We start from the raw sequence: 72,089 nt of genomic DNA on the forward strand, positions 1-72,089 counted from the left end.
TTTTCAAAAAAATATCATTTTCATAAAGTTGACCCCTGAAACCCAAAATCATAATTTTTCAAACCAAGGATCGAAATGAGATTTAAAAGTCGTAAAATCATACAAAATATGCTAACACCCTAAATTCGATATTTCGGATATTCTGGCAAAGTCAAATTTTTTATCTAAGATTATTTTGATCAAATGTGAGTTCCACACCCATATTTTCAATTTTTTCAACTTTTCGATCAATAGGTTGAAATGTGCTCGGGTGCATCGGGACCCAAACCAAAGGTCTACATATCCTAAAATCTATATTACAGAGCTTCTGGAGCAGTCCGTTTGGACATCCTTTGTACGGATCTAAATATATCCCCATAAGTCTAAAATAAGGCTCTCGAATTCGTCAAAAATCACAATATCGCATAAATGATACCAAAATGCATTGGAAATCATGTCAATCACTCCCACACCCCAAAAATACCATAATGTAACTATGGGGAGTGGTAAAACATTCAAATCACATAAAATCACAAATTTCACATATTTCATCAAATTTTTTAGGTCGTTACAAATAACACCAACTATTGATCCCTTTTCAAAACTTGACAAGCATAAACATAAGACACAACCGTCATTAATTCGTAATAGGGTATCGAAACCATCTTGGGACCCTCGGCCTTATCAATTTAAACCTATCAAACTTAACTATACAATGCAGGATCTTGTTTGAATGATCAATGCCTAATCGGTTACAAACTATATTCACAAAATTATTGTACTTTATGTGTGTTGTCCCGATGACCTTATCAGTAATACATAACTCCCACACATTAAAGTAGATCCATCCATCTACACGCATCTTATGCTTCCTAGCCCATCTATGGCTTAATTTGAATAAACAGATGACTAACCTGTTGCAACAGATGATACATCTGTTAAAATTATCAAACAATTATAGATATCTATTATAATAGATGATCAATCTATTGCAACATATGACTTATCTGTTGGAAATAATCAGACGGATATATCCATCTGTTGCAACAGATTGTCAATATGTTGTGAATTATCAAACAGGTAGAATATATTTTGCAGCAGATTATCCATCTGTTAGATTTATTTTAAAGCAATTTTTTTCTTTTTGAAATACAATAAAGATAAAAATTTGTATTTAGATTTTTTTTTTAATTTACATATTTGAAAAGTCACCAGTTTTATTTAATTAAGTGATGTAATTATTAAAAAAGAGGTGAACAGTCGTGGCTTTTTGACTAACCCATTCGAATTCAATCCTTTATAAATGGGTCCCTACTTACTCGTTCATTCTACTACACTTCTAGATATGACTGATCCAGATTTGTAAAAGGTGATTCATCTCGAGTCCTTGTGGGGACTTAAAAGGCAAATTCATGAACTCCGGAGGGAGTTAGGTGACTTCAGAGCTAGGATGAGGAGGGCATTGTTGTTGTCGGATGGCGATTGGCTAGTTGACAATAATAATAATAGTAATAATAATAATAATAGTAGTAATAATTAGGTTGTGTTTTCTCTTTTAGCGTATGTATTTTCTTTTTTTTTCTATCGGATCTACCTAAGGGTATGTTTTTTGTTATTGTATATATTTGCTTATAATGGATTCAAAAATCTATGTTTGGTCGACTTTGAATTTTTAATTCTTATTTAATATTTAATTTTCATTCTGTTTATTTCTTACTCTCAATATGTTGACACTTGAAGGTAAGGATTGAGCGTTTGTGGCAACGGATGAACCATATATTGCAACAGATAGTTAATCTGTTGTGACAGATCGATTATATATTACAACAGGCGGTAATTAATAAAAAAGGGGGTTATTGTTATTGAGAGGGTGAAAAGTCATGACTTTTCGATTACATAATATGAAAAATGGTTCGTAAATAAATAATAAAAAAATAAATTATAAACACAATTTATAACTATAAAAGAGTGGTTATTTAATTTAAATAACTGATCGTGACTTTTCACCATTTTTGTTTTAAATCTGTTTTTTAATTCTTTATTTAATTTATAATAAAAAGGTTACAACATTGGATTAATTAAGGTATATGATAATTGTTAAAAAAAAAAGGTGAACACCCATGACTTTTTGTCTAATATATTCAAAACAGCCGATGCATCAAATTTCCCATTTATTGCTACTGATAAATCAGTTGTTAGAAGATATCAAAAAAGCTCCTAAAATAGATGGTCGATTTGTTGCAATAGATGGGTTATCTGATGCAACAAATATACAATCTGTTGTCACAACTCAATAAAAATGGTTATTATTTTATTAAAGAAATGGTTATTGAAAAGGTGAGAAGTCTTCGATTTTTTAATTGAGAAAAAGGCTATTTAAATTTAAGAACTAATTAATAATAATAAGCTGAAAAGTCATGGCTTGTCACAATAATAAAAAACTCACCAGCTTAATTTAATTAAGTCATTTATTTTCACAGAAAATAATAAGGAAATAAATGATAAACACAATTTATAATTGTAAAAAAATAGTTATTTAATTTAAATAATTGATGTTAATATTAAATAGGCGACAAGTAGTGACTTTTCACCATTTTTATTTTTAAATCTATTTTTTAATTTATATAATAAAAAAGTCACTAAATTTGGATTAATGATATGATGATTATTAAAAAAGATAGATTATATGTTGCAACGGATAGATTATCTGATGCAATAGGTTATCGATTTGTTGCAATAGATGATATATCTATTATCAATTATCTAATGCAACAGATATAGAATTTGTTGTCACAGCTCAATAAAAACGGTTATTGAAAAGAACTAATTAATAATAATAAGCTAAAAAGTCATGAATTATCACAATAATCAAAAAGTCATAACTTTTTGCAGTAATAAAAAAATCACTAGTTTGTATGTAATTAATAATGGAGGTGAACAGCCACTCCTTTTTGGCAAACTCATTCAAATTCAATTATTTATAAATAGGTCATACCTTACCCGCTCATTCTGCTACACTATATTTATTTCTTGCATCTTATCTTTCATATTACACCTTCAACCACTTTCTCTTTCCTGACTCAGGTAAGTTTTTTTCTTACTTTTTGTGTAAATATACCTAATTGATAGTATAAGTTGTATTACATTTGAATTCTTTTCTTTACTTTTACTTTTACGTTTTTTGTCAATTCATGTGTGTTCTAGATATGGCTGATCCAGTGTGGGACATTGCTTTTCTGCAAGACGTCGTGCGGGAACTTCGGGGGAAAGTTCATGACCTGTAGTGGGAGTTGGGAGCCGTGAGAGCAAGGATGCTTCGGGAGATCCGCAAGCTGAGGAGAGTCCTGCTGCTGTCGGTTGAAGATTGGTTGGCTGGCAATAATAATAATAATAATAATAATAATAATAATAATAATAATAATAATAATAGTAATAATAATAATAATAATAATAATAATAATTAGATTTTTTTTCTTTTAGCCTATGTATTTTTATTTATTTTTGTTTAATAAAAAAATTTATGTTCGATCGACTTTGATAGTTTAATTCTTATTTAATTTTCATTATGTTTTTCTTCTTTTCAACAAACATGTTAACGATTAAGGAATAATTAGTAGCAGTAGCAAGAGTTGAAATATATTAGTTATCTGTTGAATTTGTGGCAGGAGTTGTATTGTGTTGTTCCAAACAGATTAATTACTCGTCTATTGCAATAGATAAATAGTCTGTTGCAACAGATTACTCGTATGTTGCAATAGATGAGTAATATATTACAACAGATAACTAGTTTGTTGCAATAGATAACTCGTCTGTTGCAACAGATTACACATCTGTTCGATTCATGTTACGGTCACTATAGGACTATAAACATGAATTCAATATATAAGTCTTTTGATCCAACGAAATATTTATCTGTTGTAACAAACTGAGTAATCTCTTTAAATTGTGGACTTTTATGTTGTATTCTTGAACGGGTTCTATTCATTGTTGAAAAAACTGCAGCAGCAGTGTACCCAGATGACAAATTCAACTAAAAATCATAATTTTACTTCCCAAAGTCACCTATTAAGTAATGACAGAGTGGAAAGTGATGTACGAAATAAAATTTCACCTAAAAAATTGGTCAAGTAGCAACAGTAGGTGTAAAAACAACAACAATGGTCGATAAGAAGAAGATAAAGATCATAATGAAGTAGAAGATGATGATAATGAAGCAGAAAATGATGAATAAAGCTGCAGCAACAATGAACAACAAAAATCGCGAAGAGAGAGAGAAAACTACAACAAATGGGAAGAGAGAGAAACACATCTTTTTCTCTTCCGTTTCCCGTTATATTAACTAACATTTGGATCAAAGTACAAATTTAAATACTTGTGGGTTATTGTCAAATTTCTCAACTTTATTAATCCATAATAAAGTAATTGTCAACTCCACTCAATTATTAAGACTTGAGTCGCCTACACCTCATTTTCAAATTTTTTTGTCACTTTTAGCTTCTTATGATTTTGGTAGATAATCATAATTATTTATGTTACATACGGTTACAGATATTATAGCAGAGGTAATCAAAACCTGAATTTCTTGTGTTTTTTATTTAGTTTCTTTTAGAATATTCATTCCAAATTCTATCATTCAAATTTCTCACATTAGAAATACATTGTGTAATTCTATTTTTTTTGGCTTCTTAATAGATGTATTTCGATATCCGCATTGAACCTCGATTGAATCCAAATTCGAAAGTCCCGTATTAGGGGGTAACTACTCTCTAACAAAAGAGACTCGAAACCAATTTTGCAAAACTAAAGTTGTCAAGGTGTAGAAATTGATGACCAATGTAAAAACATGATAGCAATTTATATTATAATCAAGAATTAGGTCTTTTTGGGGTGAACCTAAATTGTAATTGTGAAGTCAATTATTATTGTATCTTAATTTGAGGTTGTTACTTATACTTAGAAGCACCGACATCTTATTTAAGATGCCACAGATTTTAGCTATGGAAATTAATGGCACAAAGTATAAATTTGGTGTCATAGTGATCTTCAGCCATCAAATTGGAAGAAGCTACATGGGTTACTCATTTTTTTCGGGCCAGTGTTTCTCCATAAGAGTACAACAATGAGAAAAGGCAAAGTATAATAGTTAGTGTTGTTGCTTCAGTTGATTATGCGGCAGAATCCAAATACTTGCTGAAAGAGATGTCTAAGAAGAATATTTCTATGTTATGAGGCTGGCCAAGTTGAGAACGTTAGATTACTTTTGTTATAGTTAAAGGCCGGCGATCACTCACTAGGATATATTTTATCTTTGTTGCTTGATGGTAATTCAATACTTTGAACCTAGATGTACGCACCTTTGGCAGTTCTGCGTCTTATTAAAAAAAAAACTCATTAAATTGACAAAATTATTTTTTACTATTTTCTCAATATCTAAGTGTTAAAAATTAATTAAATATATTTATGGTACAATCATTCCTTATCGCATCAGAATTCATGACAACTAAATACTTTTTTTCATTAGTTTAATAATTCTAAATCTGCTATAAATGTATTTACATTATAGTGAATGTCTATCAAGATCTATCAAGATATACTTTAATATCTATTAGGATTTGAAGCATCCGTCTTTTACTCAGACTAGGAGTAAATTTTCTCTATAAATAGAGGGGTTTTGTTCATTGTATTTACAATCTTATGATCTCTCATCCCTCAAGAAGTAATAATAATTACTCTCTCTTCTCTCTCTCTACTCTTCTTCTTTGTTCTTTCTTATTTTATAACACGTTATCAGCATGAGACTCTGCCAAACAAGGTGGGATTATAAATCTGAAGGATTTCAAGGTTAGTAATTCTTTATATTATCTTTCTTTTGCTACTACTAATATAATTATTATTGGATTTGAGAAAAAATAATTGGTTTGGAACCATTTGTATTTTAGATTTATTCCTCAAGAACAATATTATCAAAAGGGATGATAATATGTTGGGTTCAAGTCCCATCAATTTATGCCTAAGACGCCATAATACATTGAGATTGGATCAAAATGCATGTATTGATGATATTGTGATGGATAAGGCAAAATAATGGGTGTTTGATGAAAAGTTATGAAATTCGACCCATTGAATATGCTCCATTCCATGAAGCGAATGTGGCAGCAATATATTATAAGTCTGAAATATGACAACCTACTTCATTCTTGAGGTGTATGTGGTAGCAGTGCATAATACGTCTGAAAGAAGACAAGTGATTGAATGCACCAATATACGCGTGGACGGAAAATATGATAATGATTATAAAAAATGATGATATTTTGCACATGTATTATGATCATAAGATATGTTAGAGAAAAATTCTCTAGATCATATGTATGCCTCGAGTTGCTCCTGAAGTAGAAATATTTTGAAAGAGATTCTAAGCTATCATAATTTGATACGCTTAAGGCATGATTATATTTCATTCCTGGGGAATGAGAAGTTTATTAATGCTAACGTGCACTTGATTGTGATGGTATCACAACTCACCTCCGAAAGAGGTTGAATAATTGAGAAAAGTTATTTTGAAATCTACTTCTGAAGTAGTAAACCTGAAATTTATTCCTATAATAGTAAATCTGAAATTTACTAAAGCAAAAACACATATCATGGTAAACTTGGAGTTTACTAGAATAAAATTTCATAAATTGATATGAACGATTGTGACATCTCAAAGATGTGCATGTATTGAAGAACTAGAAGAATCTTCTCATGATAAGCTGGTTGGACCAACTAATATTGGGATTGGATCCCTTCAAATCTGAAAATTATAAAAGGTGAATAAGGGCCCGTTCACCTATCATGTGATATGTTGAAAAGATGCATCAATAAGATAATCACGTGTACATTTATTGTCAACCTGCAGTTTGACATTCATAAAGTTGCTTGCTCAACAAAATTGAGTTAAGAACATAATTTTCAGATTATGCAATCAATCAAGTTATCTTTATGATGATGGTTTGGCATTGAATGCCTTCGATAAATAGCTAAAACATCGCTAATGAGAACAAAGCTTCATGTGTTGATCTGAAATATGATATGTTGCATACAATAACACTTACATGCATTAGACCAATAAATTATGATTATTTCTTCCCCTCAATTGGTTCAAGGTCATGAACCTACTATTCCATCTAATAGTTTTGATGTGCGGTATACGATTAATAAATATACCATGATGCACAAAGATGGATCCATCAAAGAAGATGGAGGATGTATGTTAGTTTTCCTAACATACGGGGGAGATTATAAGCAGCTATGAAGTATGTTCGAAATTATCATCAGATCCTCATTCAAAATATAATTCAAGTCAAATGCCGAACGCATCTCATATTTAAGCTACAAGTGCTCCTATTTTATATCTCTAAAGGACAAAGTCTATGCATGCGTGAAGCGTGATAGATCAATCGGTTTCAAATGAAATAGTACTTGTATAGAATAAGGAGAAAATAATCATAATAAGAAAGAAATATGCGCTTGAAGAGCCTATGACATAACACTTCATGAAATCTTATGAGAGGTTTATGTACCTGAAAATAATGAAGTGATGAGATCTCAAAATGTTATGTCGCATTGTGAACCGATACGAAATGATATATCATTAATATCTTTGACACAATATTGGCGAAATATTGTGAAAGATTACGAGGATCTGAATTCTACGTTTATTTAAGCATGCTGACGTAGAAACATTTATCAAGTGATATGAAAGGGTGCATCTTGGTAAGTGAAAATTTATTTGATTTGCAGTCCAGACACTTGAAGATGTCACACATAAAATGTTGAATATTTTCACTTGACAAAATTTGTATGAAAACTTCTTTAAGGATTCAAAATATAAAAGTTTCTAGGAAACTTATTGATAATGCTAATATTGTATAAGCTTATAGCTTGAAAATTATTGAAACTCTTGAAGAGTTTTCAAAAGCAATAAGATTATTTGCTGAAATGAGAAATATATCAATTTGAATTGGTTGTGAAGTACCATATCTTAGTACAATTGGTGCACTCATGTATTTTGTAAAAATCTACAAGACCCAATATAGCCTTTCGTTCAATTTGTTAGCAAGGTATATTTCTACTTCTACTATGAGACATCACAATGGGATAAGATATATGAGTTTATTTTATTCTAAAGATTGCAGTCCTAATCTTACTGGTCATTCTGATGTTGGGTACTCATCAAATCCGCATAAATCTCGGTCTCAAACATACAATATGTTCACATGTGGGGATACTGTCATATCTTGGAGATATATAAAGCAGTCTATCATAGACACTTTATCAAATCATGCTGAGATAATAGCTATTCATGAAGCAAGCCGAGAATGTGTATGATTGAGGTTCATGATACATCTCATTTGAGAATAATGTGGTGTGAAATATAACAATCTACCCAAAATTTTATACAGAGATAATTCAGCATACATAGCACATCTTAAGGGAGGATTCATAAATGGAGATAGAACGAAGCACATTTTGCCAAAGCTTTTCTACATACATGAGCTACAAAAGAATGATGATATTAACGTGCAACGGATTCGTTCAACTGACAATGTGACGGATTTATTCATCAAGTCTTCTCCAATTACAACTTTTAAGAAGATGGTGCAAAAGATCGGGATACAAATGTTCAAGGATGTTCTCATTAGGGGGAGTTAATAAGCGTCGTACTCTTTTTCCCTTACGAGGTTTTGTCCCACTGCGATTTCCTTGTAAGGTTTTTAATAAGGCAGCCAAAATGCGTATTATTAGAGATGTGTACTCTTTTTCCTTCACTAGATTTTTTTCCTACTGGATTTTTTTCTAGTAAGATTTTAACGAGGCACATTATCTACCAATTAGACATTCAAGGGGGAGTGTTATAAATGTATTTACATTATAGTGAATGTCTATCAAGATCTACTTTGATATCTATTAGGATTTGTCGCATCTGTCTTTTACTCAGACTAGGAGTAAATTTTCCCTATAAATAGATGAATTTTGTTCATTATATTTACAATCTTATTATCTCTCATCCCTCAAGAAGTAACAAGAATTACTCTCTCTTTTCTCTCTACTTTTCTTCTTTGTTCTTTCTTATTTTATAACAAAATCAACAAAAATATCTAAAACATCTAGAATAAATATAAAAACGTTAATAAGAAAAATTTAAGAAGTATCAAAATTTTATAAGTTTTAAGTACGTAAGAAGTATGTAATTAATTAAAAGTAATTACACGTGCGATTAAACTAGTATGTCAAATAACTGGAAGTAGTATATTTAATCTTCGTTGCGTTTCTTTCATTTCCGAAATTTAAGTAGAATTGAAAAACATTTCCAAAAGATAATTAGAATGTAGAAAGGAAATAATTAGTTTGTTTATTGGTTCTTGTGTAACAGTACCTTCATAATTTAATTAAATTCATTATTTTTTTTTTTGATTCTTTTGACTTTTTTTCTAAGTTTAAAAGACATGTAATATATATATAATAATAAAGAAAATATAGGTAAGGTGATGTGGTACCTTTCTATGGCCAAAAAATTTATTTATATTTTTTTTCTCATATTTTTGATAATTTTTCCTATAATTCTTTACTTAATATTATGTAAGAATATATGTCAATTACTACTCCTTTATTTTTTTCTTATTTTTTAATGTATTTTATTAATTAATACTCCACCCAGATTTTCATTCAAAAGTCTTTAAACACAATTTAATGATAGTTTTTCTAGCCAAATAACATTTTAAATTTAATTGTGTATTGGTTCAAACCTTTAGAAACGTAAATTTTAGTGCAATTGATTATTTATGTTTAACTGTAAATTTTATAACATAAATACAGATTGATAATTTCACTATCAAGAATAATATTATATTAGGTTGATCCTTAATTAACAAATAGATTAGCTTTATTTTATTTTTTTCTCCTTTATTTGTTTTCCTATTTCACCTCCATAACTCATACCAAATAAACTTCTACTCTCAATAACACCTCTATAACTCATACCTAATAAACTTCTACTCTCAATAACATCATTAACTCCATGATTTTTAGTTTTCATATTCATAACCTCCATCTATTTAATAATAAAATTTAAGATATTTTTTTATATTCCTTAATTTTCATCTATATAAATTCATAACTTGTGGTTCATGAAATCCCCACTCAAGACTATTCTTTTTTATTTCATGCTGCCCCCAACTCAAGGTTATCCTTTTTATTCTATTTTTGAATTAGTGTTTTTCTTATATTACTGTTGTAGTATCAAATTCATGCTTTAATTTAACTCGATGAAAAAGACTCTTGAATGTTGATCGATTTATCGACGTATTAGACAAGATTCCAACAATTATGCTATTTCGTTTTTCATCTATTTTCGTTATTCATTTTTACTTTAGAAGAAAAAAAATCAAATGAATTGAATAATATGTATATCTTGTGCACTTATTTTGTATTTCTTTTCTCATTTATTTTTTTATAATAAGAATGTTAAAAAAGATGTGTGTATTGTGTGTTTTCTTTATGTAATTTATTTAGTTTGAATTTTTATTATAACAAGTTTGTATTTTTGTTTAGATGCAAATTAGTTATTATAATTTTATTTATAACTCATGTTTATAAATCTGATTCAGTCAAAATAGGAGAATTCCATGAAATCTAAAGTAAATGAAAGAAAAGAATCAATAATTTGCTTTTTTTTTTACAATGTATTTAATAATCAAAATTATTTATATTTTATTTACTATATTTAACATTATATCTATCTACTTATATATAGTAATATTAGGCATTAAGTAGGTGATGTATCACTCTTTTGTTGGACGTTGCACAATTGTGAAAAGTATTAGTAAATTTTTACTATAAATTTAATCGAGTTAGAAAAATAGAAAAATCAATTATAAGACCAAGAAATGATAAAATCACAATATAGGTATTTTAGTAGAATCAAATGTATAGAAAATTATTAAAAACTTTTATATAGTATCACAAGCTAATACAAAATTTTTCTCCTTACGTTATATCTAAAATAGGTTTAAATATTAATACTCTACATTAAATTACATAACACAATTAGATATCTAAACAAAATCATATATATATAAATATATATATATATATATATATATATTTATATCTAAAATAGGTTTAAATATTAATACTCTACATTAAATTACATAACACAATTAGATATCTAAACAAAATCATATATATATATATATATATATATATATATATATATATTAAAACCAAACTTTACATTCTTGTTTCTGTGATGGCCCAAGAACATGCTCATTCTTCAACCGTAGAGAGACTTTTGAATTGTGAGGTACCACGAACTTCTTATTGGGGCAGTACTATAATAAGCATTTGCGAGTGTTTGGATGCACGTGTTTTGTTCATATTCCTGCGCAGTTAAATGAAGACAATAGTTTCACCGATGTAAAAAACATCATAAAAAGATTGAATTTATGGTCACGCAAAGCGTGATCGAGTTCATAGATTGAATTTATGATCACGTAATGCATGATCGAGTTCACTAGTTATATAAGTGAACACATAGCCGAATAATTGATCTATTTAATATATTCTTTATTAAAATTAAATAACTAATTGTTTTATATTCTCTCCGTTTAAAAAAGAATGACCTATTTTCTTTTTTAGTTTGTTTAAAAAAGAATGTCTTCTTTCTCTTTTTGTCAATATTTTAATTTCAATTTTCCAGATGACATGTTTAACACCACAAGATTAAAGAACATTTTAGTACATCTAACACAATTTTAATTTAAGGCACAAAATTGAAAAATGTTCTTTATTTTGTTAAATTTTGTGTAAGTCAAAATAGATTATTTTTTTTTTAAATGAAGTAGTAATAAATTAGTGTTCATCCAATAGACGAACATATGGACGTTATTCGATCGCCTCTTTGTGAAGAAATGTTTAACGAAAGCGCTAACGATACGAAGAACATGGTTGACTGGTCAAGAATCAATAAATATCTGAGCTCGAATGAGTACGTGTTCGATTGCTAATGAGTCGCATTCTGTTCTTGATGGATTATTCATGATTCTGCTAATTTGAGTTCTGTAACAATCTTTGCTCCTCCGAGTTTGCGATTTTTATTGTCTCCTTCACCATTGCTTGAAAGAATTGTAAGGCTTCATACAATGCCGAAGAGGTATACTTTTATGGAATTGGCTTTCTTGCCTATTGTATCATCACTCAAGACACTGGCTCCTGGTTTGAATGTTACTATTTCTAAGAGTAATTTTTCGCCGATTTTGGTCTCTGATGTCGTGGAGGTGACAGCACCTGATATTTTCGTGTCCAAGACATTCGACATTCATGGAATGTCTCGAACTTTTAAGTTGGAAGATAATAAGCTTTCTTAGTTTTTGCCAGTAAAGCATTAGCATTTTTGTTAGATGTATGTTGAAAGAGTGCTTCTTATAGCTCCAAAATTGTTGCTGGATGCAAATATGCAAGCAGAATAGCGAAACACTATGTTACACATTTCTAATTTCTAACATACTCTATCAATGTCCATATTGATTTTTCCTCTTAAGGAACTTCAAATAGATATTAAGGCCACAATACTTTCTGCAACAAAATCCGAAGCCACAATCATATAAATCAGCAAACTATACAGAATAACTGTCCATTACATAAAAACTATATTCGAATAAAGCCTCGACAAACATGTGACTGATATTTTGTAAAACAAGCATACAAACTAGCAAATAAGTCTCCACTGTGCCAACACATAATATCATACCAGTTTCCCAAACCAAAAAAAAAAAAAAAGAAATGCACAAATGTGTACTGAAACTGAAGATTGGAAATCCTATAATTTCAGTGTACTTCCTCGACTTCACCTTCATTGCCTCCGTGACATGAAATCACGTCTTGTTCTTCCTTGTTTTCCACTTCTTCCTCTGGCTTTGTCCAATATCCTAAACCCTCAACGTTACATGGGAAGTTTTCCAGGGAGTTGCAGTGGCTGATTTCTAAGTATTTGAGGGCAGGCATTGCACTTTGGAATGTTTCCCATGTTTCCTTCAGCCTTGGCAGGAATTTCAAGCACAGTCCTTCGACGTTCCAGCTACCCTTATTATCTCCCCAGAAATTTTCAGTCATGTGACTAATCACTCTTGAATCTTCGATGCAAAGGTACTGCAGTTGGGGAAGTGAAATGGGGTTGAGCCATGCTGGTGTGGTTTCTCCAAGGAAGTGCCTTAGATATAATTCTTCAACATGCGTTGGTGGTGATAGGTTATCCAGTTTCCTTATGATGTCCTTGTTTTCACAGTCGCCTGCATTGATTGATAACACCCTTAGTAGTTGAAGTTGTTTCAGTGCAGCCAATTCCTTCTCCTCTATCGTGCTTTCCTCCGTTATGTCTAATTGCAGTACTCGAAGTTGAGTCAGTGTCACGACCTCACTAAGGCGACAGGCTTCTGTTGTTGCTAGACTCGGTATCTTGAATCCATACAGCTCTTCAAGATTTGAAAGCCCAGAGAGACCTTGTGGTAAGCATGAAAAAGATGGACAACCTCCAACATCAAGAATTGCCAATCTTGGAAGTGTTGTGATTGATGTTGGTAGCCTTTTCAGTTCCTTGCATTCTCGGATTACCAGTATTTGGAGGCCCCATAACTTCCTCACAGAGTCTGGAATTTCTTCCAGGTTTGCAACATCTCTAAGGTTTAAATACACTAGTCGCTTAAGTGCTGTGATCCATTGCCATAGATCAGGTAAACAGATCTTGTCTAGCTTGACACATGACAAGTCCAAGACCCTTAGAGTCTTGATTTCAGCTAGAGCAATTTTCCTGTTGAAGCCAATGAAATTTGTAGTAGTGAGAAGAAGTGCTCTTAGCTTTGAGTTCCCAGCCAAGGACTGGAAAGTTGTTTCCTTCATGACCCCCAAGTGCCTAGAGTCAACAGTAGCTATGTGCCTACCTCTATTAAAGCTACAAAACTTCTCATCTTCTGCCATTAGAATTATCATGTCCCTAACCATGTCATGCATCTTGCAACTGTAAACTCTGCCATCAAAGTTTCTTCTTTGGACAGCTTCAACCAAGCACCTACTTACCAGTTCAGACAAATGATTAAAAGCTACATCTGTTGCAGTTTCTGTGCCATCGCCACGAACCAATCCTTCCCCTACCCACCAACGAACCAATTGTTCCGCCTCAATTTCATGGTCATCTGGATAGATTGAGAAGCACAATATGCATTGTTTTAGACGAGAAGGAAGCTCATCATAACTTAGCTGCAACGAAGCCATTACAGAGCTATTGCTTGCACTATCTGATACCAATTGCTCTCGAAAATTTTTACATATCCTCATCCACTCCACGAGTGAATGTGGCTTTGATGATAACATCCCACCTGTGGTTTTGATTGCTAAAGGAAGACCATGACATTTGCGCACGATCTCTCTTCCAACATCTTTCAATTGAGAATTGCACTTTCCATTAGTTGATAAAAATGCAACTTTGCAAAACAACGACCAACTCTCTTCTTCATCAAGCAATCTTGGTCGATGAATTCTTGATTCTGTGGCTCCCATCCTCCTGACTACATCCTCATTTCTAGATGTGATTATAATACAACAATTGTGCTCTGTAAACTTGGGCAATCCCTTGGAGATCCTATCCCACCATCCATCAACAATATCCCATACATCATCCATGACAATCAGGAACGACTTATGTGAAAGCGCTTCACGAATTCTGTTTAGCAAGTCTCCTTTGTCAGTTCCACTATCATCTGCACTCAGCTGTTTCAAAATTCCCTTCATGATGGAAAGCTCATCATAAGTTTGAGATATTGAAACCCAAACTTTCTTTTGAAATCTCGCATTCACTTGTATGTCATGGTAGATCTTTTGCGCGACTGTGGTTTTACCCAAACCACCCATCCCTACAATGCCAACACAATGTAATGACTCGCTGTGAGGTAGGATCCATTTTTTTATTTTTGTTGTATCTTCTGATAACCCCACAATATCATCTTTATCAAAAATGTGTGAGGTCCATCTAGTCCGTCTGCTGCTGCTTCCGTCACTTCTGGATTGTTCAGTTATTGGACCAACAAAAGTCCTCAGTTTCTCATGCATTTTCACCATCTCCTTGTTTAGTTCTGTCAGTTTCCTTCCGGTGTTGTATCTGAAAGAAATTTCCCCCAGAGACGGAAATAAGCAAGAAGGATTCCCTTTCATCCTCAGATAGTCTTCACGAATTTGGCAATCCGTGATCACATCATCTGCTTCATAAATTAGTTCATTAAGTTCAGATAAGGTTGACTTGACAGACTCATTGTTTCTTTTCATCCTGTTTGCTTCAGTGAGATACGAACGCATGCGATCCAGCTCTCTCTTCATCTCCGCAAACTGACTTTCAAATTGGATAGCATATTGAGCATGCATATTCACTTGTTTTGACAAGTCTGTTACGATGAGGTTAGCTACAGCACTTGTGATTGGGTCTCCCATATCTCAGCTGCAAATTTATCAAAATTGAAAATGTAATGAGTCCTCGTAGACACTAAAGGAAGCAGAAAATAAGAGTCTTGCTCAAAGGTAGTTAAATGTTTCTCTTTTTGGTATTAGTCATCTGATACAGATCCTATATCAGTAATTACTTCATTTACAGACAATTATTTTCTGCCATATCAGATAATGTTAGAAGAGAGTTTATAGTTGTATAGTTATGTTACACCCCAACTTAGAAAGGAGTCCCATATCGGCAAAACACAGAGGGTTTTTTGAAGAGTTTTTGAGACACTAACTATTAATTGAATGATCATATGAAAAATCTACTCTGCATGCTTGGAACAGTGTTACTTAACTGAACATGTTTTGGAAGTAAGGGAAAATAATTGGTCGAGGATGTAAATTTCTATGTCCCACATAATTAATTTATTTATTGGTTTAATAATAATTGAATAAGTTAAATCCTTAATCTATATGGAAAGTTACCTAGTAGGATGATTACTGACTCCTAGTAGGATTGTATCTACAATTACTGACTCATAATGATTGTATCCACCAATCACGTTGATGGAACGTGAAAACATAACTGACTATTCCCATTATAAAAGGCGTCCTCTCTCTATCAAAAGAAGGATAAGCTCCATCACAATTATTCTGAAAGTAAGGTAAAGAGAGAAAAACAATTCAGTGCTTCTGCTATTACGCTGTTGCTTCCGCTAAAACCATGGAGAATTCAGGTAAGTAATTCTTTACTGAATTAATGTTATTATGTGTAAGTGAAAATCATTAAGTTCAACGTTCCTGAATAATACAGAGGATTATGGATAGGATTGTTTATGTATAAGATTGTTTAAGTTTATATAATCCGTTTTATGCTTACATGTGGTATCAAAGCCTGGTTTTTGAAACAAGTGATTTTCCATTAAAATTAATGTTTCTCCAGATCTTGTGAATTTTAATTATGTTTGTTAGAAATTTCACAATTATTGAATAACGAAATTTGAAATATTGATATTATTATAATTGATTCTATTTAAAATAACATGAGTTTAATCTTTGTTATTTTAAATATTAAAGAAACAACTCTTTGTTGTTAGAACGTTGTAGTATGCAATAATAAAATTTATTGTTTCTTAATATAACTTGGAATCATATATGTAAGATTCGTTAATCACCAAAGTGGTGAAATCTTTATGAAATTAATTCCAAAATAAAGGTTAAAGTTTAAATTAATTACCCATTTATCTTGATGCTTATAATTGATCTAATAATTATGGGTACATTAAATTTTTGGTCATAAGACATTTGTGGATCGCCCAAGGATTGATTGTTTGTTTGTATGACCAATAAATATTAAAGAGATAATTTTGATGTATCGTTAGTTTTATTTATTTATTCAAAGATGATAAATATTATTAATTGATGCATTAAATATTATTATTTTGTGTTAAATATATTTTAAGCATCATTATGTTTAAAGTTGTATTTTGATGTTTCGCCCAAAGGAGAACATCAATATACATTTAAGTAAGTTATTTTTGAATTTGATAATGTGTTTAAACTCGTAACTCAAAGTATTAACAAATGAGTATGTTCTATTTCAGCACTTGCCCTTCATTCACACTCTGCCTCTGTTACGACTTTTAATGGACTTAACTTTTCAAATTGGTGCGAACAGATCAAATTTCATCTTAGGGTTTTAGATCTTGATGTTGCACTTTACTCTGAAAAACCAACTACTATTACTGAAGCTAGCAATGATGAAGAAAAGTCCTATTATAAGCACTGGGATCGGTCTAACAGATTAGGCCTAATGTTTACGCGAATGAATATTGCGGGCAACATTAAAACTACTCTTCCCAAAACTGAAAGTGCGAAAGAACTTCTGAAACTTGTGGAAGAGTCTTCCCAAACTGCTAATAAGTCTCTTGCTGGGATACTAATGGGTACTTTGACATAAAGTTTGATGGTTCACGTACTATGCATGAGCATGTCATTGAAATGACAAATATAGCAGCAAGACTTAAGTCAATGGGAATGGAAGTGGAACAGAATTTCCTTGTGCAGTTCATTATCAACTCATTATCGTCTGAGTATGGTCCTTTCCAAATGAAATACAACACCATGAAAGACAAATGAAATGTGCATGAATTTCATGGTATGTTGGTTCAAGAGGAAACGAGGCTAAAGAATTAAGGAACCCACTCCATTAATTATGTAAAATATCAAGGAGCTGAAAAAAAAGGAAAGAAGCATGGTAAGGGACAACAGAAGCAACTTAATATTAATCAGTCCTCATCTCAAGTACATAATAAAGGGAACAAGAATGGAAAATGTCATTTCTCTGGACACTTTCAGAAAGATTGACTGAAACGTAAGGCATGGTTTGAGAAGAAAGGTAAGCCTTGTGCTTTTACAAATCTTGAATCAAATTTAACTAAAGTTACTTATAATACTTAGTGGATTGACTCTGGTTGTACTGTTTATGTTTCTAATACTATGCAGGGATTCCTTACAATCCAAACCATAAACAAGAATGAAAGATTTGTTTACATGGGGAATAGAGTGAAGGCTCCAGTTGAAGCTGTTGGGACTTATTGTCTGATTCTCGATACTGGGCGTCACTTAGATTTAGTTGAAACTTATTATGTCCCTTCTCTTTCGAGAAATTTAGTTTCTTTGTCTAAGTTGGATAAGACTGGATATTCTTTTAATTTTGGTAATGGATGTTTTAGTTTGTTTAAAAATAATTATCTCATTGGTACTGGTATTCTTTGTGATAATTTATACAAACTGAATCTTGATAATCTTTTTGCCGAAACACTCTTAACTATGCATCATAATGTTGGTACCAAAAGAAGTTTGGTGAATGAACAATCTGCTTACTTGTGGCATAAAAGTTTAGGTCACATATCTAAAAAAAGGCTGGAAAGATTAGTTTAGAATGAAATTCTTCTAGATTTACATTTTACTAATCTTAATATTTGTGTAGATTGTATTAAAGGAAAACAAACAAAACACACAAAGAAAGGAGCCACAAGAAGCACACAGCTTCTTGAAATTATACACACTGATATATGTGGTCCTTTTGATATCACATCTTTCAATAAAGAAAAATATTTTATCACTTTTATTGATGACTTTTCACATTATGGATATATCTATTTATTGCATGAAAAATCTCAAGCGATTAATGCCTTAGAGGTATTTATTACTGAGGTTAAAAGACAACTAAATAGAAATATGAAAATAATCAGGTCTGATAAAGGTGGTGAATACTATTGAAGATGTGATGAAAGTGGACAACACCCAGGTCCATTTGCTAAATTCCTCAAAAAGCGTGGCATATGTTCTCAATGCACAATGCCTGGCACACCACAACAAAATGGTGTGGCAGAAAGGCGTAATCGTACATTAATGGATATAGTTAGGAGTATGTTAAGTAATTCATCTTTACCTCCTTCTTTATGGATGTATGCTTTAAGGACTGCCGTTTACTTGCTAAATAGGGTTCCCAGTAAAGCAGTCCCAAAGACACCTTTTAAACTGTAGACTGGTAGGAAACCTAGTTTGAGGCACCTGCATGTTTGGGGTTTTCCGGCAGAAGTTAGAGTTTATAATCCACAAGAAAAGAAACTGGATTCAAGAACAATCAGTGATTTCTTCATTGGTTATCCTGAAAAATCAAAGGGGTATGGATTTTACCGTCTAATCATAGTACGAGAATAGTTGAAACTGGAAACGCTAGATTTATTGAGAATGGCGAAGTTAGTGGGAGTGAAGAAGCACGTAATGTGGAAATTAAAGAAGTTAGAGTACGAATTCCTCTACCCTGTAATTCTTTTAAATTTGTTTTTCCTGAAGATGTTGTACAACAAAGTAATCAACAAGAACAACAAATTAATATTCCTATTAATGAAGCCATGATTGATGAACCTGTTGTAAATGAACCACAAGAAGTAGTATCAAGAAGATCTCAAAGACAAAAGAGATCTGCTATTTTTTATGATTATTTGGTATATCTATATGAGTCAGAAACTAACTTGGGAATTGATGATGATCCAGTTTTATTTTCACAAGCCATTGAAAGCAATAATTTTGATAAATGGATAAATACTATGAAAGATGAGTTAAAATCTATGGAACAGAATGAAGTTTGGGGCCTTGTTGAATTACTCGAAGGTTGCAAAAGAGTTGGGTGTAAATGGGTCTTTAAGACCAAACGCAACTCAACTGGCAATATCGAACATCACAAGGCCAGACTTGTTACCAAAGGTTTTACTCAAAAAGATGGCATTGACTATAAAGAGACGTTTTCACATATCAATAGAAAAGATTCACTCAGAATTATAATGGCCTCGGTAGCTCATTATGACTTAGAGCTACATTAAATGGATGTGAAAACAGCATTTCTAAATGGAAATTTAGAGGAAAAAGTTTATATGAATCAACCTGAGGGGTTTTCTATTAAAGGAAAGGAACACATGGTGTGTAAACTTAAGAAGTCAATATATGGACTTAAGCAAGCTTCCCGACAATGGTATCTTAAGTTTAACGAAATGATTGTCACCTTTGGATTTAAAGAAAACATTGTTGATCGGTGTATATCACTACCAAAAAAACTGTGTTTAGCAACGAAATTTACTGACAGACCAAATTTCGTCACTATGTAGCGACGGATTAGCAACGGAACATTCAATTTGGTCGCAGACATTGCAGTCCAATTTTTTGATATGTTCTTAGCAACGAATCAGTGACGGAATTTAATTTTCGTCACTAAATAATAGCAGGAAAAATTAGCACCCAAATTTAGTGATGGATTACCAACGAAGTTTTTGGTCGCTATGTTAATTATTTCGTAGAAACGGATTTAGCAACAAACTTTCGTCGGTGCCCTTCATTTTTTTTAAAAAAAAAGTTTTTTGTTTAGCGACCAACTATGCCGTCGTAAAATATTAATTATAGTTTTCTAATTAATTATTTTTACTATAGAAAAGGGGGGGCCTCTAGGGTTTTATTCATTTCCACCCCTCCCCCCCATCTCTTCCTCTCTAAAATGAGATACTTTCCCCTCTATATTGATGTGCCTCTCCATTTCTAGATCAAAATTCTTCACTACTCTTGCTTCACTTATCTTCCTTTTTACTGAATCAGCTTTCGATCTTCAAGTTCTTGGATACGTGCTTCCAATTTGACCTCTATTCAACTGATTAATTCCATTTGCATGTAATTTCTGAACTGATCTGCAAGGAAAGATTCTTGATTCCCGACTACTTTCTTTTGGCTTTGATGGAACCAACTATTTGAGGCATTTTCCGCTTTATGTTCTTTGTAAGTGTTGTTATGATGTGTGACACTACTACCCTGTCTTGTCCTTTATTTTCCATTTAATCCGTCGAGTGAGGTGGTTTAGGAAGTAGGGCATCAACCAATAATGTAGAAAGTTTGACTTCTCGTAAAGAATCAACAACTTTGGTTTATTGAGTCATCCTGCTGGTTTTTAATCCCCCGCTACATGTTGAAATATTTCTATAATGGGTTGTGTTATTTTAAGCTTACTTCAAAAAAATCTTGTCTATTTGTATGTTCTGTGATTTAGAGCTATCCTCTGAGGTATTTAACTTTGCCTAGTCCTACGGTAGAAATCCATCTTTGGTAGTTGGAATATGCTTTAGCACTTTTGAGTATTTATTCGTCCAGGGAGGGAAAGATTGGTTTCTTCACATTGTGAGTCTAAAAGCATGCTGGAGGATTGTTTGGATACTGATACAAAAGCATCATAATAATTCCTTTGGACTATGGCTAGTGAAGCAATGTAAACTTTTGTCTTATATGGTCGGTTTATTAGTTGAATGGCGAAGTTAGAAGTTGAAACTGGATTGTTTTAAAATATACCCTTTTCTATCAATGTGTATGGTTTGAATCATATGTATCAATTTCGTAATTAAAGTTAAACAAGTGGTTTTCTTCTTAGGGTAGTTTCTAGCAACCAATGCTTCCAAAATGATGCATTAACTTCTTCTCTAATTATAAGAGGAGCTTTTTGAATCCTTAAGTTAGTCTTGCAATTGTATGAAAATTTAGAGGTACTTCACAAAACACATAATAAAATTATTCAACTGTACTGAAGATAAAAAGTTATTCCATGTTATTTAGGCATCATATGTACATCATATGTTATTTATCCAATTGTACTGAAGAAAAAAAAGTTATTCCATAATACTTCTATATTCCACGGAAGCTCTAAAATATATAAGGAAAATAGTTTTAACCAATAAACCGATAATCGATTCTTTACAAATGTTTTGTATGTACATCAATGTTGCTTGGATTCTGAAAAAATGTTAACGGGGTGTGTCATATATTCAAATACTTATTTGATACACTTACCTTTCAGGTGTCTTTTTACTGGAATTGGTGTAGTGCACTTGTAGATTGGTGGTAAAATAAGTGGAGCATTGTATTCAATCAGGTGTGTTTTAAAACTTTCTTTCGACTTTTTAATTTTTCTTGGTAAGCTTGTTAGCTTCTCGATTATGTTTGTAACGTAAAATAGAAGTATGTATCACTTTTATCTTATTTTAAAGGTAAACTAGTTTTGTTTTTTACTTTAAGAGCATAAGTTTGAATAATTTAGTGAAACTATTTAACTGTCAATTGATCAACTTAATTATGCTTTCTTTGCTAAGTAGTTCTTTATATAGAGCATGATCATACATTATCATATTTGTTAATAAACATTTCCAATAGGGTTAATTATTAATTAAGACTAATTGTCGTGTTTCTTATTAAGCTGGTTAATTAGCACTGATTATTCTTTTTTTTATTTCAACCTTAATAGGAGCATGAATAATCTAGAGCGTAGTTAGATGTATGAGAGGTTAGATGGCCAAGGGGGTTTATACTCTAGATTTGTAACCGGGGTGGATGAATTTAGTCAATTTGCATGTTTTCAACCAAATCGTATGAGTGGTGACAAAGTTAGATGTCCATGTGCAAAATGTCAGAACTATAAATTCATGGATGTTGAAACTGTTAAATGTCACCTTTATCAATCTGGATTTATTGAGAACTATTTTATTTAGAAGCATCAAGGGAAAAGAGATGATAAAAGTGAGACTTCTTATGGTAATGCATTGCATGGTGGTGGTCAACCAATATTCGAAGAGAATCTATACCGACAAATGATTTTGGATGCAGCTGGTCCCAACTTTTCTCATAGTTCAAGTTGGCAATCTTATAGAAATAGTGAACCCGAGTCATCTCATCCTTTTCAACATTCAATGGAGGAAGATCCTAATCCCGTTTCCAAAAAATTTTATGATTTGTTAGATGTTGCTGATACAGAATTATATCCCGGTTCATCCCTCTCTCAACTTGCAGTTGTCTCTCGAATGTTGAATATTAAAATGGAGAAAAATATGTCAAAGAGAGGCTATAACTAAATAATGCAATTGCTTAAGGAGTCTTTACCTGAAGATAACATCGTGCTTGATAACTATTATCAGACGAAGAAGTTAGTGAGTAGCTTGTGTTTGCCAGTTGAAAAGATTGATTGTTGTGAATCAGGATGTATGTTGTATTGGGGTGATGATGATGGACACCTTACATCTTGTAAAGATATTCGTTGTATAAGCGTTGTGTTGGCTCTCGTAAGAGGAAATTGGTCCCTTACAAGAGAATGTATTATTTTCCTTTGATTCCGAGAGTACAAAGATTATATGCATCTTATGCTACAGCTGCTAACATGAGATGGCATCATGAGCGTAAAAAAAAGAATGGTGTGATGCGTCATCCATCAGATTCTGAGGCTTGGAAGCACTCAATGAAAGTCATCTTTTTTTTTTGCCGCTGAACCAAGAAATGTCAGGTTGGGGTTATGTACAGATGGTTTTCAACCATTCAGTCAGTCTGGAAGAAAATATTCTTCGTGGCCAGTGATTGTTACTCCATACAATTTACCTCCAGGAATGTGCATGAAAGAGGCTTATATGTTCTTAACTATCATTGTTCCAGGTCCCAGCAATCCCAAACATAAAATTGATGTTTATTTGCAACCCCTAATTAAGGAGTTGACCTTGTTGTGGGAGACAGGTGTGGAAGCATTTGACATCTCAAAAAGGCAAAACTTTCAATTAAGGGCAGCTTTGATATGGACAATTAGTGACTTTCCTGCATATTCTATGTTATCGGGATGGAGTACTGTAGGTAAATTAGCATGTCCTTATTGTATAGAGGAAACACAATCTTTTAGATTGCAGCATGGAAGAAAACAATCCTGGTTTGATTGCCACAGAATGTTCCTTGACCAGCACCACCCATTTAGGAGAGATCAAAAGAACTTTCTTAAAGGCCAGACTGTCAGAAGACCTCCCCCAACAAATAGAACAGGAGAGGAAATTTTGGACCAGATTTGTAATTTAGGGATAATAAATGTAACAGAGTTAGATGCAGAACAAGTTAGTAAAATAATATGTAAGATATGTGGGTGGAAAATGCGAAGCATCTTTTGGGATTTGCCATACTGGAGTTCTAACATGATTCGACATAATCTTGATGTTATGCATATTAAGAAAAACTTCTTTAATAATATACTTAACAATGTTCTTAATTTTGATGACAAAACTAAAGATAATCCGCAGTCACGGTTAGATACGGCAAAATATTATGATCGACCTCAATCGGGAAAGGATAGTAATGGCCAATATCCAAAAGTTGTCTATACATTAGACAAGGAAGCAAAAGCGATCTTGTTTAATTGGGTGAAATGCTTAAAGTTTCCAGATGGGTATGTTTCAAATTTAGGTAGATTGCCAGACACAAATGCGAAAAGGTTATTTGGAATGAAGAGTCACGATTGTCATGTGTTCATGCAACGACTAATGCCTATTGCTTTTCGTGAACTACTTTCTAGTAATGTGTGGGAGGAACTTACAGAATTAAGCTTATTTTTTATGGATCTTACTTCGACCACTCTACGAATGGATGATATGGTGCGATTAGAGAGAGATATTCCACAAATTTTGTGCAAGTTGGAACGCATATTTACTCCTGGGCTTTGACTCAGTGAAACATCTTCCTGTGCACTTCCATATGAAGCAAGGGTTGCTGGACCTGTGCAATATCGATGGATGTATCCTTTTGAAAGGTAAATATGTAGCTCTATATCAAACTTGTGATGGTTAATTAATACATAACCTTCCAAAACATAATGTTACATCTTTTTCTGTATATAGGTATTTGGGAACTCTTAGAAAGATGATTATGAATAAAGCTAGTGCTGAGGGTTCCATTTGTGAAGCGTACTTGATGATGGAGTCAACACAACTATTTTCTCATTATTTTGAACCTCATGTCATGTCACGAAATCATAATGTGGATCGTAATGACGATGGTGGTGTTGTGGAAGATCTTAAAGGAAATCTTTCAATATTCTCCCGTCCAGGTCGACTTTGGGGAGAAGCAAAGAAAAGAGATTTAATCTTAGATGAAATCAAGGCGGCTCAAACTTATATTTTACTAAATTGTGAGGAGGTTGAGCCATTTGTGAGGTAACCAAATTCTCTTAATTAATAATAATAAAATCTATTCTTATATCATGACTTCTCATATATAAATTAATTTGTTGCAATGAAGTATGTACCTGCAATATTTGGAAGAAGAATTTTCGAATCTCTCTCAAAGCGAAATAGACGAGAGCCATGAAGAAAATTTCACTATATGGTTCAAGGGATATGTAAGATTTAAATAAATATTAACTTTCATATAATGATGCATGTACTTAAATTGGCTTCTCATGTTTAACTAGATCTTTGTTTTTTTTTAAATAGGCTCGGTGTAATCCCATTGAAAATGAATACTTGCGTAGTCTTGCTCGTGAACCATTAATAGGAGCTACATCTCATTCAGTTTATTTTGTTAACAGATATAAATTTCACACAGAATGTCATGGTAGCATGAGATCAACAATGAATAGTGGAGTTTGTATCTCGGATCCAAATTTTGGGGATTATTATGGGCGAATAAAAGAGATCATACAAGTGGAATACCACGAAGCACCTTTAAAGCAAATTGTGTTATTCAAATGCGAATGATTTGATCCAATAGTAGATGTCGGTGTTAAGAAGCATGATCGGTACAAATTGGCTGATATTAACCATCGTCATTGATATAAAAAGTATGAGCCTTTTATTCTTGCAATGCAAGCAACGGAAGTATGTTATGTACCTTATCCAAGCAAGGAAAAGGACAAAAAAGATTGGCTAGCTGTATTGAAGGTCAAACCTCAAAATGTTATTGAATTACCAGTTGAGGAAGTGGTGATAACTTCAAAACTGAATGTTCCTTTTCAAGTTAAAGAAGTTGAAGTCCATGAGATAGATATGTCTGTTTCTGTAGATGAAGATATTCTATTGCATGATCCAAATGGGGGAGTACTTGAAATGAATGAACCTCTTAATGATGATTTATTTGAAGAGCATCATGAAATTCAAGATGGATATACAGAAGAAGAATATGAAACCGAGGAAACTGAGGAGAAGGATGAAGAGGAAGAGTTTGAAGAAGACATAGATAGTGAATAGAACTTGATAAATATCTGCTACTTTAGCTTTGTTGTATTTTATTTTTAGTAAGAAACTATGGAATCTGCTATTTTTGCTTTGTTGTAGTTTGTTTTTAGTTCAAAACATAGACTGTGCCAAGTGCTTCAAAAAAATGTGTTATTTTAGCTTTGTTGTGTGTTGTTTTTACTAATTTTTCTCTAAGATATCATCATTTTATAAGTTTTTGGTTTCCTTTTAATAATCTGCTAATTTTTCATATTGCATCATTTTAATTTGATTTTTAATAGTGATAATCTAATGACACCGTTATTTTTCAGATATAAATCGAGGTGGATATCGTGCCGGCAAGTCCACAGGCAGGAGTAAGGCTGCTAATCATGCAAAAATTCCTTCTATTCCAGCTCCAGTAATCGAACAGGATGATACAAGTTCCATTCCGACTATGCCACCCGATCAAACACCGATCATTCCTGAGACATCTCCTGTTTCACCTAACCAAAGCAGCCCAACAGGACAGATTATGAATGCTCAAAGCAACACAGCAGCTGAGGCAATTAGAGACAGGAAATAACTTCACTTGTTATAGGAAAGGTATGAAGAAATTATACGGGGGAAAGTACAATGTGAATCTGAAATAGATCAATTGGAGACATATTATGAAGCTGCGGGAGGAGAAAAGAAGAAAAGATTGTTTGATCTTGGATCTGAAGCTACAAGTTACTTTGGGAAAAAACTACGTGCCTGCAATGTTTCCACATCATCAGTATCACCTTTGATTTCTTTACCGACAACAAATATGGAGGAGTAGCAATTGATTCCGGCCCTTACTACTCATTTTCTTCCGATAGTTATTGAACGTGTTGGTGGTACTAGGGTACAAGATGGGACCATGCTTCATCCTCCTCCTGCTCATGATGATGATGACGACATTGATTCGTAGCTTCATATTATTCGTAGTCCATGATCGTTGCACTAATTTTTGATAGACTATTTTGACATTAGTTTATGTTTGATAAAATACTTGAAATTGTGGGTGTTGGACACAATTGTTATGAATTTTGCTATCTATTTGAATGTTGGATATTTAATTATTTTATAATTTACGTGTTTCAACTATTTTCTTATAAAATTATTAGCAACAAAAAATTAGTGACTAACTTCTGTCGTTGCTACTAAAAAACTTTAGGGACGGATTAATTTAGTTGCTAAAGACGGTTGTAATTAGCGACAAAAAATTAGTGACTAACACCAGTCGTAGCTACTAAAAAACTTTAGCGATGGATAAATTTGGTTGCTAAATAAGTAGACCAAATTATGTTGCAACGGATCAACGACAAAATATTCTGTCGTAAATTAAGCCACGACCAAAATAAATTTTGGGAATAGCAACGCTATAGCAACGGAAATGTACGTCCGTAATATCAATAACCAAACTATTTCGTCGCTAATTGGTCATAAATTTTGCGACAGAATTCAATTTTTGTCACTATGAGGTTAGCAACGAGCAATATAGCGACAGAACAAATTTCATTGCTATTCCGTCGCTATTTCTATTTAGCGACAGATTTTCATATGATAGCGATGAATATGGGGTATCGCTAAATGCTATTTTTTTGTAGTGTATATCTGAAGGTCAGTGGGAGTAAGTTTATTATGTTAGTCTTGTAGGTTGATGACATCTTGCTTGCTACTAATGATCTTGGTTTGTTGCATGATACCAAGAAATATCTCTCTAACAACTTTGAAATGAAAGTTATGGGTGAGGCATCCTATGTGATTGGAATAGAAATATTTCAAGATAGATCACAAGGATTGTTGAAATTGTCTCAGAAAATCTATATTAATAAAGTATTAGAGAGATTTAGAATAGAAAAATGCTCATCAAGTCCCGTTCCAATTCAAAAAGGAGATAAGTTTAGTCTCAATCAATGTCCAAAGAATGACTTGGAATAAAAGCAAATGAAAGATATTCCTTATACATCAATAGTTGGGAGTCGTATGTACGCCTAAACATGTACAAGAACAGACATCAGTTTTTCTATTGGAATGTTGGGTCGATATCAAAGTAATCCTGGAATGGATCACTGGAAGGCTGCAAAGAAAGTATTACGATACTTACAAGGAACGAAAGATCATATGCTCACTTATAGAAGATCTGATCATCTAGATGTGGTTGGATATTCAGATTCAGATTATGCTGGTTGTGCGGATACAAGAAAATCCACATTTGGATATTTATTTCTATTAGCTGGAGGAGCAATATCATGGAAGAGTGCGAAGCAGTTTGTTATAGCTGCATCCACTATGGAAACTGAGTTTGTGGTATGCTTTGAGGCCACAGTCCAGGCTAATTGGCTGCGGAATTTTATTTTAGGACTTGGACTAGTTGACAATATAGCCAGGCCACTGAAAAATTATTGTGATAATACCGCCACAGTTTTCTTCTCTAAGAACGATAAGTATTCAAAAGGTGCTAAGCATATGGAATTGAAATACTTTTCGGTTAAAGAAGAAGTCCAGAAACATAAAGTGTCAATTGAACATATTAGCACTAAGCTTATGATTGCTGATCCTTTGACGAAAGGATTACCGCCCAAAATATTTATTGAACATGTTGAAAGGATGGGTCTTATTGATAGCAATGAATGATTTTATGTAAAGACTTTATTATGTTTATGAAATTGACACTTTGAGCTCAAATTATATATGTTTCTGTTGTTACCTGTTTTCTCTTTTATATATAATATTGTGAATAATGATGACAGGTTCTGACTTAGATAAAGGATTCTAAGTATTATCGTTGGACCCATTATGTATTTGAAAGGTTATGTTAGGTAATAGACTAATATTGTAGTACATGGAAGGAACTATGTCAAGTAAAGGGACGTACAACCGCCATGACTCATTTTAGTTGATTTATTTAACGATGACAAATGATGTTGGATTTAACATTAATAGTGCACATGATTGACGTACCTATTAAACCATTAACTTAACATTATGTGTGCCAAGTGGGAGAATGTAAATTTCTATGGCCCACATAATTAATTTATTTATTGGTTTAATAATAATTGAATAAGTTAAATCTTTAATCTATATGGAAAGTTACCTAGTAGAATAATTATTGACTCCTCGTAGGATTGGATCCACAATTACTGACTTCTAGTAGGATAATGATTGTATCCACCAATCACGTTGATGGAACGTGAAAACATAACTGACTATACCCATTCTGCCAAAAGAAGAGTAAGCTCCATCACAATTATTCTGAAAGTAAGGTAAAGAGAGAGAAACAATTTAGTGCTTCTGTTATTACGCTTTTGCTTCCGCTAAAACCATGGAGAATTCAGTTAAGTAATTCTTTATTGAATTACTGTTACTATGTGTATGTGAAAATCATTAAGTTCAACGTTCCTGAATAATACAAAGGATTATGAATAAGATTGTTTATGTATAAGATTGTTTAAGTTTATATAATCCGTTTTATGGTTACAGAGGAAACTATATCAAATTATCACAAAGATGCTCTATTCAAGTAATTTGAAGAAAACATTGAAAAACTAATTAAAATCGGAAATAAGTACTACCAAAAACGAAAAAAAGAAAAAGAACCACATCAAAGCCCTTGATTGTTTTTCAAAAAGGACCTTTTTTTTAATTCTTTAATTTTAATTTTCCCATGACATATTTAAGACCACATGATTAAAGAATAATTTGGTACTTTCAAACAAACTAATTGAAATGAATGAAGTATATTGTAACTTTTCAAGATGAGTCTTGAGACTTCTTACCTCACTTTTAGTTGATATTCCGATAACAGTTTTGATCAGAGGACTTAGAAATCCAGCAGTGTCTCCTCCAATGAAGCTCTTCAACGCGTAATAACAAGTCCTGAATTCAAAGAAAATTAAAACAGAAAATGGAACATAACAGACATACATAAAGATTTAATAACACTTAGAGGAACTAAGTATATGACAATTAAAAAAAAAATAGTACTATAACGTACATGTTTTACATCAACTATTGGCATATCTAAGTATCGTAGCATAATTTTTTTAAATAGTTGGTATGATTCAAGTATAACAGAGTATAAAGTATGAAATGTTAAACAACAATAACAGTAACATAACCAGTATAATTTCACAAGTAGGATCTACGGACGGTAATGCGTATGCAGCCTTACCTCTACCTTGTGAATATGCCGAGAAACTGTTTTCGATAGACGTTCGGCGCGAGTAAGCATATCAAAAATCAAGTATGTAAAACAAATACAGTAGTGAATAAGTCATATTGAGAACAACTAAGAAGAGAACAAGTATCGATATCAAGCAACACGAAAACTGAGGTAAAGGAAATGACAGGTACTACTTGAAGAAAAATATGGCATGTTTAACAGCAACATTAAAACAATGAAGCATAGTATAAGAATGGATAAAGGGATATTTACCTTAAACTAGTGATTACAAGTCTATAGTTCAGAAGAAAAAGAAAGGTTTTGCTTCTTCAAACTTGGTAAGTGCCTATATATGAGAAAGGAATTTTAAAAGGAAATACAAAAATGAGCAAGGTCCCTTTTCTCCTTTAATTTAATGCATCAAAAATGATAAGTAGAACTAGAAGGTAGGAGATTCCATTTTGCTTGTGGTTATTATCAACGCTATTTTAGTCATGCGACCTTTTTCCAAAAGAGATGGGTAAGTAAAAAAGAACACATGAGATTTTTATAGGCTCATTTTCTTATTCACATTTTAAGTAGTTATAGGAAATTATTTTCTTTAATTAGTGTAGACACAACTAGAAATTTCTCCATATGTTTAAGATTTGTTTTATTTGCATTTCTTTTTTAGTAGTCAGATTCTGTGTTTCTTTTGACATGAAGGAACAACAAAAATAACTTTTTTATCTTTTAAAGATTAGAGTAAAGTTTATGTACGTTTTATTCTCGTAGATTTCACTTATAAAATTATATTAAATATGTTATTGTTGATTTAAATCAAAATTACTCATTGTGAGGTTACGAGTTTAAGCCACTAACTTTTTGAGTAGAATAAGTTATCTATCTAAGATCTCTTAAGGTGAATCCCTTCTCATAATCTTATTATATAAATGTCATATATAATACATTAGCTTGCCATTTGACTTGGTCAACTAACATATGTGCTCTTCAATTTTGGATGTGTACAAGTAATATTGAAACTTGTATAAAATTGAACAAGTATACATGTGCATCCTACATGGCAATCTCACGTGAATTGCTACATAAGATGTGTATACCTAGTTGTTTAATTTTATACAAATTTAAGTACGTTTACTTGTGCATGCTTAAATTAAACTTGAAGAATATAAATATTCGTTGAAATTAAGTTAAAAGGGCATATTTATGTAGTATGCCTACGTAAAATGGCTAATCATTGAGATTTACTAGGTAAAATAAAAGAAAGAAATATTTGCTTAGGTTACTATGAATGTTTCATGGAAAGTCTAGTCATGATGGCCGATGACAGCAAAATAGAGGCCCTCCATGGAATTTTTCATTTTTGCTTAATTGCAAAAAAGTAACTTTAGTAAAGTGTTGTTTTTGACAAAATGGTCATTATTCTCCACTTTAGTAAAGTGTTTCTGACAAAAAAGTAACAGCAAAATAGGGGCATCTTATCCTCATCAATCGTTATGCAGCATAATTTCTGCTATAAAATGACCACTCGATTATTCTCCACTTTCAGATCTCAAGGTCCCATCAATGTGTTCTCATTCCAATTTAATTCTTTCATATTATAGCCAAATTAATTTTTGGCTGGTAAATGGGTACCAAATACTGGGGTGAATACATAACGGGCTAATTTGGTGGAGCTTTATACATTCACTAATCGTATCTTTTGTGATTTTGCTTGATAACTTTCTGAAGAAGTTTTAAATTTAATTTTTTTGATATTGAATGAATAAAAAAGATAAAATTCATCGGCAGATTCTTAAGTACACATCATCTTTCACTTAGGTATCGCAAGTGAGGGTTACATTTTAAATACCTAAATAGTCTTAAAGTGTGTCACTTTTGCACGTTTTGCTGATTTGACACATCGTGAGTGTTGCACACACTTTAAGCGTGTAAATTTTACTAATTTCTTATCTTTTTGCTTCTTCCTTTTGATCTTCTTCAATACTTTCCTCCATTTTTTTATCCATTAATCACTCATAAAATTATGGCTTCTTCCTTAACAATAGCCAAAAATGATGGAGAAATAGTCTACCATCGCCTTCTTCTTTTAATTTCTATAAATTCATAATTTTCAACCGCTCATTTTAGTTCAATTTTTGCCTCGATTTTACTATATAGTACATTATGTTTTTGCATCCAAAATAACCCATGAAGGCAATCTCAACAAAATTTTTTCCTCAATTTCCTTCAATTATTGACAATTCGATTGTGAATATTTCCTTCAATTGTGAAATCTCAATAAAATTTTAATAAAGAATGTTTGAAATCTTGATTATTCTTAATAGATTTCCTCCAATTGTCGACATTCGATTATGAAAATTTTCTCAAATTGTGAAATCTTGATATTTTTTTAACGGATTATGTTAAAAATGAATTCTTAACAATCTTTTTTTTTTCTTTTTGAAAAAAAAAAATCTATGGTGCATTTGAAGGTAATTGATAAAGAGAAGATTTTGGTTGTGGGGATTGGTGGGGCGTGGGTGGGGAGAGGAGGTGAGTGGTGGACATTGAAGAAGATGACTGAGGGGTGGGGGAGCTGGTGCGGGTGGGGGTGGAATCTGGTAGGTGGGCTGAAGAAGACACATTTGGTAGGGGTGGGTTAATTATAATTCTTTTTTTTTAAATAATATTTGTATTAAAAATGCCAAGTGTCAATATTTAATTGGCATTTTTTTATTTTAGTTAAAATTAGTTATTTAAAATTTGATTTTGGACAAAAATGACAAATGTCCACATTTTATTCGTCATTTTTCAGCTCATTGGCGCATGTAATACACGCACGCACTATTATTTTGCTGATTCAGTAAAACGTGCCAAAATGACACACTTTATGGTTACTTGAGGTGCCAAAAGTGAGCAGCGTTCACTTGAGGTGCCTAAGTGAAAGATGGTGCATACTTAAGGGTTTTGTCGATGGGTTTTGCCATTTAAAAAAAAAATTAAAAATTACACAAATACACAACTTATGTTTCCAATATTATAAAAAATTTCAACTCCCTAAACATATTACAAAAATCTCAATATATACATAGAATGATATGTATATGTCGGTTATATTATGTATATTAATAGGGAGAGAGAGTAAAATAATTAAAAAAGTGGAAAAGAGTGTAATTACTTCCAAAAGAGTTGATATTTATGTTGTTTATACATAAAAAAAATATCAATTTAATAAACTCTACACTAATTTTAATTGTTTCTCAATTCACATAAAAAATTTCTGCATTGTTTGCATGGAATCAAAAGGTTAAATGTCACTTTTAGGATGAAATCAAGTTAAATTGCACAATTTTATGGATTATCCATCACTAATCGATCGTCTTTGAGAAGACATCGAGGCACAATAGAGCATATGAGCATAATTTTTGACTAAATTCTTGTGCAAAATCTAAACATTATTTGTGTTGCGTGCTAAAATATTTTTTATCTTCAAGTATTACACACTTGTTGAAATCAAAATAAAACATGATAAATTTTTAATTTTTCAATAAAACTAAAAATCTAAACTATATGATTAACTTAAAAATTTAATATACACATGAAACTAAATACAAAATTATTTTAAAAATAAAATTTGTTTGCACATATAAGTGGATGTTAATGTATTTTACATTTTCACTTTCTTATTTATATTTTAAATATTACAAATACTATATAATTAACAAAATAATTTCTTCATCTTTATATGTTCAAAAGATGTTATATTCATTTTTATTATTTAAATAAATATCATAATTAAGATAACATTTAAATTTATTAAAGTGAAGTACACGCGCAACGCGTACACCTAAACTAATAAATGTATAAAGGTGAGATATTCTTATCTTTATTTTATTTGTGCGAAAATGCAAAAGTGAAATGTAATGCTGGAAAGATGTTTCTTTTAGAAAAATGTTAAAAGTTTGTTCTCAATGAATTTATTTATTTATAAAGAAAGGCCAGAATCAAGACTACATATAATATTAGGTCACATGAACACATGCTTTCCTACAAAAGGATGATTGAGCCAACCCACATTATTTTTATTTATAAAAAAAGACCAAGACCAAGACTACATATAGTATTAGAGTACGTGGACACATGCTTTCCTACAAATGGATGATTATTCGAGAGGAAAAACTACTCGACTTTTATTGACTTGATGTACTTTTTAACTTAATAAAAAAATATATTTTATTAAATTAATCTTATTAATAATATTTTAATTTTAAAAATTTAAATTTAACTATTATTACTTTATATTTATTTAATACTAAAGTTAAGAAGAAAAAAAAATAATAAAACTCTTTTAATTTTATAAGTTAGATAAATATACATATTAAAATAACTATTTTTAATATATAAAGCTGATCCAAGTAAAAGAATATGGCGATAATAAAAGTGTGCACAAATGCTTTCAAATCAACTGATTGAGCCAACGAAATTATTGGAGAGAGAAAAGTACTCTGGAAGAGTGCATAAATGGAGTGAGAGACCAAATATATCTACGCTTCAAACAACTGAAATAATTATGTCACGGCTATAAAAGGTAATCAAAATAGATTTTATGTATTTTTTTTATGTATTATATATATTTTTTTAATGGAATAAAATTAATGGCGTAAAAAATGAATAGTGCACTATTTTTGTAGAGTATTATTTATTTTTTCATATAGTACGTTATTTTTATGCACTATTTAATTTATTTTATATAGTGTACTATTTTAGTGCTTATCAATTTTATAAATACAAAATAAAAATGAGGGATGAAGATACCATGACAGTTTTCATGAACGACAAAATAAAATCACATCATTCAGCATTTAGAGGAATTTTGTCCCATCAATTAGTACGTATTTAAATTGATGATTTTTTTAATTGAAATTAAACTATGCAATCGTTAGCTAATGTCATGATTCGAGTCGAGGTCTTGACCGTGATGGACGACATCTCGAACCACTAAGGTTCGAGAAATTCCTTAACATACTATCATAAGCATAATTTATACGAAATGTGAAAGATGTAATGAAGTTCCAGAAATCTAATAAGCAAACTCTGTCAATGAAGTTGTAACACAATGATAACAAAATTTATCTACGAAGTCTCTACTGAAGAATACCTGTTTAGGTTGGGACAAGGCCTCCGGCCAGATCATAAACTGAAAAAATTAAACATATAAATAAAATGCCTTCCGGAAGATGGATGACTCACCAACTCCAATGTTTCGAAGGTTATACTGCTGTGATGGAGGACCACAGGATTGAACCTCAAAACCTACATTATGAGACAGTGCACCGCCTGAGGACGGTCAATACTTAGAATGCATTGGCATATTGTAGAACAACCTGAAAACAACATATACTTTATACAAAATAAACAAGAGCATTATAAAAATAATTTAACAAAATAGAAATCAAAACACATGAGCAAATTAAAAGCTTCAATCAATCTAAAAAAAATATAGACCCAACTCTTTTCTTTAATTTCGAGCTAGATAGTATGCCCTACAAGTCTATTACACCACGTGCTACATGGATTTGCCATTAACTCATTGTCCAAGCCGCCAATTTGAGTTTGTTGCAAGGATTGAAGTGTCTATGTCTAGAATAACAGTGCACAAAGCAAGTGTACAATGTTTAATCATATTTCAGGATAGAATCACTTCCCATCGGTAAAACACAATTTCGATTTATAAGCTTTCAATTCATGCCTTCTTCGGATAACCATCTAACTTTCTTAGAGCCCATTCTTAGTTCTTTAAAATATACATTTCTTTTCAAAACTTATTCTGAGTCAAAAGTACAATGTCTACATTGGTATCGTCATTCCAAAACTTACAAACCGTATAAATCATATCATATTATTTTCATAGCCCTTTATTCAAAAACATATTATTGACCACCAAAATGATTTAAATATCACATAAGATTTTTCTTTCGAAATTCATGAGCAAGTTTAGGTAAAACAACATTCTTTAAATATATCTCTATAATATCGTAAAGGTGGTCAGCCTTTCATAATTTCACACAATCTCCGTAAGAAATAAGAGCATTTAAAATACAAGAAACACCCTTTGCATTCATATAAATAAATGCTATATAATTTGCTAAAACAAACATTAAAACTCAACCTTTTCATTATGAGGAAAGGAATCACTATTCTCAACACTAGTTAAATGCATAATTTTCACTATAAAAAGGGGTCCATAATTCATGCCCTTCAAACAATTACAAACCCCACATCATATACATACAAATACAATTTTAACACTTATAAAAACATCATTGTTATGCCCATGAGTATTAGGATTGTTCTACATATCTTTTGATGGAGGCAAAACTAAAGAAGAACCTTGAGATTGAAACCTACAAGTCTTGAAATTGAGAAATTCTTCTTGATGTTATTGGGAGGAAGAGAATGAGGAATTTAGAAAATTTCTACTAATTTAGGACGATTTTAGGGTTATAAAACGGATTGGGGGGGGGGGGGAGGGGGAGGGGTCGACATAAGATAAAACAATCAGTTTGCCCCTTGTTTTATCAAGATAAAATGTATTTTTATATTGGGTAAGCACGGGGGGGGGGGGGGGGGTCTTTGCACCACAAGCCCAATCACGCGGCAGCGGCCGTGCCTCGTGTGGTCCATTACACACCTTAGACAGTGTTTCACTGAAACACCAATAACTTCTTGCTCCAAACTCGAATTGAAGAACGGTAAGTTGCCTTGAAAAGAAGACTCAAATATCTTTAATTTGGTACATAGTAGGCCACCAAACTCATTATATTCTAGGAGTAATGGTCGTTGAAAATTAATCCAAGTAAGAACATCTACTAAAACTCAATTAGTAGGAAAATTCTCAACTCAACATTGAGATAGAAGATTTCTATGACCTCAATTCATCTACAAAGAGGTTCCCATCCTAAAGAATTGACAACGGATTGATATTCACACTTATATCTAAACAGAAATTGTTGGGTTCAGATCTATGCACATAGGAAGGACGGTTCAAACCCTAACATAAAACAATGGGGTATTACAGCATGAATACACCTCCAATACGTGTTTTTCTAGAAAGCAACATATGATTATTGGGGATGGGGGGCCATCGGATTTGAAATTTTTCGAGAGAAAATGAAGGGGAGGAAGGGGGGGGGGGGGGGGGGGGGGGGGGGAGGGGGGGGCATGGTGGGAAGATGCAGATATGATATTTAGGGTTAGGTTAAATGGATATAGTGCACTATTTTTGTGCAATATTCTATCGGTTAAAACTTACACGCATTCGGTGTATACATCAAGTCAATATATACATGACATATGTTTGAATTTAGAGTTTATGTTACTTAACCATGATTAATTAACAAATAATTTACTTAATTTAATCACTTAAACAAGGTAAATAATATTAGTTTGGTGTATACACCGGATGCATGTAAGTTTTTACCCTATCCAATTTCCTCATCGTTAAAAAATTATATACATATATATATATATATATATATAATAAACAAACATATACACTAAACCTATTTTGATTATTTTTTTATATCCATAAAACAGTTATATCATTTATTTAAAGTGTGGCCATATTTTGGTTGCCACTGGCATAAATATTTTGCTAAAACGGGTGATTGAGCCAGCATAAATTAAAGTTGCTCCGTGGAGAAAATTACTTTCCAATAAAGGGTGAATTAATTAGATAAAGCCGAGGAGAAACATGAAACACGTAGATCATTGGGCCCATAGTTAAAACCTTTTTTTTTTTTTAATATTTAATCAAAATTATGTCCAAAGTAATTTCAAGTTGATAAGAAGTCACTATTTAGTGACTTATAGATTGAGTTAATATCTCACAAGGTCATTGAAGTAGTAAAAATTATCTCACAAAGTAATTGAACTTTAATTTTTATCAAAAATATTATTCAACTTAAGGTTTTTATTTTTTAAAATCACTCAAATACATTTCATTTTTAAAAAAATGACATGACAATAATTTATTTTTTAAGCCGTTTAAATATGAACTTCACGTTAGGAAAATATATTCATTTTAATTTTTATAGCCGATCCAGACCACTAATAGAGAAATTTTTATTGAAAAAGATAATGATTTGGTTGTTGGGTAAGAAAAATCTCAAAAATACAAGTCACTTATTGATACAAAAATGGTATATTGAACAAAGAGAAGAAAGAAAAAAATAGTTGAAATTTTAACAACACTAAAATAAACTGACAAATTGTAGACAATTAGAGAATTGAGATGACAATAAATTAAAAAGGATATAAGAATCAAGAAAAAAAAGAAAATAAGTGGAAAAGAAATTGAAAGAGGAATTTTTGAGTATAAGTGAAAGAGGGTGGAAAAAGAATCTTCTAACTGAAAGGACTGTTGAGAGAAGAACAAAAAGGTTGGGATAATAGTTAAGATAAATCTATGAGAGATTGTAAAAGGATCGTTCGGTGTATTAAAACTTTCATTATGTACGAAATTTCAGAAAGAATTTGATTATAATAATTAATTGTACGTAGCCTTATTTATATTTTTGTAAAAGATTGTTTTCGCGAATTAGACTCATGGCCTTCTTATTAGAGAATGTAAGCATTTATATGGTTATAATAATTTCTCGTTCCATTTTTATCCTATCTTGCTTGATTATCACAACTTGATAAATGAAGTGATTCGTGTTGGAAACTGAAATTGGATTACTCATTTAGGTCAAACTCGGATCCATATCCAACTAAATTAATATACAAGTATAATATATTTGTTATGATAATAATAACAAAAGAGAGAAAAGACACATCTCTTCTCAAAAGTTGCGTCACTTTAGAAATATAAAGAGTCCTGTTTATTAGGTATTCTTAATTTAAAAATATTGGAAGTTAGCAAAAAAAATACGCGAGTTTAGAAAAAACAATTTCTCTTACATAATGAAAAAAACACGCTTTCTCTTCTTCTTAGAAGAACTACAATGGTAGATTCTATAAAGATGAAAGCAATCTCCACTAAATACCATAGCACTCTTTTGTAATAGTTCATATTTATTATATGAGATTACACATTCAATCTCATGCCCAATAAATTAATCGGAGATAAATTTATGATTACTTTCAAAGTTCTCCTCTTGCAATGCACTTATAAAAAGATTTGATTATATAATAATATATGCATATTGAGGTATTAATTTAAGGAATAGATCGGAGATATTAACTGAAGGACTAGATTGGGTATAGAAATTAAAAGGAGTAGGTTTTTCTTTTTAATTTTGCATAAAAAAATTATTTTGCCATATCATTTTCTTTTAAATGATAAATGCGGTTGAGAGATATTATAAAAATAAAAACTTTAAGGTGGGTGATAATTTTGATAGAAAGAAAAGTTAGTTGACTTTATAAGATAATTTTCAATAGTTCAATGACCTTTTGAGATATTATCTCCTTATAGATCCAAACAAACTTGTAATTTATGACTTATAAGTATAGGTTGTAAATTAAAAATCTTAAGTTATAATTTGAATTATTTTTGGTCTTTGTAATTTAAAAAATTAGTGTTTTAAAATATCTTTTTTATTTTATTCAAACACTATAATTTTTTTTAAAGTTAATTTAGCTTTAAAAACCTTAAAAATAAAACAATTCAATCTAACTTTAGCTCACAATTAACTCATTATGATGATATCCAATCCATCCAACACATATAAAATTGTGCCTAGAAATCAACTCAATATATCCACAATTCAAGATTATTAACTCCAACTAGGCACCATCGAAAAAAAATATGCATGTAAGACATAATTTATAATATATCAACCCCCAACTCAGGTATTTCTATCATGATAAGAGAAACCAATGCTCAATAAGGCTTAAAATAATAATTTAAGCCCCCGCACGGGCACTATATCTAGAATAAAGGCATTTAAATGCACAGAATTGGTCCAATGATGTCAAATAAATTCCTCACACAAGCAACACACAATACTAGATATCACAAGTCATTGACAACATAATTTAAGCCCCTACATGGGCACACAACATTAATGTAATATTCAAAATATAAATCCCAGAGTAATTTTTCTAACTCATAGCATGCTTACTTATTTATTAACTACTCAGCTCAATCTGTAAGAAGTTAAGTGATAATTTACCCCAAAATGACAAAATCCAAGCCAAAAGTATTTCAATAAGAAGCCTTCCCTTATAAACGGACTCAAAATCAACTACAACATTCAAAAGATAGCATCTACTCATTAAAAAATCTATTAATATCCTTCGGGTACAAAACGGATTCAAAAGTTGAGTTCAAAAACAAAGGGGTAAAATTAAAAATTTTTATTAGAAATATATTTTTCAGGTTTATAGGAGTCTATAGTAGAAAGTCCACATGAAAATGAGTTTAAAACAAGGTCCAAATTGAAGAAAAAATATTGTTAGGCTTTATCGGTACAATTCTCGACTTTCATTTTAAAATCATGATTAAAAGTTGTTTATTAGAAGATGTAATCAATAGGAAATAATGACATTATGATTTAGGAATTTATCCAAGCAAGAATGGTGAGAAACTACTAAGAAATTGCCTCTTCTCGAAGCTTGGAGGTCCAAAAATGGTCAAAATCACGAAAAGAGAGGGAGATTATATACAACTATTGTTGCTTAAGCGGCTACCATTTAAGAGATGCCTGGGTACTAAAGCTGACACCACTTAAGCAGTCTTAGGCCGCTAAAGATTCTGCCTCTTAAGACAACCATGACCACTTAAGCAACCGCACCAAATATCAGCAAATGTTGATTATGGTGCAAGCCTACCAAGCTTTGAACAGAGCCTCAAGATTTGATCAGGACCTCTTACAGATAAATAATGTATGCTACTAGACTATTTTCAATGTTCCGAACTTAATGATGATGTTTACTTTTGAAAAAAAAAAAACTATTAAACCCCCGGGACCCCTTTTTCACTATTCTCCAAATTAAGGGTCGAAATACAAAATAAATGTTTCAATCCAAACAAATCAAGCTACTAACTGAAATTTGACATTCTGATGAAATTTTCTGGGAGTCGACTACTCAGTTCTCACAGTTGACCTTTTTGCAGATTAGTATGCTTTACAAAATAAATTAGATTTAAAATAAACACATAAATAAATAAATAAATTCAAAAGTAAAGTACAAGATAATTTATCCTGGTTCAAAACATGAATGTGGTACCTACTTCCAGTCTCCTTGGGTTTCAATATTTCCTTAGATCTTTTAATATTGACTTCGAGTACAATGATGAGAAATAAGTTTTGAAGACTTATTTTGCTCTTCAGATCTTGTGACATAGCTTGGCTTTGAGTACAACTATGATAAATAAGTTTTGAAGACTTATTTTTCTCTTCGAATCTTGTGATACAGCTTCAGTTTAATCACAAAGTTGAATTGATACTATTCTTTGTATAACAATTGTAAGCTAAATATTACAAAACCTTATGAGACTAAGATTAAGACACTTTGAGTTATTTTCTTGAAGTTGTGCAGTGTCTTCTTTCTTCCATTTTAGCCTTTAGAGTCTTCTGTTGTATATGCTTCTTTTCTTCATAATAAAACCTAAGATATTACTTTTCAATCAAGTATTTGAGATGATTCCTTGATTGAGGGAGTTTGCACCTTATGGTATGTCCATATCAGATAAGTCCATACTTGGTGTGATTTTCCTTTCTCACATCTATACATATCTATATCAGATATGTCCATGTAAGTAGTGAGGTCTTCTTTCTCCTTTGATCTTGTCATGAGGTACGTCCAATTACCTTGTCTATTGGTATCTTTAGTTGACATTATTTTTATTGCCTTGTCAAGTGATATTCTACTTTTGATGTGGCTCCATATTTAGGATGATATTCTTTGAGAGAATATTCCTTTTATTTTGCAAGATATCCTCCTTTGATTTGAGATTATCAATGTCCTTTGTGTCAGATCTCCTTCCATCATTAGGGATCTTCAATATCTTTGATGTGGATCCATATTTAGTACGATATTGTTTGAGAAAATATTCCTTACCTTGTGCGAAATATCCTCCCGTGATTTGAGATCTTTGATGTCCTTTGTGTGAGATCTCCTTCCATCATTAAGGATCTTTCATATCCTGCAAAGTTCACTTATTAGTTTGTCATTATTAAAACATAAAAAATAAATATATGAGGCTAACAATCTCCCCCTTTTTGTTAATGACAAACAAGCATAAATATCAGTTGACTTCCCTGTCTATCATTGTAGTCGGCTTGCTCCCCTGACTTGTAGGCACTTCTGCTGTTCCTTTCTTTCTCCCCTTTTTGGCATAGTAAAAAAGAACCACAGATTAGCAAAAAAAAGTAGTAGACAAATAGCAGAGATTTAATCTATTAACTAACAAGTACTAGGCAAAACAAACAATATGGCAGATAGTGTATTAAAAACCATTTTACAACCCAGCGAAAAAACAAGGGACAGGACCCTCTTTTGAAAACTAATTTTTTGGTTAAAAATTGATGAGAAAATTGGAACAAGTAAATGAGATTTTTGTCCAAAAATAAGACTCATAATTCATTAATTCTAAGAATACCAAGTCTTTTTTAAGGTAACAATATCTTTCTGCTAATAGGGGTTTTGTAAAAATATCTATCAGTTGATTTTTGGATTCAACAAATGTTAATGAAAGATCACCATTTTCTACATGATCCCAAATAAAATGATGCTTAATATCAATGTGTTTGGCCCTAGAATGATTCATAGTTTATCTAGATAAACTAATAGCACTGGTGTTATCACAAGATATGGGAACAGATTCAAAGGACAAATTAAAATCAAATAGTTGATGCATAATCCATAAAATTTTGAGTACCATAACTTCCAATAGTTATGTATTCGACTTCAGTTATTGAAAGAGCAACTGAATTTTTCTTCTTATTATGCCATGAGATCGGGCATCACCAAGAATTTGACACATTTCACTAGTTCTTTTTCTATCACTTTATCATCTACAAAGCCAGCGTCTGAATATCCAATTAAATTAAAATAGGAAAAAACAAGGGTATCATAGTCCAATGTCTTGAGCTCCTATGAGGTATCGGATGATCCCTTTAACAACAGTCAGATGAGACTTTTTGGGAGTCAACTGGAACATGACATACTTACATACACTAAACATGATCTCTGGTTAACTCGAGGTCAAATAGAGTAGTGATACAATCACTCCGCTATACATCCTTTCATAACATCCTTCCCAGACGAGTCTAAATCAAGACTTGTGGATGGACTCGTTGAAATTCCATAAGCCTTTACTTTTTCCATACTAAATTTTTAATGAGTTCCTTTGTGTTCTTAGATTGACTAATGAAGGTACCTTTGGGAGTTTTTTTTTACCTGTAATCTCAAGACGAATGTGAGCTCTCCCATAAGACTTATTTCAGAGTCTCCGTTCATCAAATTAGCAAAATTCTCACGCAGAGAGATGTTAGGACTTCTTGTGGGAGTAGACTTGATCTACAAAGCAATCTTTGCTTTTGATAACTTTATCTTCTTTATTTAATTTATTTTTGTAGACCCATTTAGTTTTAATTACTGAGAAGTTCTTGGGTGTAATACCCCAAAAAATTCAAACCAATATTAGAGCCACGTACCAAGCTCATGCATAGTACATCATGGTTATTTTATAGTTTTATGAGTAAGTTAGATGTATATTAAGGCTTCAAATAACTCCTAGCTATCAAGTTAGTGTTGTTCATTAAACTATGGTGGTCTTATGGAGGAGTGACCATCCTTGAGAAGAGCATCGAGAATTTGATAATTTGTCATTTGATCTTTGCTCATTTGTAATTAAGCAACAATGTTGGTGAGACCTGCTCTTATACCAATTGAAATTCAAAAGGGTTTGAATTGAAATTTTCAGTGAGTCGACTACTCACTTCTCACAGTAGACTTGCCCGCAAATTAGTGTGCTTCACAAAATAGATTAGATTTAAAATAAACACGTAAATAAATAACTGAATTCAAAAGTAAAGAACATGAGAATTTATCCTGGTTTGGAACACCAATGTGGTGCTTACTTCCAGTCCCCTTGGGTTTCAACATTTCCTTAGATCTTTCAATATTGGGTTTGAGTACAATGATGAGAAACAAAGTTTTGAAGACTTATTTTTCTCTTCGAATCTCGTGACACATCTTGTCTTCGAGTACAATGATAAGAAACAAGTTTCGAAGACTTATTTTGCTCTTCAAATCTTGTGACACGACTTTAGTTTATATCACAAAGTTGACTCAATCTTATTCTTTGCATAACAATTGTAAGCTAAAGATTACAAAGCCATATGAGATTAAGATTGAGACACTTTGAGTTTTTCTTCTTAAAGCTGCGCAGTATCTTATTTCTTCTGTTTTGGCCTTTATAGTCTTCTGTTGTATATGCTTCTTTTCTTCATAAGGAAACCTACGAGATTTCATCTCAATCAATGATTTGAGTTGATTCCTTGATTGAGGGAGTTTGCACCTTATGGTATGTCCATACTTGGTGCAATTTTCCTTTCTCACATCTATACATGTCCACATTAGATATGTCCATGTAAGTAGTGAGATCTTTCTTCACCTTTGATCTTGTCGTGAGGTGCGTCCAATTTCCTTGTCTATTGGGATCTTTAGTTGATATTATTTTTGTTGCCTTGTCAAGTAATATCCTACTTTTGATGTGGCTCCATATTTAGGACGATATTCTTTGAGAGAATATTCCTTTTATTGTGCCAAATATCCTCCCATGATTTGAGATCTTAAATGTCCTTTGTGTGAGATCTCCTTCCATCATTAGGGATCTTCAATATCTTTGATGTGGCTCCATATTTAGCACGATATTCTTTTAGAGAATATTTCTTGCCTTGTGCGAGATATCCTCCCATGATTTGAGATCCTCAATGTCCTTTGTGTGAGATCTCCTTCCATCATTATGGATCTTCAATATCCTGCAAAGTTCACTTATTAGTTTGTCATTATCAAAACATAAAACATAAATATAGGAGGCTAACACAAATATTGTCTGAAGTCAACTATATGACATTTAAAGCCTCTTTAACCCACAAACTTGCCCAAATTATTTTTTATCGCATTAGAAATTATGCCTACCATCCTCATACCCCAAAATCAATATGTCACGACTTCAGAGAAGAGCAAAATAGTCAAAACACATAAAAATTAAGTTTTCAAAAATTAGGCCATTACACATGGATAGGAATATATCTTTTAGCAATAAAATCTTCACTAGTTTTATCCTTACTTACACACAACAACCAAGGAAAAGTCTTTTTTCCATACCTCACTCTAACTCTATCAGGACTTTTCACGTACTTTTCAATTTAAATCTTTTCTTAAATTTCATACCTAGTTATTGCTAGCCTAAATTCCTTTACACTTGAAAAAATCCTTCCTAATTCCCAAATAATTCTTTCACAAGTTTCATAAAAAAACAACTCTATTTTTTTCTTCCTTCTCATAGGTTTATTCACTACTTGATCAACCTCTTCGTGATATCCCCAACCTGTTTCATCATCTATTTCAAAGCTAGAAACTTTATCACTTAGATTGTAAGGTTCATCACCTTCTACATTACCAATTAAGCTATTCATAATACCAATATTTATCTCATCATACCTTATGTCTGGACCTTTTTCATCAACATGTTAAGAAGTCTTAACTCTACTTCTCATTTGTGACTTATTGAAATGTCTATTGCTTGCCTTTATATCGATATACTTTTGATGGACATCACTATCGATCCCACTTTCTTCACTAGTAGGTATTTCATATTTTGAATCATCTTCCAAATCATCATCACTTGGATCTTTATCTATTGTAGGATCAAGGGGTTGGAAGGTATAGCAAAAGAAGAAGGTTGATCAGCAGAGTTGGAAGTTTCAGCAAAATGATTGGAAGAAAAAGTTGAAGAAGGAGGCTAAATATTAGGGTTAGAAACATTAGCCTCATTAAGTGACTCCAAATATTCCTCACCTACCTCACTGTCCCTCACAGGGGGGACAAACTCCAATTCAAGTGAGGCCTGACAAGGTTCAATGGCCTCGTGAGAAACATACACATCAAGTCCATTCCTATTTTTTAACTTGCTGACAAAGTCACAAATAACCTTGTCATATCTAATTCTACCAAAAACTTATCCCATTTAACAAAAAAACCATAATCTATTATATATCCTAGATACTCCACATAGTCTCTCAACTCAAAATAGGACATCATATCAACATTTCTATCTAAGAACTCAGTCACACGCCCACCAACATAGAGGGGGGACCAAATACAATTTGGCCCCGATGATACCACCTTAAAGTTATCACAACCAAAAGACATAGAAAAAATCCTGAAAAAGTATGTAACAAATATATTTCAACCACGAAAAATTACTAAACAAAATCCTAAATCTCAATAGTCCAAATATATAGGACTAAAAGTCTAACAGTCCTATATAATCATATAAAAAGGACACAAAATCAGTAAACACATTTTAATATTCACAAAATGAGTAAACAAAATTATAAATGTCAACAGTCCTAACATAATACGAACAAAATCATAACAGTCAAATATAATCAAATATTTTCCACAAACATTTCCTACAAATAAAATCAGTTTATATAAAACCCTAGTTGTAACAAGTATACATGCACGCATATAGATAGCATAATATAACACTACAAAATCCTAATAGTAGCAAGTACTAAATAAATAGTACAACTTAACTAAATAAATAGATACTAACACGTTTTTCACTAAAACAGGCACAATATCAACAAATCTTCCCAAACATTCTGTCACGCCCCAAGCCGAGGCCCTAGACGTGACTCGCACCCGATACTATTACTAGTATGAGTGAACGTTCTGGCATATCACATGAGCATACAACCAACAGAACGAATAGAGAGGAAATAGAATAGGACAAGATTTCTTAGAGGATAAAGTCTTTCAACAATGTTCATTAATATCACTTAACATCTGAAGATACAATAGTCACGAAGAATAAGATTAAAAATTACAAGATCTGTCTGACAACTAAATCAATCTATGAAGCCTCTAATGACTGACTATAACTTTTGGGAAAAGGCCCTAGCATATCCTGAAACTGAAAGGAATATAGAAAAATTGTCATGTCTAAATTTGCCCTAGGTAGAAAGGAGGCTCACCAATAGCAGAAGATGATAATCCTAATGATGTACTTGACCACGGAATTCAGATCCAAAACCTACATCATGAAATGATGTAGCACCAAAGACGATCAATACGTGGAATATATTGGTATGAAAAACAATTTCAGGAGGGTAGTACAACAAGAGATTAGAAGTAACAATGAAATTTAAATATAAGTGAAGGCAACTGAAAAGGAACAAGAGCGTAAACTAAATTTATAATTGACCGTGTAAAGTAGATTTAATTTCTTTGATTATTTGTGGGAGAAAGTAGTGAACCGTCATAAACCACCATGTGAGCGCATGGAGTCTGATCTCGGCCTGATCAGCTAAGCCATCCTATACCTTGCCGGGCATAGGACGTGACATGACATAATTTACTAGCAAGTATCCATGGTTAGTCTCTTTTCGGGACACATAAAAAAAGAGTCATCCAACTTGCAGAATGATCTCTATCCTATGTCGGCAAATATAGTTTTGGGCATTTGTCATTTCAACCTATGCCTTCACGGTCAGCTAACTAACTCCCTTATTTTCATGACGTTATCTTATTTATTTGATTAGATCTTGATCAAAATGTTAGCCTTGGCAGGATCATGCTCATGGTTTAGCCATTTTAGACTCACGTACATATATTTTCCGTTTTAGGCTAATGATCATGAATTTGTCCTTTAGGACTCATGCTTGGAAAATCAACCTCTTTGGTATCATGCCTCACGAATTATTATAGTTATTGAGCATTTGGGGTTTCATGAATGAGGAGGTTGCTCTTACATACTATGCAATATATTTACTTAATAATAGAGTAGGATATTTTTGAATTAGCAATGTAACAGTATGTTTTTTTTGTTGTCTGAACATTGCTACGAGAGAACAAGTAGTCTGCGCTAGTTCATGTTTTGTGATTATGCAATTGAAAAAGAAAGTAAAGAAGCAAATTGGAGCTACAAGGCTACGACACTGGTGAACCAAATAAGGACTGCCCGAAAGTGGACCGTGTGCAAAAACCATGTTATAGACGGATATACAATCTCGTAATGAAGTCAAAAAAAGAGTAGATACATTTAGAAATTCAAAAAAATAACTAGGAGAGGTCACATTTGATCAACAAATTATGTCATTAGTTCTCTCTCACTTCTTTTAAATAGTGAGGTGCTCTCTAGGTGTAATCGCTTAACTTTACAAATTGTAAATATTTTACAGTTATTGCCAAAAACATCTATGATTCATACATCAAATCACAAGGGTTGTTGGAACTCACAAAACTTAGAAAGGAAAACATGAAACAGAGAGTTATCTGTACACACCCAACAACTATTAAACCATTCAATTTCATTGATAAGATTGTATAAATAATTTGAATTGAATAACAGTAAAATGTCTAGAAATGAGAGTAAGGAATATGTTTGAAAGAACTTGAAATCGGAAGAGAAATTTGTACTTGATTTTTTATCAAGTCCCTTGTGTTTCTTGGAGTTGTAATTGATAGGATGAATCTGGATATTTTCTGACGGAAAACATATGAAAACTGATTGAAAAGTAAAGCTTTTATCATGTGAATCTTGAGGAAAAGAGAAGGACTCTTCTTTATTTTAACGCACGAAACTGATGTGAATAGAGGGGATTTTATCTGCTGGAAAAGAAACTAACGCCTCTGCTGAAAATAAAACTTCTGCCATAAAACAAATAACGTTTAGAAACTGAAGAATAAGGGTTTAATTGATTAGAATAAGGTAAAAAATAAAAAGACGAAATCACCTCCAAGAATATGAAAATAAAAGAAAAAAAATAAAAAAAATTCGTCAGGTATAGGGTTATTCTGACTATTCTTTGTTAAACACACGTAACTTTTTACTAGGGAATCGAATTGAAGAGCTGTTGGTGGCGTTGGAAAGAAGACTCAAAAAGTTTCACTTTGATAGGTTATAGGTCATGTGACTCTAAATATTTTAGGAGAAATCCTTGTTTAAATTTGGTCCTTGTATGTACCTATACGAAAACTTAATCATTAAAGGACCTTTCAACTCAAATTTGTTTTAGAGCTTTCTTATGCCCTTAATTCATACCCAATACCCCTACATCACATAAGACATGACCTTTACACCTAGATACAATAAAATTTCTAGATTCACGTCTAAGTACATTTGAAGAGACGTTCAATTTGTTTTATCTTTAGCTCGAACATGTAGGGTGTTACACATTCACACATACATGAACAAAAAGAACAATTTTTTTAAAAAAATTGAAATACAAAAATTCTAATATGGTAATCGTTCTTCATTTAATCAGTTATTTTCCCTAAAAAATTGACCAACAAAGTTTCTAAATTACCTACAATATTGTTAATCATCAGTCAATAAAGAAAAGAGAGAGAATTAAGAGAGTTAGATGAGAGAAATAGAAAAGAAAAAAATAAAAAGAGGAAAATGTTTGATTAAGTGGTAGGTGAAAGGTCTGGTCAGGTTAAACTCGTCCTTGATCTATGATTTAATTTAATTATTTAATTAAAAGAAAAAGTGAGGAACATATGCCTATTTTTAGACTAAAATTGATGACAAAGGCGGTTAAGATAGTCAATTTACAATGGTCTATACAACCTTTGAAGAATAATAGGTCGTCCGTAAAGTTAAAATGTCTTTTAACATATTCGAGACAACTTCAATGGTGACTTTATGTATTTTCTCTAAGAATGACGATTTAATCTTTCGTGTGTAAACTAAACTATATACACAAAATCATCTACTATATAAATAAACATACACATAATCGAATAATTGATCTATTTAATATAATTCTTTATTAAAATTAAATAAATAACTATTTAATAATAAATATTATATACAAAACACATGGTTAGTAGTATATTGGATTGGGCTCCTCTCCATTTTCCCCAAGTTCCTACTTGGATGAGAGACACATGACATGAGTTGAAATTATTGATTAAAATTTAATTGATTAAAGGTGGATTCTAACCATGATTTAAATAATAAATTTTTCATGTATTTGCTTTCAATTTTTTTAGCAATCCACAATTATAGCTACAAAGTTATTTTATTTGGCACAATTCGTAAATATTTTTTAAAAGTTCTCTTTAATTTATTTTTTCTTTTTTTTTTTTTTATTTTCTTACGTATTCACTGTATTAACGTTTATTAGTTTTAAAACTTTACTAATTCTCCTTTTTCCAAATTTCTCAACTCTCTTTTCTACTCTTCGTCCAAAATAATATTTGTTATAAAAAAATTGACAATACCAAAATTATGATGATAGAAAAATCTTTTTTTTGTCAATTTGAATCTATGAATCTAGCAAAGTATTGTAAGAACACAATTAAACATCATCAAATACTACGTATAAATAACTAATCAGTATAATTGAAAGAAACTTGATTATTAAAAATGCTGAACTTCATTCCTACTTACAGTTAGTTTCAAAGAAAAAGTGTAAAATAAGTAAAATGATATCAAAAGATTCAAGGAGAATTGGAAGATATAGACACTAGACAGTGAACAACGTAAGAAAATTTAAAAAAGGTGAGAAAAAATTAAAGAGAACTTTTTAAAATATTTAGGGATTGTGTCAAATAAAATAACTTTGTAGCTATAATTGTGGATTGCTAAAAAATTTGAAAGCAAATATATGAAAAATTTATTATTTAAATCATGGTTAGAATCCTACTTTAATTAATTAAATCTTAACCATTAACTTCAACTCATCCAAGTAAGAACTTGGGGAAAATGGAAAGAATGAAATGGAGAGGTGCCCCATCCTAGTATATTCCCCTAACATTTTCTGCGTGGATTTTCGTAGAATGGACGAACATATGGACGTTATTCGATCACCAATTTGTGAAGAAATGTCTAATGGAAATGCTAACGATACGAAGAATTTGGTTGACTGGCCAAGAATCATTAAATTGATAGCTAATAAGTCGCATTCTGTTTTTGATGGGTACGTTTTCGATAGCTAATAAGTCGCATTCTGTTCTTGATGGGATTATTCAAGATACTGCTAATTTGAATTTTGGATTTGTATCGTCTCCTCCACCATTGCTTGAAAGAATTGTAAGGTTTCATATAATGCCGAAGAGGTATACTTTTATGGAATTGGCTTTCTTGCCTGATGTATCATTACTCAAGACACTGGCTCCTGGTTTGAATGCTGCTATTTCTAAGAGTAATTGTTCGCCTCTTTTGGTCATTGATGGCGTGGAGATGACAGCACCGGATATTTTCGTGTCCGAGAAGTTCGACATTCATGGAATGACTCGGCATTTTGAGTTGGAAAATATAAGCTTTCTTAGTTTTTGCCAGTAAAGCATTAGCATTTCTGTTGGATGCATGTTGAAATAGTGCTTCTTATGGCTAATCTTGCAGCTCCAAAATTGTTGCTGGATGCAAATACGCAACCAGAATAGTGAAACACTATGTTACACATTTCTAATTTCTATCATACTCGCTATCAATGTCCATATTGATTTTTCCTCTTAAAAAACTTCAAATAGATATTAAGGCCACAATACTTTCTGCAACAAAATCCGAAGCCACAATCATATAAATCAGCAAACTATACAGAATAACTGTCCATTACATAAAAACTATATTCGAATAAAGCCTCGACAAACATGTGACTGATATTTTGTAAAACAAGCATACAAACTAGCAAATAAGTCTCCACTGTGCCAACACATAATATCATACCAGTTTCCCAAACCAAAAAAAAAAAAAGAAATGCACAAATGTGTACTGAAACTGAAGATTGGAAATCCTATAATTTCAGTGTACTTCCTCGACTTCACCTTCATTGCCTCCGTGACACGAAATCACGTCTTGTTCTTCCTTGTTTTCCACTTCTTCCTCTGGCTTTGTCCAATATCCTAAACCCTCAACGTTACATGGGAAGTTTTCCAGGGAGTTGCAGTGGCTGATTTCTAAGTATTTGAGGGCAGGCATTGCACTTTGGAATGTTTCCCATGTTTCCTTCAGCCTTGGCAGGAATTTCAAGCACAGTCCTTCGACGTTCCAGCTACCCTTATTATCTCCCCAGAAATTTTCAGTCATGTGACTAATCACTCTTGAATCTTCGATGCAAAGGTACTGCAGTTGGGGAAGTGAAATGGGGTTGAGCCATGCTGGTGTGGTTTCTCCAAGGAAGTGCCTTAGATATAATTCTTCAACATGCGTTGGTGGTGATAGGTTATCCAGTTTCCTTATGATGTCCTTGTTTTCACAGTCGCCTGCATTGATTGATAACACCCTTAGTAGTTGAAGTTGTTTCAGTGCAGCCAATTCCTTCTCCTCTATCGTGCTTTCCTCCGTTATGTCTAATTGCAGTACTCGAAGTTGAGTCAGTGTCACGACCTCACTAAGGCGACAGGCTTCTGTTGTTGCTAGACTCGGTATCTTGAATCCATACAGCTCTTCAAGATTTGAAAGCCCAGAGAGACCTTGTGGTAAGCATGAAAAAGATGGACAACCTCCAACATCAAGAATTGCCAATCTTGGAAGTGTTGTGATTGATGTTGGTAGCCTTTTCAGTTCCTTGCATTCTCTAAGGACCAGTATTTGGAGGCCCCATAACTTCCTCACGGAGTCGGGAATTTCTTCCAGGTTCGCAACATCTCTAAGGTTTAAATACGCTAGTCGCTTCAGTGATGTGATCCACTGCCATAAATCAAGTAAACAGATATTGTCAAGCTTGACAAATGACAAGTCCAAGACCCTTAGAGTCTTGATTTCAGCTAGAGCAATTTTCCTGTTGAAGCCAATGAAATTTGTAGTAGTGAGAAGAAGTGCTCTTAGTTTTGAATTCCCAGCCAAGGACTGGAAAGTTGTTTCCTTGCTGACCCCCAAGTGCCTAGAGTAAACTGTGGCTATATGCCGGCCTCTATTAAAGCTACAAAATTTCTCGTCTTCTGCGACTAGAATTGTCATGTCCCTAACCATGTCATGCATCTTGCAACTGTAAACTCTGCCATCAAAGTTTCTTCTTTGGACAGCTTCAACCAAGCACCTACTTACCAGTTCAGATAAATGATTAAAAGCTACGTCTGTAGCAGTTTCTGTGCCATCGGCACGAACAAATCCTTCCCCTACCCACCAACGAACCAATTGTTCTGCCTCAATTTCATGGTCATCTGGATAGATTGAGAAGCACAATATGCACTGTTTTAGATGAGAAGGAAGCTCATCATAACTTAGCTGCAAAGAAGCCATTACAGAGAGATTGCTTTCACAATCCGATACCAATTTCTCTCGAAAATTTTCACATATCCTCTTCCACTCCCCGAGGGAATGAGACTTTGATGATAACATCCCACCTGTGGTCTTGATGGCTAGAGGAAGACCATGACATTTGCGCACGATCTCTCTTCCAACTTCTTCCAATTGAGTATTGCACTTCCCTTTAGTTGACAAAAGTGCAACTTTGCAAAATAACGACCAACTCTCTTCATCATCAAGCAATCTTGGTCGATGAATTCTTGATTCTGTGGCTCCCATCCTCTTGACTACATCCTCATTTCTTGATGTAATTATAATACAACTATTGTGCTCTATAAACTTGGGTAATCCCCTTGAGATCCTATCCCACCATCCATCATCAATACTCCATACATCATCCATGACAATCAGGTACGACTTACGTGAAAGAGCTTCACGAATTCTGTTTAGCAGGTCTCCTTTGTCAGTTCCACTATCATCTGCACTCAGCTGTTTCAAAATTCCCTTCATGATGGAAAGCTCATCGTAAGTTTGAGATATTGAAACCCAAACCTTCTTTTGAAATCTCACATTCACTTGTCTGTCATGGTAGATCTTTTGCGCGATTGTGGTTTTACCCAAACCACCCATACCTACAATGCCAACGCGATGTAATGACTCGCTGTGACACAGGATCCAGTCTTTGATTTTGCTTGTATCTTCTGATAACCCCACAATTTCAGATTGGTTAAAAATGTGTGAGGTCCATCTCGTTGGTCTACTTCTTCTTCCATCACTTCTTGATTGTTCAGCTATTGGACCAACAAAGGTCCTCAGTTTCTGATGCATTTTCGCTATCTCCTTGTTGAGTTCTGTCAGCTTCCTTCCAGTGTTGTATCTGAAAGAAATCTCCCTCAGAGACGGAAACAAGCAAGAAGGATTCCCTTTCATCCTCAGATAGACTTCACGAATTTGGCAATCCGTGATCACATTATCAGCTTCATAAATTAGTTCATCAAGGTCAGATAAGGTTGACTTGACAGACTTGTTTTTTCCTTTCATCTTGTTTGCTTCAGTGAGATACGCACGCATGTGATTCAGCTCTCTCTTCATCTCCGCAAACTGACTTTCAAATTGGATAGCATATTGAGCATGCATATTCACTTGTTTTGACAAGTCTGTTACGATAAGGCTAGCTACAGCACTTGTGATTGGGTCTCCCATATCTCAGCTGCAAATTTATCAAAATTGAAAATGTAATGAGTCCTCGTAGACACTAAAGGAAGCAGAAAACAAGAGTCCTGCTCAATGGTAATTAAATGTTTCTCTCTTTTTGGTATTAGTCATCTGATACAGATCCTATATCAGTTATTACTTCATCTACCGACAATTATTTGCTGTCGTATCAGATAAATGTTAGAAGAGAGTTTAGTGTTGTATAGTTACGGTCTTTCATGTAAACGGTCCTGTAGCACTCAAAATTTTCTCTAGATTCATCTACTAGCCTTATTAAATTCTTCCAGATTTTGTCAAACTATCTGTATTATTGGAAAGGATTATTAAATTCCAAATTTTCTCTAAGTGTCACGAAGTGTTGGATTATTGGAAATGTCCAAGTCTAAGGTCAATTCTTGATATATGAGTTGTATAAAATTTGAATCTAAAGAAGCTATTCTGAAGCTTTTAGTAAGTTATATGAAATGATATGGTTATAGTTATCAGTAAAAGGATGCATGATATGTCTCTTAAACAATTGCATCCATTTAACAAATGTTTTTGTTAAAATATTAAAGTAGATTTTTTGGAATCATAGATTTCTAGTTAAGTCTCTAGAATAGTCTAGTAAATTTTTAGGATAATCATGTTGAAGAAATATCTAGATATTTATGTAATTCTAGTTAGAAGAATCTAGAAAGGAATGGTGTAGAAAGAAATATCAAGCTATGTCGAATGGTGTAGTCTAGAAAGGAAAAGATCTAGAGGGTGCTAGATATTTGAGGGAGATATTTGTATGAGAACACTCTAGATTTATAGTATCTAGAATATCTCTACACAAATATAAATAGGGGATGACATTAGGCATTTCTAACTATCTAGAAAAATAGAAAACACTCATAAAATTTTCAGCTTCCCCTTCTTCACTAAAGTCTATTTTGTAGCAATTTACAGCTGCATCATTTTCATTGTTTTCAACTTCTTGTTTTCCAATCCCTCTTCCCTTTCTTTTGACAGTTTTTAGCAGATTCCAGTTTCACTTTTTATGATAGACAACACAACAACAACATACCTAGTATAATCTCACAAAGTGGGGCCTGGGAAGGGTAGATTGTATGCAAACCTTATCTAGATAGAAAGGTTGTTTCCGATAGACCCTCAGCTCAACGAAAAGTAGTCCAGAAAAAAAGTAACAAAAGTTTAAGACACTTGGGTGAAATATTAGAAGGTTTCTGCATCAGTGTTTTAGCAAGACTGACACTGGAATTATGCATGTTGGGTGTTGATTTCTCATACGGTAACTCAGTTAATAGTTATCATCTCATAAAGTCACATTTCTTCTTTATTTCAATGTCGTTTTAATAGAAAGTGACTTTTTGAGATAGTAACTATTACTTCAGTGACCATCTGAGAAATCAACTCTGCATGCTGACAACAGTGTTACGGAACTGAACATGTTTGGGAAGCAAGGGAAAATAATTGGTCGAGGAAAGTAAATCAAATTATCACAAAGATGCTCTATTGATGTAATCTGAAGAAAACATTGAAACGGTCTGCTGGTGAGATGATATAAAATGGGAAATAAGCACTAAAAAAAAAAAAAGAACCTTTTTATTAAGTTAAGTCTTTAATTTTAAGTTTCCACGTGATATGTTTAAGACAATAAGATTAAAGAATAATTTGATACATTCAGCGTATCTTGAATTTAAGATGACAAAATTCAAAAGTCATTCTTAAATTTCAGGGTCAAGTTAAAATCACAAACTAATCGGAATGAACGAAGTATATTGTAACTTTTCAAGATGAATCTTGAGATTTCTTACCTCACTGTTAGTTGATATTCTGATAACAATTTTGATCACAGGACTTAGAAATCCAGCAGTGTCTCCCCCAATAAAGCTCTTCAACGCCTAATAACAAGTGATGAATTCAAATAAAACTAAAACAGAAAATGGAACATAACAGAGATACATAAAGAATGTATAACCCTTTAGAGGAACTAAGTATATGACAATTAAAAGTAAAATAGTATAACATGTTTTACATCACCTATTGGCATAACTAAGTATCGTATCATAATTTTTTTAAACAGTTAGTATGATTTAAGTATAATAGAGTATAAACTACATGTTAAATAACAACAATAACATATTTAGTACAATTTCACAAGTAGGATCTGTGGAGGGTAAAGCGTATGCAGCCTTACCCCTACCTTGCGAGAGTATATAGAGAGACTGTTTTTGATAGACTCTCAACTTGTGTAAGCATATCAAAATCAAATATGTAAATCAAATACACTAGCGTATAAGTCATATTGAGAACAATTAAGACGAGAACAAGTAGCGATAACAAGTAACACGAAAACTGAAGTAAAGGAAGAAAAATATGACATGTTAAACAGCAACATTAAAACAATGAAGCATAGTATAAGAATGGAAGAAAGGGATATTTACCTTAAGCTAGTGATTACAAGTCTACAAATCAGAAGAAAAAGAAAGATTTTGCTTCTTCAAACTTGGGAAGTGCCTATATAGAATTTAGAAAAAAATACAAAAATGAGCAAGGTCCCTTTTCTCCTTTAATGTATCAAAAATGATAACTAGAAGGTAGGAGATTCCATTTTGTTTGTGGTTATTATCAATGCTATTTTAAGAGATGGGTAAGTAAAAAGAACACATGAGATTTTTATAGGCTCATTTTCTTTTTCACATTTTAAGTAGTCATAGGAAATTATTTTCTTTAATTACTGCTGAGGCAACTAGAAATTTCTCCATATGTTAAACAGTTTTAAGATTTGTTTTATTTGCATTTCCTTTTTAGGAGCCACATTCTGTGTTTTTTTTGGCACTACTTGTATCGAAAATAATCTTTCTACTTTATAATGACAAGGATAAAAATTGTGTACATTTTATCCTACACAAATTTTACTTGTTAAATTATACTGAATATATTATTGCTAATCCAAGTCAAAATTGCTCATTCTGAGGTTACCAATTTGTGCCACTAATTTTTTACGTAGAATAAGATATCTACGTAAGATCTCTTAAGGTGAGTCTCTTCTCATAATATATATATATATATATATATATATAGTCTTAAAAATGTTGTTTTAACTGTTTTCCCTTCACTAAAAGTCTTTATTTTAGACAAAATCGTCTTTTCTCTATTTTCCTAATATTTAAGAGTTAAAAATTAATTAAATATATTTATGGTAAAACATTTACTTATTAGAAGTCAACAGAATTAATGACAACTAAATACTTTTTTCATTAGTTTAATAATTCTAAATTAATTTAAATTTGATTTTAAGAATATTTGAAAAATCTACAAATAAATATAAAATCATTAGAATTAGAAAAATTTAAGAAGTACCAAATATTTGAAAGTTTTAAGTATGTAATAAGAATATAATTAATTATTTTGTAAAGATTTGACTTTAAAAACAAGAAAATATTTTTAATATAGAAAAAAAATTGTACTTCAAATCTGGTTCAAATTGATGTGTCTCTCTCATCCTCTAGCAGTAAGGGAAAGGGATATTGCATGACAAACGCAAAAGTGATATCCATTAACCATTTGGAACTTCTTGAGGTAAAATATATATGTGTTTATTCTAAAATATATATTTATGTTTACATTATTATATTAGAATGTGAAGGATCTTTGAAAAGTGATTTAAATTTTTTGCACTTCATTAAAAATCTCTGCAACAGACAAAATCATTTAATTTTAAATAATCAAACATTACACGTGCGAGGCACGTACAATTAAACTAGTCTTATATAAACGACATAATACATAAGCATATCATTTAACTTGGCTCAACTGAATCTATATCCTTCAACTTTGGATGTGTACAAGTAGATACTTAAACTTGTATAAAATTGAACAAATATACACATGCATCTTACATGGCCAGCTCACATTAATTGTCACGTAAGATGTGTGTGTCTAACTATTCAACTTTATACAAGTTTAAGTATCATCTACTTATACACATCCAATTAAAGTTGAAAGACATAAATACCCTTGAGGTTAAGTTAAAAGACACATTCATATAGTATCACTACATAAAATGACGGGGAAATGACAGAAACAACACTTCAAATTAAATTATTTTTATGAAAATAGTCATGGAATTTAAATTCCACTTCTAGCCATTTCAATTTGTTGGCTTGTACCATGCCATTTCTACACACCTTCTATACAGCTTCTATACATAAAAATATTCTATACGAAAATTATACAGTTTTGATGCACAATTTATACAATAATTGTACATTATATATATATGTATATATGCTAGAATTATACAATTTTTATATATATATCTTATATAGATACATATTTTATATAATAATTATAGCATTTTTATAAAATTATATTTAATTATTATTTCTAAACAATAAAAAAAAAGTAAAATATTTTTCAGTTAAAAAATTTATAGCAAAAAAAAAATTGAAATATCTTTAAAAGGGCCGAATGATCCAAGTTGAAACTGTATCAGTATTGTCTATGGATTGTATCAGTATAGTATATGAATTGTATCTGAACTACATGGGTCAAAGTGATCCAACTAGAAAATGACTATAAAGTGAAAATACTTTATCCGATTGATTATTTTTTGGCAAAATCTCAGACTTGCACTATTTATTTTAAAAAATACTAATGGGTCAAAGTGACCCAAACTAGAAAATAACTATAAAGTGAGAATACTTTATCCGATTGATTATTTTTTGGCAAAATCTCAAACTTACATTATTTATTTTAAAAAATACTACACAGTGTACTTTTCCTAAAATGACAAATACATTAAAAAATAATTTGCTTGGGTTACGATGGACGTTTCATGCAAAGTCTAGTCATGAATGGCCCATGACAGCAAAATAGAGGCCCTCCATGGAATTTTTCTTTTTTATTGCAAAAAAGCAACTTTAGTAAGTGTTGTTTTTGACAAAATGAAGGTGCGGGGCATCTGATCCTCATCAATGGTTATGCAGCATAATTTATTCTATAAAATGACCACTCGATTACTCTCCACTTTCAAATCTCAAGGTCCCATCAATGTGTTCTCATTCCAATTTAATTCCTTCATAATATTTGTGTAGCCAAATTAATTCTGGCTGGAAATGGGTACAAAATAGTGGGGTAAACACATAACGGGCCAATTTGGTGGAGCTTTATAAATTCACCAATCCCAGCTTTGGAAAATCACCTCTCTACGATTGGGGAATGAAATTTGGGATTTTTAGACCTAAAATATGGCTGAAGCTGATTTAAATATCATTAGAATTTTTGCTATAGCGAAATCTCATTTCAACCCGAACAGTGCTCAGCAAAACAGTCATAACTTTTTATTCCGAATTCGGATTGAGGAACAGTTTATTGCGTTGCAAAGAGGGGCTCAGAGATCTTTGATTTGGTAGGTATTGGGACCCCTAACTCCTTATATTGAATGAGATATGATCGTTTGAAGTTGGTTCTAATAGAAACTCATATCAAAACTGTATCGGAAAGAAAGTTTTATACTTAACTTTGTGTTAGGAACATTGCACGACCCTAATTCATGCCTAAAGAACTTTCAAACTAAAGTATTGATATTATCACTCATGAATAATTAAATTCATCGGGCTTGAGTCTATCTAGACACATCTAAAGGCTAAAATCTTCACCGAAAAGTTTGAGGTGACCTAATAAATAAAATATTGGCTATTTTGGGCACAAGTTAATATTAAGGTATGAAAATTAAGAATTTTCATGAATTTATTACGAATAATTTAGTAACGATTAAATGGATCGTTACATAATTTTATAGTTATGTAATTAGAAAATGTATCATCTTATATAATTACTGATTTGATATGATTGCATCGTTAATTTATTTCCCCCCTCATATGCACTTTCTTTTGACCAGATTATTGTTTTGCCTGTTACTCTATTTTCTGTACAGTAACTCTATCTCATACCTTAAACGACATGAAACAATATATACGACACATTTAAACCTATATTTATCAAACAATAATGCAACACGGTATATAATACAGAAAAGGGTCAAAAACTCCCTTAAATTATGTGAAATATTGAACAAAAATATCCTCCGTGTTATGAAATAATAAAGAATGAAGAAGAAGAATAGAGAGAGTAATTGTTATTTCTCTTGAGGATGAGAGATCATAAGATTGATAATACAATGAACAAAACCTCTCTATTTCTAAAGAAAAATACTCCTAGTTTCTGACTAAAAGGCAAATACTTCAAATCATGATAGATATCAACTAGATCTTGATAGATCTTATTAAATCTTGATAGACATTCATTATAATGTAAATATATTTATAACACTCCCCTTTAAATGTCTATATAGATAATGTGCCTCGTTAAAACCTCACAAGAAAAAATTCAGTGAGAAAAAAAATCTAGTGAAGGAAAAAGAGTACACATCTCTAACAATACGCATATAGGTTGCCTCATTAAAAATCTTACAAGGAAAACCCAGTGGGACAAAACCTCGTAAGGGAAAAAGAGTACAACGCGCATTAACTCCCCCTAATGAGAACCTCCTTGAACCTTTGCATCCCGATCTTGTGCAACATCTTCTTGAAAGTTGCAATTGGAGAAGATTTGGTGATTAAATCAGTCACATTGTCACTTGAACAAATCTGTTGTAAGTTAATATCACAATTCTTTTGTAGCTCATGTATGTAGAAAAGTTTTGATGAAATGTTCTTCGTTCTATCTCCTTTTATGGATCCTCCATTAAGATGTGTTATGCATGCTGTATTATCTCTGTATAAAATTGTGGGTACATTGTCGCATTTCAAACCACATTTTTCTCGAATGAGATATATCATGGACCGCAACCATACATATTCTCAGTTTGCTTCATGAATATCTATTATCTCAGCATGGTTCAATAAAGTGGCTAGATAGACTGTTTTGTATATTTTCAAGATATGGCAGTATCCCCATATGTGAACACATTGCATGTTTAAGATTGAGATTTATGTGGGTTAAATAAATACTCAAAATCAGCACAATCAACAAGATCGGGACTGCAAGCTTTAGAATAAAATAAACTCATGTATTTTATCCCATTTTGATGTCTTCTAGTAGGAGCAGAAATATGTCTTGCTTAACATGTTGACTGAAAAGGCTATATCAAGCCTTGTGATATTTGCAAGATACATTAGTGTTGTGCACCAATTGCATTAAGATATGGTACTTCATATTTCTCATTTCATCAAATAATCTTATTACTTTTTAAAAACTCTCCAAGAGTTTCAACAATATCCAGACCATCAATTTATTCCTTATAAGGATAATAAACAAGTTTCTCAGAAACTTTAATTTATATGCTTCAGGCATTTTGAATCCTTTAGGGATTTTCATATGGATTTTTGTCAAGTGACAATATCAATATGTGTGACATCTTCAAGTGTCTAGACTGCAAATCAAATAAGTTTTACACTTACCAAGATGCATCATTTCATGTCACTTGATAAATGTTTCTACGTCAGCATGCTTAAATAAATGTAGAATTCAGATCCTCGTGATCTTTCACAATATTGCATCAATATTGTATTAAAGATATCGATGATATATAATTTTGTATTGATTCATAATGCAACATAACATTTTGAGATCTCATCACTTCATTATTTTCAGGTACTTGAACCTCTTATAAGGTTTCATGAAGTGTTATGTCATAGGCTCTTTAAGAATATATTGCCTTCTTATTATGATTATTTGCTCCTTATCTTTTTCAAGAATTATTTCATTTAGAACCGATTGGTCTACCACGCTTCACGCATGCATAAACTTTATCCTTTAGGGACACAAAATAGGAGCACTTGCAGTTTAATATGATATGCATTCGACATTTGACTTGAATTATCTTTTGAATAAGAATCTGATGATAATTCCGAACATATTTCATAGCTGCTTATAATCTCCCCCTTATGTTAGGAAAACTAAAATACATCCTCCATCTTCTTTGAGGAATCCATCTTTGTGCATCATGATATATTCATTAATCATGTACCGCACATCAAAATTATTAGATGGAATAGTTGGTTCCTGACCTTGAACCAATTGAGAGGGAAGAAATAATTATAATTTATTGGTCTAATGCATACAAGTGTTATTGTATGCAACATATCATATTTCAGACTAACACATGATATTCTGTTCTCATTAACAATGGTTTAGCTATTTATCGAAGGCATTCAATGCCAAAACCATCATCATCAAGATAAATTGTCTTGATTATACAATCTGAAAGTTATACTCTTAACTCAATTTCATTGAGCAAGCAACTTTATGAATGTCAAACTGCAGGTTGACAATAAACGTACATATGATCATCTTTTATTGATGCATCTTAATAGATCACATGATAGGAGAACGAGCCCATATTTACCTTTTATACGTTCTAGATTTTAAGGGATCCAATCCCAATATTAGTTGGTCAAACCAACTTATCATGAGAACAAGCAACATAAACAATTCTTGAAGAATTTTCTAATTCTTTCAGATTTTAAGGGATCCAATTCCAATATTAATTGGTCAATATATGTTCAATACTCAGTATACACATCTTTGGAATATCGCAATCGTTCATGCTAAATTTATGAACTTTTATTCTGGCAAACTCCAAGTTTACCATGACATGTACCTTTTACTTTAGTAAATTTTAAATTTGCTATTACATGAATAAATTTCAAATTTACTACTTTAGAATTAGATTTTAAAATAACCCTTCTAAATTATTTTGTGTCTTTCGGAGGTGTGTTATGATACCATCACAATCAAGTGCACGTTCGCATTAATAAGCTTCTCATTCACCAGGAATAGAATATAATTGTGCCTTAAGCCTATCAAATTATGATAGCTTATATCTTGTTTTAAGATATTGCTAATTTAGGAGCAAATCAAGGCATACGTATGGTTGTAGATAAATTTTCTCTAATATATATTATAATCATAATAAGCGTGTGAAAATATTATCACTTTTGATAATTATTATCATATTGTCCATCCACGCTTATATTTCTACGCTGAATCACTTATTTTCTTTTAGACATATTAAATATTGCTACCACATTTACTTCAGGGAATGAATCATATTCAATAAGACATGATTCTTTCATGACTTTTCACAAAAACACATTATTTTGCCTTAGTTATCATTATATCAACAATATGTTGCGTTGAGATTCAAATTCTATGTCTTATCCATATAAAGGCGTCTTAGACAACAAATCGATGAGATTTGAACCCAACATCTTATTTTCTTAGTGTATGCATTCATATCATGCTTTTGGGAGGATGACCATCTTCAAGTGGTCAAATCTTTCTTTTAGGCTATTTCATAAAACAAGTGGATCCTTAATAGTAAGGTATCCAGTTTTCAGAATTTTGTCAAGATGATTACGCGAGAAAATCATAGCCTTAGCACAATTTTGATTAGATTCTATATTTTCTTTCTTTATGGCGTTTTCAAAACCCATAGCATCTAAGTGGATTTTGACATTCAACAACCATGAGAGGTAGTTCTTGCTCGAGTAAACAAACTCAAGTTTTATAAGATTATTAGTCATATGAAAAGAAATAAAATAATACCTTAGCCTTCAAATTTGAGATGACAGAGTCTCCTGCTGATAACGTGTTATGCAATAATAAAGAATAAAGAAGTAGAATATAGAGAGTAATTGTTATTTTTCTTAAGGGATGAGAGATCATAAGATTGATAATACAATGAACAAAACACCTCTATTTATAGAGGAAAATACTCCTAGTTTCTGACTAAAAGACAGATACTTCAAATACTGGTAAATATCAACTAGATTTTGATAGATCTTATTAAATCTTGATAGACATTCTCAATGATATAAATACATTTATAACACTCCGTTAATAGTTAGTCTAACAATATCTCTGAGGTGATAGTTTGATCCAAAAATAAGGGCCTTTTTAGCCCATTAAGGACATATATTTTGACCTACTAAGTAACAATAAACAAATTTTTGAACCAAACAATTGACGACACTGACAAATTTAGCTAGATCAATTTTTGTCTAATTTCACATACTTTAAAAGCGTTTTTGATCTATTTAGAAACACTAAGTTGACTACTTCATAATTTATTCAGTACTGCAAAGAAGTCTGTTGAATATGACATTAGGCCTTAGCATTATGGAAATGAGAACTGTAGTAGAATTGACACGAGTGGTTCTTAATAAAAGTATAAAAGGTGACATATTTTTATCTTTATTTTCTTGGAGCTGTGCAATAAGGGGTCGTTTGGTAGAGTGTATTAGAAAGTTAATGCATGTATTAGTTTAATGTGTATTAGCAGTACTTTGTTTGGTATATCTTTTTACCCTATGTATAACTAATGCTTGCATTAGTTATACATTCTATTGTGTATTGAGGTGTGTATTTCTAATACCTCAAAATTCATGGGATTAATAATGCAATAGATCTAATGCATGTATTAACATTGTTAAAGATACTATTATTCCTAAAAAAAAAATTTCCGCATCCTTTTCAACATATATATTGAGGGTATTATGTAAAAAAAAAATTAAAAATTATGAAATTTATGTTATTTTTAATACATCGAACCAAACACTGCATAAGAAAAATACAAGCATAACTAACACAAGCATTGTTATTACAAGCATTATTAATACATCATATTTTGCATTATTCTTATACACTCTACCAAATAATTTCAAATAATACAAAATGCAAAAGGGAAATGTAACGCTGGAAAGTAGTATTCTTTTAAAAAATATTAAAATTTGTTCTCAGTAAGTTTATTTATAAAGAAAGACCAAGACCAAAACTACATATAATATTAGGGTCCATCTATCTGAAAGTCAGGTGGATTCCTGGGGAACATATGCTTTCCTATTGGAGTGTGCACAAATGCTTTCCAACAAAGGATGTTTGAGCAAACACACATCATTCGAGAGGAAAAATTACTCCATGCGTTTTATTTTGCTTGATTTTTATTGAATTGGTACATCTCTAAATTTAATTAAAAATATATTTTACTAAATTAATTATTAATAATTTTTTGAATTTAAAATTCTAAATTTGACTACTATTACTTTATGTTTATTTAATATTAAAAAAATAAATAAAACTCTCTTAATTTCATAAGTTAGACATATATATTGAAATAGTTATTTTTAATCTCCGAAGCAAGGTCAAATAAAAGAAAATAAAGGGAATATAACTGTGCACAAATGCTTTCTTAAACAACTGATTGAGCCAACAATTATTGGAGAGAAAAAGTAGAAGTGTGCACAAATGCTTTGCTAAAAAAGCTGATTGAGCCAGCATAATTAAATTAAAGTTGCTCCATGGAGAAAATTACTTTCCAATAAAGGGAGGATTAATTAGATAAAGGTGAGGAGGAACGTGAAACACGTTGATCATTGGGCCCATAGACTCTCTGGTGGAGAACTGGAGATGTTTGCTAAAATTTTAGTAGTACAACATATATGCAAGATTAATTTTTCTTAATCCCTTCATAAAAATCTTAGACTTTGCCATTACATAAATTACTTTCCAATATTATTCTCAACTTAATTTTTTAAGAAATATTTCAGCTAAGTCATGTCCATGTACCTAAATTACTTTTAATATCCTCCAATGTGCGGATCTTGAAATTTTTTCCCCTCAAATGTCTGATTTTAAATTTCTATTCTTTAAAATTTGTAGTTATCAATTTTTGACTCCGCTAAATAAGTTCTAATGTTTGCCTATAAAGCAAAACACCTAGTCAATTGTGCAAGTTTGTTGTCTTGAAATGTTATGAACTTTTGTCTTATAAGCAAAAGTTAGAACATTTGTCTTATTGACAATATTTATAAAGTGGCATCAAAAAATCAAGACTACCCTTTATGAAGGCCATCTTTATAAGACTAGCAAAATATTAAGATCAATGCATATTAGGGTCATTTCTGATTGGATGGACTTATGAGTGGTCTTAATTTATTTTTGTTACTTTAATTTTAATAGAAGCGTTTTAAAATATTTCTTTTATTTTATTCAAATACTATATAAATATTTAGAAGTTATTTTAGCTTTAAAACCCTAAATAAATCAATTCAATATGAGTTTAAGTTTTGTGCACCAAAAGTGTACATAAAAAATTTACATTATCAGGTAAATTAAAGAATTCTCCCAGTAACTTCAGTATTAAATTTAGAAATGAAAGATATCAAAAATCAGTAGATTCCAAATTGTACTCTAATCAAATTTGTTATTTCTTTTTTGACCTGAATCAAATTTATTTCCCTTTTTAGTGTTGAATGAAATTCTGATGTTTTCATAATTCTGTCTCAAACAAGATAGATACTACCAGTTAATTAATCTATTTCTATCAAATATTTTGAACCTAGCGAGAAGACAATGACTAGCACAACTAGGCAAGTTTCACTTTTACAAACTACTATATAAACAAATTTCAGTTTTTTTCTTTTTTTCCTAATTTGGAAAGCATCTAAAATCACAAATATTATATAAAATTTGCATTAAAATTTTAAGTTAATTATATTAAGTGTTTCAGATACATTAAAGTGATGAGAAATTTCTGAGATTGGAAAGAAAGCCAAGTAAATAAACATGAAAGGAGGCATCTGAGTTAGAAGATTTAAAGAGAGTCGATGCAGTAGTGTTTTTCCTTTATAATAAATTTTTTAAAAAAGAAAAAAATGGTTAAAAAAGAAAAAATAATTAAAAAGAGAATTAATAATATGCAAGAGTAAATAAAATTATCTGATGGTGTAAATTTTTTTTAATATACTAACCATGCATAAAACGTTAACTCATTCAATACATCTGGCTCTTATATATCAACAGAAGATATCACCACCAGAAACGCAGCCTATAAAGGCACTAACGCCAGTGAAGAAATGCCAATCTTCCTTATTCTTTTAACTTTTCTAAAATCCAATTTTGTTGATTTCATTTCACTAGCCCAGCTGCATATTGATACGTTTTTATAATCAGAAAAATATATAATATATTAGATTATTAATTGAAATTTTTTTAATTACTTTTTAAAAAAATTTATCCAATCAAGCATTGTCACATAATCTGTAAGGGTGAATATTGAGTTGGTTAAGCAAGTAATTTCCCAAAAGAGGGGTTCGAAACTCCGTGCATGCTTTTTTGGTTGAGCTCCTTGCTAGTGGCGAAACCAAAATTTTCACTAAGGATATAAGAATATAAAAAAGGTAAATTTCCAAAAAAAAACAAAGAATATCAATATGTAATATATATATACATAAAAATCTATGTTTCTACCGAGCTATATAATGTAATTAATCGATAAGGGTGTCGGTTGACGTCCCTCAATTACATATGGCTTCGCCACAACTCCTCACACGAGGCTGGTCTAGTGTGATTTACCTCTTCCATGTGGATTACGGATTATTACACTCAAATAGAGTTTATCCTCAACACATCAAAAAAATAACAACTGCAGTTTCCCGTTTAAAAAAAAAAGGAAAAAGAAAAAGGGACACTGCCGCATAAAATAAAATAGAGGAAGTATCCAAAAGCAAATTTATTCTCAGTTTCTTTACTGCATGTGAAGCCACTTAATAGAAAGTATTCCCTCAATGGTCTTACTAATTCTGCTATTTTGAGATTCTTACATAACATACTCTTACCCACTTCACTTGTTCTTTTTTCTTGCTGAAACAACAAAGATCACTAGCTTAGTTTTGTTCTGCTTTGGAAAGATTGCACCATCAGCTACTTAATTTACTCTGAAGAAATCAGGTAATTAAGTTCACATCTCTCATTCTTCAGCTTGGTAGAACAAAATCACACATCAAAAATCTTTAGTCTGTATTTGTTTTTCCTGCATCTCCCCCTTTCTTTTTTCAAGTTTCTTGTTTAGCTCTATTACGGGACATGAGCTAGAATTCACTTAATGTGATGAGTGTGTATAAATGGACATTTAAATTTGTATAAAAGTTGACACAGTGTCTTACGTGGAGTCTCAATTGAATTGCCATGTCGGATATCATATAGAACGCGTATATTTATTTATTCAACTTTAAGTACATACTTATGTACATTCAAATTTAAAGAATGTACGTAGATATCTGTTAAAGTCAAGTTAAAGATATATTTATGTATTATAACGTTTAAGAATACTGGTTCCTCCACTACCTTAACTTGTTCCATTTGTCAAGTGAATACTTTGACAAATATTTAGGTTCAGGTGCCGCGCAAATTTTCATACAAATATCCCAATCCGATTGATCTTCTTCGGAGTCGAACTTTTGCTTGTCTTCATATTTCTCAGATACAGATATTTCATATTTGATGACTTTGACAATTTCAACTAGCTATGTGTTTTTTCGTTTGAAAATAAATTTACTCCAATCTGATACATATATCAAAGTTATTTAATTTAGCTTTATAAGTCAATATTGTGTAATTACTGTTCATATCTGTGTTCATGAAAAGTAATTAGTTTAATAGTAAAAAAACATAAACATAAAAAGTTATTTTTGTGTGTCCTTAAAGATTTTTAATTCTTATTTAGCGTAAATTTCAATTAATTACAATTTATAGTCCTATCTTCCCTATTTATTATCTCTAATTACAATTCATAGTGTCTTTCATTTATTTTTTCTCTTTCTCTATTTTTTATTACTCTTTTTTTTTTTTCCTTTTGCAGTTTTTTTCTCCATTTTATCTTTTTCTTTTTTTTTCTCTTTCTTTTTTCCCTTTTTTTCTTTTCACTTATTTTTTTTTCATTTTTTCTTTCTTTTTCTTTTTCTTTTTTTCTTTTCCTTTACATTTTTTCTCCTTCCTTTTTTTTCTTTTCTTGTATTTTTTCTCTCATTTTTTTTTTGTTGTTGTTAGATTTTATATTTTATATTTATTTATATCATGCTATATATTTTAAATAAATTTATTATTTGAAGTTATTTTATATTTTATATTTATTTATATCATGCTATATATTTTAAATAAATTTATTATTTGAAGTTGAATAATTTAACAGTGAATACGTATAATTTATTATTTGTATTTGTATAAAAAAATATATGGATTAATTGTATTTATTTGAGTATTAAATATATAACTATACAATGTGTCATTCAAATTAATGCAAATGTATCGTTAGTATTTACATTTCATATTTATTATTTGTATTTATATATAAGCAAATATCATTTTGTATGCGTATGGTACAAGTTGTATAAACATGTATCATTTGATGCAATGTAACATTTGTATTTGTAGAATTTATTATTTTATAAATACAAGTATTCGTAGAAAGAAAAATAAAAATTCTTTTACAATTGTTTAAAAATACTAATGATCTTACCAACTACAAACAAATGAAACAAATTAAATTACAAATAAAAATATAATATGCGGTCAACTTACAAATATAAATACAAAATAGTTTTTGAAAAATACAAGTGCATCGATAAAAATAATACACAAATACAAATAAAATGAAATCACAAAATATAAGTACAATGTCCAGTCAATTATAAAATACAAATACAAAATAATTCCTTAAAATACAAGTGTGAATTGTATAAAATATAAATGATGGTGTGAACTAGCAAACACAAATACAAGTGTGAACTATAGAATATAAATATAAATGCGACCAACAAACAAATACAAGTGCGAACTATAAAATACAAATACAAATGCGAACTATAACATGCAAATACAAGTGTGAATTATAAAGTACAAATAGAAATGCGAACTACAAAATGCAAATACAAATATAATTGTATTAACGAATACAAAAATATAAATGATGATGTGAATACAAATACGATAAGCAATTGTGGTATTTTTGCTATTATTCATGATCTGTACTTGAGTAGCCATATTTTTCAAAAATACAAAAATATAAGATAGAAAAAAAAAATACAAAAAAGAAAAAAGAATGAAAAGAACAAAAATAAAGAAAGTAGATAGAAGATAGAGATAGAAAAAAAGAAAAAGAACGAAAAAAATGAAAAAAAAAAGAAGAAAAAAGAAGAAAAAAAAGAAAAAACACGAAAAAAAATACAAAAAATGAAAGAAAGAATCGAAAAATAAAATAAAACGACAATAGGAAAAAAAATCAAAAAGTAAAAGAAAAAAGAATAAAATAAAAAAAATGATGGTAAATGCAAATACAATGCGCGGTTATGATATTTTCGTCGTCATCCATGACTTGTATTAATTATATTTTTTGACAATAAAAAAAATATAAAATATAAAATATGATTAATGTATTTATGTTTTATATGAATACAGACTATTGAGTAAAAGTGAAGAGCGGATGTAAATTGAATGCATCGATTATAAATGGTAATATTGTAAAGTGTAACTATAGAAGGTTAATTTTGTGTCAACTATTGTTGTTTTTTTTAAATTTCTCCTTTGTAATTCTCACGTTACTATCAAATATATACAGATTAATTCCTCACATGATGGGATGGGAAAACTATTCTGTAAAAGATGACACTTCAATTTACGAAAATTTGGCTAACTCATCGGGCGGACCTAGGTATTAATTTATGGCGCTTTGACATTCGTTAAATCCGACACAAATTAGATATAATTATATAAGAAATATATAAAAGTTAAAGTATAATTATATAAGAAGATAGTTGGGTGCTTTGATTTTCAGAAAGAACTTTAAAACTTTGGATATCGATATATATATTTAAATTTTTTAATCACTCACGACCCCTAAATCCTGAGCGCTCTAACTCAAATAGTGGTGCAAATGACACGACTCTGCAATTTTTGTTTTTTAAAACAAATGTAGAGAACAGTTTAGAGGGGAGAAAGAATTTTGATTTCTATATGATTAGTGTCTAAAAGAGCCACCAATATGAGTTGTGGTGCAGTGGATGAGACTATTTCATTCTTAATTAGAAGTCGAAAGTTCGACCCTAGGTATAGAGAAAACTGTATTGGGAGCACTGCCACCTTAATAGACCCTGCAATGCACGATACAAATTAGTCGGGGATCCAATGCGAGTACCAAACACCGGATGGAAACAAAAAATAAGTGTCTAAAAGAGTCTAGGCCTCTTAATTTATAGTTAATGAAAAACTGGAATGTAAAGTTGCGTGTTTTTATGATGGCATAATACATAATATAAATATGCCTTTTAACTTGCTCTCAAATTACATCTATGACCTTCAACTTCGGGAGTGTGCAAGT

General features: G+C 31.4%; 4 protein-coding genes across 13 annotated transcripts in view; 2 read left to right on the forward strand and 2 right to left on the reverse strand.

Annotated features, from left to right (window-relative positions):
- Positions 1–12,595: 12,595 nt before the first annotated feature.
- LOC107878279 (disease resistance RPP13-like protein 4) lies at positions 12,596–30,789 on the reverse strand. Of its 6 annotated transcripts, none has more exons than XM_016725210.2 (4): positions 30,511–30,789; positions 29,852–29,951; positions 29,170–29,292; positions 12,596–15,502 (listed from the first exon to the last, which is right to left on the reverse strand). In XM_016725210.2, exon 4 carries the CDS (start codon positions 15,493–15,495, stop codon positions 12,847–12,849), a length of 2,649 nt encoding a protein of 882 aa, XP_016580696.1. In that variant the 5' UTR covers positions 15,496–15,502; positions 29,170–29,292; positions 29,852–29,951; positions 30,511–30,789; the 3' UTR covers positions 12,596–12,846. The 6 variants fall into 6 exon arrangements, with proteins under 6 accessions (XP_016580696.1, XP_016580697.1, XP_016580700.1 ...); XM_016725211.2 differs by having other exon boundaries at positions 29,170–29,327; positions 30,511–30,763; XM_016725214.2 differs by lacking the exon at positions 30,511–30,789 and adding an exon at positions 30,247–30,481.
- On the forward strand, positions 22,944–25,589 carry LOC124885858. The gene is made up of 6 exons (XM_047394111.1): positions 22,944–23,178; positions 23,512–24,328; positions 24,563–24,643; positions 24,732–25,046; positions 25,132–25,231; positions 25,326–25,589. Exons 1-6 carry the CDS (start codon positions 22,944–22,946, stop codon positions 25,587–25,589), a joined length of 1,812 nt encoding a protein of 603 aa, XP_047250067.1.
- A 21,181-nt stretch (positions 30,790–51,970) lies between the features above and the next one.
- Positions 51,971–57,610, reverse strand: LOC107878280 (disease resistance RPP13-like protein 4). The gene is made up of 3 exons (XM_016725216.2): positions 57,313–57,610; positions 56,683–56,769; positions 51,971–54,875 (listed from the first exon to the last, which is right to left on the reverse strand). Exon 3 carries the CDS (start codon positions 54,866–54,868, stop codon positions 52,220–52,222), a length of 2,649 nt encoding a protein of 882 aa, XP_016580702.1. The 5' UTR covers positions 54,869–54,875; positions 56,683–56,769; positions 57,313–57,610; the 3' UTR covers positions 51,971–52,219.
- A 10,655-nt stretch (positions 57,611–68,265) lies between these two features.
- The window catches only part of LOC107878284 (disease resistance RPP13-like protein 4), a 26,969-nt gene continuing 23,145 nt past the window's right edge, over positions 68,266–72,089 (forward strand). For 2 of the 5 annotated variants that reach the window (XM_047415348.1, XM_047415349.1), the window contains exons 1-2: positions 68,266–68,665; positions 69,085–69,197. The gene's annotated coding sequence lies outside the window, so the exon portion shown is untranslated. The remainder of the gene's footprint in view (positions 68,666–69,084; positions 69,198–72,089) is intronic. The other 3 variants (XM_016725218.2, XM_047415350.1, XM_047415351.1) reach the window with 2 other exon arrangements.

The sequence above is a fragment of the Capsicum annuum genome, chromosome 7 (genome assembly GCF_002878395.1).
Source record: "Capsicum annuum cultivar UCD-10X-F1 chromosome 7, UCD10Xv1.1, whole genome shotgun sequence".
Taxonomy (NCBI): domain Eukaryota; kingdom Viridiplantae; phylum Streptophyta; class Magnoliopsida; order Solanales; family Solanaceae; genus Capsicum; species Capsicum annuum.

Bases quoted from the DNA above. Each gene is read 5' to 3' on its own strand.
- LOC107878279 (XM_016725210.2), bottom strand. From the start codon at position 15,495: ATGGGAGACCCAATCACAAGTGCTGTAGCTAACCTCATCGTAACAGAC.
- LOC124885858 (XM_047394111.1), top strand. From the start codon at position 22,944: ATGCAATTGCTTAAGGAGTCTTTACCTGAAGATAACATCGTGCTTGAT. The intron at 24,329-24,562 runs GTTATTTGGAAT...GCTTTGACTCAG, and splicing joins CCAGACACAAATGCGAAAAG to TGAAACATCTTCCTGTGCAC. The intron at 24,644-24,731 runs GTAAATATGTAG...TTCTGTATATAG, and splicing joins TGGATGTATCCTTTTGAAAG to GTATTTGGGAACTCTTAGAA.
- LOC107878280 (XM_016725216.2), bottom strand. From the start codon at position 54,868: ATGGGAGACCCAATCACAAGTGCTGTAGCTAGCCTTATCGTAACAGAC.